Genomic DNA, 72,089 nt, shown 5'->3' on the forward strand with positions numbered 1-72,089 from the left:
TTAAGGTACTCACCTATGGGACTGAAACGTGTAGGCTAACCAAGAGAGTTCTACTTAAGTTGAGGACAACCCAGAGGGCTATGGAACGAAAAATGGTAGGGGTAACATTAAGAGATAGAAAGCGTGCAGAGTGGGTCAGGCAAATAACTCACGTTACCGACATTCTAGTGCCAATTAAGAAGAAGAAATGGGCATGGGCAGGACATGTAGTGCGAAGAGAGGATAACTGATGGTCGCTTAGGGTAACAAACTGGATTCCAAGGGAAGGAAAGCGTAGCAGGGGGCGGCAGAAAGTTAGGTGGGCGGATGAGGTTAAGAAGTTCGCAAGGGTCAAGTGGATGCAGCTAGCACAGAACCGTGTTAAGTGGAGAAATATGGGCGAGGCCTTCGCCCTGCAGTGGGTATAGACGATGATGATGATGCAAAAAATAAAAAAAATATATACACTATGGTACATTATACAGTAATTTGCTTCAGGCCCGCCCGCAAATGTCTTAGGTCGCTGAGCACTCGGTACATCGGGCGGGCCTCCGCAATAGCTCTGCGTCCAAGCAACTGTTCACAACGCACGCACTTGCACACTGTACAAAACACTGTTGGCCTCGGGGCGATCGGCCGTTATTGTGCGAAATAGCACACGTGGAGCGTTCAGTCACAGCGCGCACTATCTGTCGAGGTGAAATAGGCGGGTCATCAAGCGCCTGTTCGATATACTCACACAGGCTCACGTGTGTTCGCTCGCGGACGCGCGCACTGCCCGGCGGCCACAGGAGCACAGCTACGCTGTCCGGGATTACCCCCGGCGCTCTGTAAGACGCCAGCAACTCACGTCGTGGTTCGGCTAGCACGGCGCAGTGCAGTAGAAGATGTTCGAGAGTTTCTACCGCACCACAGCCGTCACACACGTCACTGGTGGCAAGTCCGTGGCGCATCCGTCGTTCCCCAGGCCACACACATCCAATCCCTGCACGGAGGATCATTGCGCAGTGCAGCCGAGTCAGCGAGCGGCCGCTGACACTGTGAATGCGCTAACCTCTTGCGATGCGTGGGTCGGGGTGCTGCGTCCGGAGGTGGTCGTCGATCACCACACGCAAGTCCTCCAAAGCGAGTTGCCCGTCGCTAGGAGGGAGTACATGTGCTGCGGTAGCGAGCTCGTCGGCAAGTTCGTTGCCCTCTATACCGCAGTGCCCGGGCATCCACTGTGCCCGTATAGCGCAGCCGCGCTCCGCCAAGCGCTCGAGACGTGCGCGAATCTGACACAGCAGCGGAGTTCCCCGGCCGGTGGTTCGAAGTCACCTGAGCGCAGCGCGGGAGTCGCATAGCACGGCACACCTGTCGGCGGAGTCAGTTCAAGTAATAGATCCAGGCCTAGGCGTAGGCCCAGCAGCTCCGCCGTGGTGGAAGAACCCAGGAATGACAGGTGCACCTGTCTGTGCTGTTGCAGGGCGGGGATGGTAGCCGCCGCTGCTAGCGAGCAACTGTCTCTGGACACGGAGCCGTCGGTGTAAACAAGGTGGTGTTGGAGTTCCTCGTAGATGACGGCTCTGGTCAGCTGCTGCTCTGCACAGAGCGGTGTGCTGCGTTTCCCCGCGATTCCGACAATCTCTCGCTGATCCTCCGTAGCAGCGGGCCAGGGCGAAAAGGGGTCGTAGGGGGGCGTAGCATCGGTGAGCTGCTCGTACTCGAGCAGCGGCGCTCCCATGCGCGAGTGGCGATGATGTCGCAACCTATGTAATAGCGGGCCGCCGTCCTCTGCGCGCTGTAGGCGATCGATGTGTCGGAGCGCCCGCCGCGTGGCCTGAAGTTGTAAAGGCCACGCGCCTGCCTCGGCCAAAGTAGCTGCACATTGAGAGTTCTGGATTGCCATGTTGGGATTCATGATGGTACTGGGTGGTAGCCGTAAGTGCGCAGGCGATTTGTCGACAGTCTTTCGCATGTTGGCCGGCTAGACAAGCAGGAGTATGCTTGGATGTGTGAGATTGATGGGGGAGTAAGGTGTCGAGGAGCCAGTAGTAGAATTTGTTGCGGTAAAGTAAGTGTATGTGACATACGGAAGGACGAGGTGCCAATTTAAGTGGTTGGAGGCGACGTACATAGAGAGGATGTCGCCGAGGGTTCGGTTGAAGCGCTCAGTGAGTCCATTAGTCTGGGGAGGGTAGGCGGAAGTGGTTCTATGAATAATGTTGCACTTGGGGAGCAAGGCTTTCACAACGTCACTCAAGAAAACGCGTCCTCTGTCACTGAGCAGCTTTCGAAGTGCAACGTGGTGAAGAACGAATCGCTACAAAAAATAAAAAAGAGCTTCTTCTGACGCTGTGGCAGATAGAAGGGCGGTGGTCTCTGCATGCCTCGTCAGATGATCAAGTGACGATAGCCCAGTGGTTGGCGGCTGTGATGTAGGGAAGCGGTCCATAGAAACCGATGGCGACGCGATCGAAAGGGCGTGGTGGGCAGGTTAACAGCAGCCACTCTCCAGTAGAACATTGACAAGATGGCTTGCGACGTTGACAGGGGAAGTATGAGCGAACGTACTTGAGTACGAAGGTGTACATTCCCGGCAGTAGTTAAAGCAGCCGGAGACGAGTTTGTGTCTTGAAGACGCCCGCGTCACCGGATTAGCAGTTAGCGTGGAAATAATCACAGATTTCCGTGCGTAGTTGTCGGGGAATAACGAGCAACCACTTGCGGTCATCTGCGCTGTAGTTTTGGCTGTAAAGGAGGTTGTAACGAATTGCGAAGTGGGAAGCATGGCGGCGGAGAGCACGCGATGGAGAAGCAGCCGTAAGATTGGAGAGGAAATGGAGAAAGGAAGTGATTCAGGAATCTTTCCTCTGCGCTTACAGCATGTCGCTGATGTGAAGCAATGACGGCGAATCTTCGGAAGGGGAAGAGATCGCAACCTCAGCTGCAAGCAGGCAACGGAAAAGTGCATCGGCGTCGTGATGCTTGAGGCCGGAGCGGTAAACAACTCGGACATCATATTCCCTGCTATCGTCAGCCGCAGTAAACGTGTCGAGAGCATTATCTCGCACCCGATGACTATTGCCTCGCGGCGCTAATGGCAGTCCAAGCCACGCGTTCCGTCATTCGTGTTAAGTATGTGCGCAAAAATGACGATCACGAGAGAAGAGGAGACAGGACGGGACGAGCGAAAATCGCAACTGATGTTTATTCGAAAGGAAGGCAGGCTTACATGTTTGCCAGTAATTTCCGCATTGCCGATTAATCTTCTTCGTAGAAGCTTACAACTGCCTGGTTATAATGACTACTTGTAGGTGCATAGGCCTGTACACCCTTCAGTTTATACCGCTCAATCATTAAGCCTAATTACGATGCCTGACACCCTCTCATTAATGCGTTTTGGCCATAACAAGAAGCTGCGTGTTTCTGTTGGCTATGAAGTTCTTCACGACGAAGTCTTTGTGCAGGGCGAACGCCGATAAATGACGACGGAAAACAACAGGAGGGAAAGCGATCTTTCCTTCGAAGTAACTAGCAAGGTCTTTTAACTCAGGGTCCCAGAGCTGCTTCTATGCGAAGTTGCTGGCGCTTACCGGTTCTAAGAAGGCATATTCGTCGTCTTCTTTCGGTTGCGCATCAACCGGGGCTCGTGAAAAGCAGTCTGCATCGGAAGGCTTTCGGCCGGACTTGTAGACGACTGTGATGTCGAATTCTTGAACACGCAGGCGCCATCGCGAAAGGCGTCCAGAGGAATCTTTTAAGTTGGCGAGCCAGCACAGGGCATCGTGATCGCTTAAAACCCTGAATGGTCGCCCGTACAAATAGGGGCGAAAGATTGATGTGGTTGAAATGGTGGTAAGGCATTATTTCTCTGTCGTCGAATAATTGGCTTCAGCTGACGATAAGGAACAGCTAGAGTAGGCGATAACTTTCTCCTGTCCGGCACTATTCTGAACAATAACAGCGCCTACTCCCAAACTGCTTGAGTCGGTGTGAATTTTTGTCTCGGCGTTTTCATCAAAGTGGCCCAGTTGAGGAGGGGACCGCAGGTGACGCTTAAGTTCGGCGAAGGCGCCTTCTTGCTGCGCTTCCCTTTATTTCAAATTCTCAAGATGACAAAAAAACTAAATAAATGTGAAAGAAAGCAAGCACCCAACCAGAGGTTATCGCAGGCAAACGTCAATTGAAAATAAAAGAAAATGGGAAACTCCCAAGAGAAAATTTAAGTAAAGCCAATAAGAAGAAAAAGAAAACTATGGCACAAATGTCGGCCAGGAAAAGTGGTTTTTAGGACAGAAATTCCCCGCGACAAATTGACTCGTTATAAACACGAACAAAAAAAAAACAAGGCTGGATCCAGCGTGACAACAAACTTCCGATGTGCTCGCAAGTGTCCACGATGAAGGAAGGTGCGGGGAACTGTGGGAAGGTACAGATGTCAAGAAAAGAAGACGAGGGAAATAACAAAAAAGAGAGAAGGGGAGGAGAAGCACTGTGGGCTAAGGGATGCAGGTCCTAAGAACAGGTAAGAACAAGGAAACTGATGTATAACTAGTGAAAAAATAAAGGAAAGAAAAGAGTTCAGCTAACAGTAATTACGGAAGACATCACTGTATTAATACAGATAAAAATAAACGAGGACACTCAGGGCAAGCAAACAGGAAACCACATGTCCACATGGCAGAGGCAGGACCGCAGCCCACCAAAATCGGCCATGTGGCGCCCCCGACCACACAAGACATGTTGAAACTTTGTAATGACCGGTAGGGCTACGAACCAAGGGGACGGGAATGAACGCGATTGATAGGTGGAAGCAAAGAAGAGACAGGAACGGCAATGCATATAAGCAGCGCACGAGAACGAGCGGACGATAATAAAGAAGGGAAGCCTTGAGGGGAAACAAAGTTCGGATACCCAGGCAGCATCTTTGTTATATCCGCGGTGAGTGGACAGGCGCTTAAGTAATTAGCTTGACCGAGAGAATAGGAAGACCAAGAGAGAAGTGCTTGTGTCCAGTTAGTAGAGCAACAAGAGTACGGGACGGAGGAAACGAGAGCGGTAGACAAAGATTGGAGGGGACAAAAATCGACAAAAGGGTGTCTGAGGGATCTGCGGTCCAGACGGATGCCCAAAGCCTTAGAAACGTTGTGCGCATACGGGTGCGCATACACAAAGGCGACAGCCACGACGGCCCAAAGAGGCCAATCGTAGATGCCAGAGAGGCGGCCCTATCTGCTAGCTCGTTGCCCCAGGCACCACAATGGGCAGGAACATGATATAAAGACAGGAAGGTTAAGAGAAATTGTGGCAAGGGTGCATTTTATGGCGCGGTTGCGGAAATCGTGGGTGGAAAGAGAATGGATAACCTGGGGAAGAGAAAGGCAATCAGAGTAATTGTGCAAGGGTAAAGGAGAAGGGGCGTCCCGGCATAACAACAAACCTCCTCAAACACAACCTCTGCGCAGAAGGCACGGGAGGCTGTCTCAGTTCGAAATCGAGCCAATTTACGTAGCCCGCCACAATATGAAAATACAACAACGGCAGCGCCCGCAGAGCGGGATGTATAGAAACCATCCGTGAGGATATGAAGGCCGGGAAGGGAGGACTGAAAAGGAAAATTAGAAGGGCGAAGATAGGTGAACGAGAAAGAAAAGGCCAGGGAGGGATAGTCACACCGAGGATCAAAGCGCGGTAGAATATCGGATGGCAGATAAGTGTTATCTCCAAGAGTGATGGGATCCGCACCGTTCAAGACGCTGTATTCTTCAGAGAGGCGGTGCAGCTCCAAGAGTAGAGAAGGCACCCGGAGGAGCACCTGGAGAGCAGCCGTGCGCGTTTTACGGAATGCTTCTGTGAGAGCGAGAAGAGGGCCACGCTGCACGGTAATTATCTTATCCCGAAGGCGGAAATGAACGGCGCGAGACCACCAAGCTCAAGCATCGAAGGTAATGGCGGGTGGTACCACCTGAAAATCAAGCCTACGGAGAGAAGAGGGAGTTATCGAACGATGAAACGAAAGAAATGAGACGAGGCGCGAAGTGAGTACCTCTGCCTTCTCGCGCAGGAAGTTAGCATGAGGTAAAAATGTGAGATGCGGTCAAAAAAACCCCCCTAAAATTCTTAGTTCTTGTTTGAAGCTCAGCGGCCGGCCCCCAAAGCGGAAGCTGGAGTTACGTTTTTCCATGCCGCCCATGCCATGAAAAAAAAGCATGCAGAATGTTTTCGCCCACGAGATGGTGACACGGGAGTGGAGGCCAGAGGGCTATCCTATCGAAGTCGTCTGCACACAACTGTTCGAGTTCATGGCGCGTTCTGGCCGGTATCAATACTACGGTATTGTCAGCATACGCCTGTAAGAATACCCCAGGAGGCATTTCTGCAATATTAATATTCCATAACAGGTGAGAAACAGGGTAACCCTGAGGGCAGCCAAGAGTTGAATTGGCCGACACTTCCTCGCCCGTGCGCGTGCGGTAGACAACCGTGGGCTGGGAAAGGAAGGAACGGAAGAGGTTGGATGGAAGACCGCTGTCACGAAAGTAGCGAAGGACAAGAGGATGCCAAAAGCTATCGAATGCTTCCTGAAAATACAGGGATATGAGAACCTCGGGCGTGCGGGATGAACGGAAAGATTCCAGAGCTATTTGCAACGAGGCGAGGGCTTGAACAGCCCTGCGTGACTGTGTAAACCCAAATTGGTTGGGGTGGAGATGGCCCCTAGCGTGCAAGAAATTATAAAGACGAGCGTGCAGTAAGCGTTCTAATAATTTACTCAGTACTGAATTCAGGGAGAAAAGATGTACGGCGCGTCTTAAGAAGGAAGGTAATCCGCCCCCGCGCCGCACACACGGAAAGTGGCCAAGACTAAGGGCACTGTTGAAAAGGAAGAGGAAGAAGGACGGGTGGGCATGCCTGAGGCCGGCAACCAATGGCGCAATCAGCGCATCCAGGCCAGGAGCCGTGCACGTACTGAGTGCGTTCACGCGCATTTGAAGCTCGTTATGCGAGAACGGTATGCCAGGAGGCACGGAATGGTTGTAAGGCAGAGAGATGCACGGATATACGTGTGTAGCTCTGAATTAATTGAAGTATCATCACAGGCTACCTGTGTCCGGAGCAAACGGGCCAAGGACTCGAGGACGGAGGTCGTCAGGATGCCTCCACCGATGTCCAGGGCCGGTAGAAATACTCGTGCACGCTGTTTCGCGAATGCTTGCCTAACTGTTGCGCCGAAAACATTTTTCCGGGTCGCATCGCGGCATGCCTGATGTACAACCATGTCCTTCGCCTCCTTGATTCTTCACTGGTACCATGCAAGTGCCACTTGAAACGCAGTGCGGTATACAGGGTGCATCGGCAGCTCCGAGCAGCGCTGGAAGCGCCGGCTTAAGACTCGAACGCGGCGCCGCTCGATGGCAAGCTCGGGCGACCACCATGGCTTCGGTGGCATAGAGCTCTGTGAACCCAGAGCCATACGTTTGTGGCGTTAAATCAGCGAGGACACCCGGTCATAGAACCGCGTGACTACTGTCTCCTGTGCGTCAGAGGAACGCAAGGCAGCTCCAGCGACCCGAGCAAACCACTTGTCTCTTGCGAGATTCGAGGATATGAGCTCTCGACGCAGGGGTTAGACGGTGTTGCTTTAGAGGAGGAGAACCAATTGTCACTTCAATATAAGAGCCATCGGACATGGATTCGTCGTCCGAGACGTTCAAAGTTTATCCGTAGCTGAGAAGGGATGGGGAAGCGAGTGAGACATCAATCCATGAGTCGGCATAATGGCTATAATAAGTCGGGGCAGAAGGTAGAATGTTCAAAACTGTCAGTTGATGGGCCAGTGCAAACTGGACTAATTTGGAGTCGCGTGAGTCGAAAGGCTCAGGGCCGCATAATTCATATTTGGCGTTGAAGTCAACAGCCAAAATGATGGGGTGGCCCATCCCATCGAAAAGCTACGTCAGGCTTTGTAAGCTGTGTCACTGGATCGGCAATGTGCGAAACATCCCTCTTAAATCGTCGATAGGGAGCGCACAGCCCAAGGCATCTGCGCCCGGCTATCGTGTCGACGGACAGTGGTAGCTGTGCGATCACAGCTGTTTTCTCTGGGTCTCGGCGAACACCATCCTTGCTAACGATGTGACCTAGGAACCGTAGTTCCTCGTAGGCAAAGTGGCATTTTTCTGCTTTCAAGGTTACCCTGATGACTTGATAGCTTCTAGCACTGTTTGAAGCCTTTTCAGGTGGTCTTCGAAGCTCGAGGAGACGACAACGACGTCGTCCAAGTACACCAGACAAATTTACCACGTCAAGCCCACCAGCCAGTGTCCATTACTCGTTGAAACGTCGCTGGTGCGGAGCAGAGGCCAAATGGAATAACCTTCAGCTCGAAAAGGCCGTCCGGTGTGATGAATACGGAATTCTCGGGATCTCATTCATCGACCGTAATTTGCCATTAGCCGCTCTTCAGTCCATAGATGAGAATTACCTCACATTGCAGAGCCGATCGAGTGTGTCGTCGATGCGAGGAAGAGAGTAAACATCCTTCTTCGTTATGCTGTTTAGCAGCGTCCATCGATGAGAATTACCTCACATTGCAGAGCCGGTCGAGTGTGTCGTCGATGCGAGGAAGAAAGTAAACATCCTTCTTCGTTATGCTGTTTAGCAACGGTAATCGACGTAGAAACTAAGTGTCAAATCTTCTTCACCAGGACGACCGGTGCCGCCCAGATAACATTGTCACGAAGCATTTCGTCGTCTTGCTCGCGTATAGGTTAGCGTTCTCGCGGCGATACGCGGTAGGGGCTTTGGCGCAGAGTTTTGACGTGTTCGTCAGTTATAATGCGGTTTTTGGCAAGTGGTGTTTGCCGCACCTTAGATGATGACAAGAAGCACTCACTGTACATTCTAAGAAGACTTTGAATCTGGTCCTTTCTGCTGTGGGGTAATTCCAGATTGAAGTCAAATGTAGGCTGACGAAATTTTTAAGGTGCATCTTCCAGGAGTTAGTCGGGGAGGGCGAATCAATCTTGGATGTCCGCTAATTCATCGATTGAAGCGATCGTCGTGCCCTTGTTAAGGTACCGGTATTCTCCAGTGAACTTCGTGACCAGTACCTGCGCGTATCCATGACGGAAATGGGCAATGCCTCTTGAATGCCAAATGCTCTACCCAGTAACAGCTGAGCGTTTCCTTCGACACCTTTTCCGCAATTTCGACTTTTTTGTACCCAAAGGGACGATGACGCTTGATCGGGGCGGTATGGTCAATTCTCCATCGAGGACGTTGACAGGACGTGATGCGTCGAAGTTCTCGCAGCAGATATGCATTTGTCCGGCGAGAGCTTGATGAGCTTGAATCGGAGGTAGATGATCGTCCGATGTTCGTTCAGAAAATCCATGCCCAGAATCACGTCGTGGGAACACTACTGTAGGAGAACGAAGCTGGTAGTGTAGGTATGGCCATTTACTGTAACCATTGCGGTACATCGCCCTGAAGGTGTAATCAGGTTACCACTAGCGGTGTGAATTAGCGGCCATCCCAAGTACGAGTGGTTGCGACTTTCTTGAGCCGGGCGGGAAAAGCTCCACTGATTACAGAATAGTGGCTCCGGTGTATACACTAGAGCTGTCACCGTGCGACCGTCGACAGCAACGGCGAGGTCACTTGTTCGTGCCCTCGGATTTCATGTTGACTTCGGTGTTCGAGCTCTACTTCTTAGTTTGCTTAGGTTGCAGCCAGGGACGCAGTTGTCACTTCACTGGGCGGTGGTGTTAGTTTAACGTGTGGTCACGTGGTCTTGGATGTCCTCGTTGCGCATAGTGGCGTTGTATTAGTTGAAGCATCGTGGCTCGTCGTCGGCGGTGGAGGATCTTCATTAGTTCGCCGTTTACCAACCTCACCTCCAAAGGTGTCTGCCTTTAGTTTCCCTTACCGGGGCTAGGGGACCGTCCTTGTACGTACCAGCGGCCCGACGACACAAATCGGGCATTGTACGGCGATGGGGAGCGTAAGAGAGGTCTTGGCAACGCGTTCTCTCCCCTGCGCAGGAAGTCATCGATTTCCGGTGGTCGCTCGCCAGGACGGGGTCTTATGGCGTCGACGGCGAAACCACGGAGGCCAATCCGCCTGTAGGTGCAGTAACGAAACACGTGTCCCGCTTCACCACAATGGAAGCAGAGCGGTCGGTTGTTGGACGTCCTTCAGGCGTCGGATTTCCTGGGGCCTGGAGGCCTTTGGTAGGCTTGGCGGGCGGGGGCCAAGGGGCGGTTTTCGGGAGCAGGATGGTAGCTACGAGGGCTTGGGAGGTCGTGTCGGGGTGCACGACGACGTAATGCCGCAGCGTAATTAATCGTTGCTGCTTCTTGCACTTGAGCCGTTGGAGCCGTCACTTGAGGAACGACCAGTTGCTTCTGGACTTCTTGACGGACGATGTCCGCGAGCGTCGCCACCTGGGCTTCTTGGGGTGATGGCAGCAATAGGCGTAGTTCCTCTCGGACGATATCTCGGATGAGGTCCCGAATACCATCTCCGTTTGCAGATTCTCTGGGGTCCGGTTGAAGTGGTAGTTTGTAACGGCGCATCCAGGTGTCCATCGTCTTCTCGATGGTAGAAGCTTCGATTTCAAATTTCGCCACTGTTCTTGACGGATTGCCGACAAACCCTGCAAAAAGAGACTCTTAAACGCTTTGTATTAAAATTTGTATGTAAAACGGAAAGTTGGGCTGGTTGGTGATATTTAGATTCAATGCGCATGGTAACTAGCGCTAAAAACGCGTTCGTGGTGTCCGCTTCATGCAATCTAAGCGTGCATGGTGTCCACTTCTCCTCTGTGCCTGTCTTGAGCGCTAGTTACCATGCGCATCTGTAGTTACCGACAAGGTAACTACAGATTTGTTGAAGGACGGAGGGGATATTGTGCTAGAAAAACTGGCCATCCTGTACACGCAATGCCTGATCGAAAGTACCGGAAGCAAAGAAGAGCGCTAACATTATCCTAATTCATTAGAAGGGGGACGCTGAGGATTTGAAAAATTACAGAACAATTAGCTTACTATCCATTACGTAGTGTTTACTAAGGTAATTGCTAATAGGATCATAACAACCTTAGACGTTAATCAACCAAATGATCAAGCAGGATTTCGGAAAGAGTACCATTGATCATATGTCCACAATATCAACCAGAAAAAAGAAAGAAGAGCATGGTTGCATATCCTGCTTGAAGACAACGATGAATAATAAAATGGTTATCAGCTTATTGTTTTGTGAAACAGTGCTACAATATTTTTTTTTTCTGAAAGCACACATCTCATAAGCTTTTTCTGCCGATCATGATTATGAATGTGGTCATGGGAACGAGAGCCATTCCTTAAAGTAAGCAAATTTTGCGACGACAAACGAGCTATAGAATAATTGTTTATCAAAGCAACTTTCGCTGACGCCATTACAAGACATTATTCAATAAGGCCATCTTGATCACCTGTCCTTTTTTCAGTTTTATCTGGCCAGATGCAAATAGCGGTCAGTCAAAGAAATTTCACGATAACAGCTCCCGCCGTCAGCACCAGTCATCGCCGCTCGCCCCACGCACCGGCAAACCTGTGGCTGGGTCTGCAGGCAATACTGAAAACAGATTGCCGGGTAATCAGTGCAGTGACGCTTGAACGACTCTCAAACTATTTCTCACCCAACAACAATTGCCTAGGGTCGAGTAAATAATGCGCGCTGAGGGGCTAGTTGGTGCATGATTTCAAAAAACACTGTGCGCAAACCAGACAACACTGAGGTGTTCATCTTTCTTCCCTCCGTGTTGTCTGGATTGCGCACTGTGTGTTTTTAGGTAGATTAGATTAAATGAATTCGAAATGCACGACAGATCCTTATAACCAGAACACCAGTGGACTTGTGAATACTCCATGCATTAGCTGCTGAAGCAATATACAGATATGCATGATCGGTTGGACCAACAAATGCTGCGCGATTAGCATTGCTCCTAAAAATGTAATGAAACGGCTACGTTCGCTTGTTTTTACTCCTCAGAATATTACGGTAGCCCGTAAAATATTCGAGAATAGAAAGTAGATCAAAATCTTCCTTGCATTACCTGCTTGACCACCCTTAGACACTTATAATTTAACAAGGCTTTTAGTCCTCTCCAGGCCTGATCAGGTACATATATTTCGGTCATTTATAACCGAGTGCCTTCATTTCTGCTAAAAACTTTTTTTTTTATATCCGTTAGGCACTTTCCAAACGCAAAACATTAAATGCGAAAGGTCTGAAAAGCCAATGCGCGCTAGTTATCTCCGCTTCCGCACACGTGACCGCGCATACTACATGGCGGTTGTTCTCTACTTAGCTGCTAGATAGCGCCACTTGGACGAAATGGCAGCGCCCATGATAAAGCGGTTTATACGTAGCATACATTTATACGAGAAAGCATTTGACTCGGTTGCAACCTCAGTAGTCATGCAGGCATTGCGAGATCAGGGCGTAGGTGAATCATGTGTGAAAGTACCGGAGGATATCTATAGTGGCTGCACAGCAACCATAGTTCTGCATAAAGAAAGGATGGAATTTTAATTAAGAAAGGTATTATGCAAGGAGACACAATCTTCCATGTGCTATCTACAGCTTGCTTAGAGACATGGAATGGGAACATGGAATCCGGCGTCAGGGTCGGTGGAGAAAATCTGATTATTCTACGATTCGATGATGACATTTCCTGGTTAAGTGACTCAAGGAACCAATTGCAACCAATGATTAATGATATAGACAATCGAAGCAAGAAGGGAGGCCTAAAATTAATATGCAGAAGGCTAAGATAATGTTGAACAACCGTGGCAAGGAACCGCAGTTTAATAAAAGGTAGCGAAGCACTGTAAGTGGTTGGCGAATATCTCTACTTAGGACAGGTAGTGACCGCAGATCCGGACCAGGAAAGGGAATTAACTACGAGAATAGGATTGGGATGGAGCCCATTTGGAAGGTACTCAAACATCATGACTATAGCAGTTTACCGGTATCCCTCAAGAGGAAATGTAAAGCAGTGGCGTCCTACCGGTACTCGCCTGTGAGGCTGAAATATAGAGGTTAATAAAAAGGGTTCTACTTATGTTGAGGACAACGCAGAGGGCTATGGAAAGAAAATTTTAGATATAACGTTAAGAGATAGGAAGCGTGCATTGTGGGTCAGGGAAATAACTCAAGTTTCTGACATTCTAGTTGAAGTTTAAAAAAAATGCCATTGGCAGGACATGTAGCGCGAATAGAGGACAACCGGTCTTTAAGAGTAACCAATTGGATTCCAATAGAATGTAAGTGTAGCAGGGGGCGGTATAAAATTAGGTGGGTTGTTGAGGTTAAAAATCTTGCCAGTGTCAATTGGTTGCATCTAGCGCAAGATCGGGTTAATTGGAGGAAAATAGAAGAGGCCTTCGCCCTGTAGTAGGTATAGTCCATGGCGGATGATAATGATGACTCAGCATGAATATTGTTTTCAGGTTGGTCGGGACATCCTTTCATGCTGCGCACCAAGAAAACAGTAATTATCTGAAGTATAAAATCTTGTATAGTGCGCAGTTTCCCGCCGGCCACGGCTGCATCCCGTGACGATTCTGAGGACGGCGGAGATAGCCACGGTGCGTCTTCTTTCTGCTTGCAGCATGCGCGCTTGCTTCGTTTGATAAACCCGGCGTTGTGCACCCTGAGCCCCAAATTTCATAGAAGTGTGACCAATGTCCAACTATATTCGACATCAATTTTAATTTTGAGGCAACCATGCAATATTGCTAGATACTGTTGTGACAATAATGAAGGGAATGGGTCCAGTCTTCCGAGGCGCTGCAGTTATTACGACGCACTTAAGCTCCGCCTTAAGGGTATGACGCGAAAGTGGCCTTTGGTCGTCTCTGATTGTACACGTGCTCATTTGCATACAGTGGTAACGCCAAAGACCACACGACTTACACATAAATCTCCGCTTGTTCTCATGGCCTCAACTGTGTTTTCCGTGGTCTCCAATTAGGAAAAAAGGTACCTTGCGCTCCTGGGTACTGAACCCTAGGTAGCGCTGAAGTTTCTTTCGGTGCCACAACTTGTGGCTACATTGACTATGCATATTTTATTTTTTTTGATAGGAAAGCAAGTTTCCTTTGAACACCTTGCTTGCTTCTTCAAAAGTGCGCTAGCTCTGAACTTAAACAATGGTTCGGTTTCGTGGTCAATTACTCGGTGAGCTCGCCTAGCTTGAACGTGAGCCTTTCACGTGAACTTTCCGCAACAAGAGAATCAAGAGGAAACTCTTGCACCGCAGATACTTTTAGCTGTGTTCCACTTTAAAGAGGTCATGTTGAGGTAGAAGTAACAATAGCAGAGACGTTGATATGCGACAGCATGGAGCAAATCTGGAAACGGATACCTTAACATCAGCGCCGATGTCACCAAAGTGGAGATGCCAACTAGCCCTGAAGAAGCCTCTCTGCTCGGTAACTGATGGCTACCAAATATCGGTTCACGGCGAGGAGGTGGGGAGGAAAAGTGGGTCGACGGCGGGAAGGAACTCGGAAGCTCTCGCGTGGGGAAGACGCGAGAAAATGCTGTGTATTTTAGACGCTTATCGCGTTATGCCCGTATTCGCGCTTTCGTAAAAGCTTCATGTGCTCGTAATCGTGGTGTCTGGCCTGGCCCGCCCGAGAGAAATATACCTTGGCCCGGGCCTGGCCCCAGCCCGAGGAAGAGGGCTTCAGAGTGGCCCGAACACGGCACGCGGGCCGGGCCGGGTACTAGCTTTCGGGCCGGCCCGAGCCGTGCACATCTCTAATTACTGTCTAATGCGGCTCATGCGTGTCGCCCCCCCTGGCAATATTTTTTTTTCACTTAGCCATGAAGCATGTCGGAACGTGGTACAAGACGTTCAAAAAGAAAAAAACACCTGGGCAACACGCCTACTAGACGGAAGTAGTGAGGAGGGAGTGTGTGTGTGTGTGGGGGGGGGGGGGGGGGGGGTCGTTTGGAAACGCGCCGCACATATTTATTGATAAATCGGCTTTATAGAAATGTCAGACGCGAAATGTTGTTGCATAGGTATATTCGTCGTCTTAAAAATTGCAAAAGCCTTTACCAAACGACTGCTTATGTAGTCCCAAAGTCAGCTTGTTTGCAAACCGTGCTTCGCATATATCTTGTTTGTTCCGCGCTACCGCAATGAATTTCTAACTCAGATTCTAGACAACGAGGGGTTTCAATTCTAGATTTACTCCGCAATGACGCAGCACATTTTGTCACAAATTTCTTCAAAGCGCTGGACAACGTTTAACGACCGCCCACCACTTCTAGTGCTCTGCGAAATGAGAGAAATGTTGCGTAAGTTGTGTTTACATGTGTTTCTATGGATCGCCCGCCCAATTGGCCCCCTCATATGTTTCGCGGGGTTTTAAAGATACTTCACCTGGGTAATGAGATTTGATACTTTCATGATCTGTTCTAGGATGTTCACGGTTGCTCTGTACCGAATAAAAACATCATAGGTGTTCCGTGAAATTAGAAAACTGTTTTGAAGTCTTTCGGTTCCATGTATTCCTATGGGCATTAAGCGTACTTTTCACCCCCAATCGGCCCAGTCTGGCGACAGAAGCGCCACCGCATCGTGCTTACATCACAGATCGGTGTTGGTCTATAGTTAGCTGGTTGGCATCGCCTGATGTCGAGACAGTTCGGAAAACAATAGAGGCGGCGCACAGGAGATGTGATAGCACCGCCTTACGCGAGACGACGACACGCGCCGCAGGCTCGGTTTCTCTGCACTGCGCTGCGGCAGATGTATACGCATAAGGAGGCTACGTGATGTGCAACAGAGCATCATGTAGCGCCGGCGGAAGGCATAACTGAATATATCATAAAGAAAGAACAGTGAAGGCGGCAGGCGAGAGACACAGCATGCTGTCGTTGTGACTGTGTTCTGCGTTTATCATATCAGATCGCACATCCGCCGTCAACAAAATTATGGAACGCAAAGTTTGAAATGCATTGAAGTGATTGACATTCGCAATGCACTTCTTAAAATCTAAAAATTTAATGACGCGACGAGTACAACTCGCACATTAAAAACAAGGCTATATATTCCAAGTGCGTTCAAAGATGATGACGAAATCATACTTTTTTGTAAACATCTTCTTCCATAATGTATTTACAGTAGATATATATTGCAGCATACATCAAACCATTGAATGAATTATTTTTGAAAGTATATCTAGCTTATATACTGACCCGAGGATAGTTTGTCCACATTCTGCGGGTGTCCATACCATCATAAACGTGAAGGAAACTAAGAATGTTTCAACTGACGTTGCCCGGAAGCTTTACAGTGCACTGAATCACTGACGGGCAGAGTAGAAGGAGAAAAACGAAGGAATAGTCGGGAACTGGTATATATTTCAAGAATGGGAGGAGAGAACTGTTAGCATCGGTGAAAGATACTGAATACCTTTCTTCTAATAACTACCAGCCTGAACTTCAGATTGAAAAGTACAAACCGGACAACGAAAACTGCCACGCTTAAAAACGTAAAACTAATCAACATTTTTTTTCTGTTTTTTTTTTTTCTCTATTTCACGATACGGAATTCACCACTAGATATCTTAGTAGAGGACTATAGCTGCAGAAGATTATTGCCACCGAATAACGTATGACGTCGTTGGTTGCAGTTCCTTCGTTCGAATACTAAGCCTAAAATTATTCCTAAATATTATACTTTTCTGATGTCAGACCACTTACTAGACGTAGACGATGCACTTCTAGAGGTGAACTAATGTTTAGCAATAAGGAGCAAGTTAACCATCAGAAATAAGATGCGGGATGCAGAATTCGCTGCATTGGCAAGAACTATAGTGCTTGCGGTAATCCATGTTGCACTTGTAAGTTACCGTATCATGTGCAAGGTTGCCCAACATAGACATAAAGTCCCGCATAAACCTATCCCTACGAACGGGCTTGCGTGCACTAGTGGTCTGACTCGGGATCCGAGGGTGCCAGAGGGTTCAGTTCCCATATCGCCCTCCCATCTGGGAGGTAGTGCCCAAGTGGCAGCAGCTTCTCTCACATCAGTGATGTGTTTTGGTCTTATGACGTCACGCAACCCTACGACCGATTATGAACTGGCCTTGTCATCTGCCAATTGCTAACTGCCAGATGCATGCCCGTGGACACCCACCACGCCGATGCCGGCTATTCTTGGAGATCAGGGCGCATAACGCTACTGCGTGGAAAACAAAACATTTGTCCCTACTTCATCGCGTATTTAGTGTGACGAATGCCAACCAGACCGGTCACTTTTCTCGGCATGAAGTCGTTCTGAACGAAGACTCGGTTTGATCATGAAACGGTAATAACTCACGGTTCAGCGATTTTGGGAGGAGAATGCTCACTGCGATCTGCTGGTATCGTCCATTCTCCGAGACCGTTGGTTTTAGAAATCCCGTGGGCTTTTTCCTGCTTGCTTTTCATCGCTTCCAATCTTGGGAGGTGGCCACGTGTAGCTTGCTATGTCGGCGTAGTCACGAGACACGCTCAGAAAAGACCCAACGAGATGCAGTTTTTAGTCAATCTACAATCACGAGGGGTCTCCTCTCAGCATGCCTTGTCGACGACAGAATGCAGAGCTGGTTACTTGTCTGAATCCTTTGGACAATTCATGTGACTCCAAAAATGTTTTTGGGGAGTTTGAAGACGGAAGTTTATGTGTTTCTTTTTCACCGTAGTTAAGACCAATGGGAGAGTGCGGTTTCCAGTTCTGATCCGGGCTGGTCACGGGAACTGGCCCAGAGAGCTCAACGAGCGGCAACGTCGAATGGGATTCTGTGCCGAGGATCCACACACAACGCTGAACGTCAATTTTTGCGTTGAACAAAACTTCCAGAGAACAGCAGGGATGCTATCAATGTTAGGGATCTTTTTCGGTGCGAAATCTTTTAAGAGTGACGTAAATTCCTTGGGTTTTTTCCTGCTTTTTTTCATCTGCTTCCAAACTTAGGAGGTCACCACGTGTAGCTTGCTATGTCGGCGTAGTCACGAGACACGCTCAGAAAAGACCCAACGAGATGCAGTTTTTAGTCAATCTACAATCACGAAGGGTCTTCTCTCAGCATGCCATGTCGACGACAGAATGCAGAGCTGGTTACTTGTCTTGAATCCGTCGGACAATTCATGTGACTCCAAAAATGCTTTTGAGAAGTTTGAAGACGGATGTTTTCTTTTTTTGTTTTGTCCCTGCGCATGACGAATGGGAGAGTGTGGTGTCCAGTTCTGATCCGGGCTGGTCACGGGAAACGGCCCAGAGAGCTCAACGGGCGGCAACGTCGAATGGGATTCTGTGCCGAGGATCCACACACAACGCTGAACGTCAATATTTGCGTTGAACAAAATTTCCAGAGAACAGCAGGGATGCTATCAATGTTAGGGATCTTTTTCGGTGCGAAGTCTTTTAAGAGTGACGTAAATTCCTTGGGTTTTTTCCTGCTTGTTTTCATCTGCTTCCAAACCTAGGAGGTCACCACGTGTAGCTTGCTATGTCGGCGTAGTCACGAGACACGCTCAGAAAAGACCCAACGAGATGCAGTTTTTAGTCATCTACAATCACGAAGGGTCTTCTCTCAGCATGCCATGTCGACGACAGAATGCAGAGCTGGTTACTTGTCTTGAATCCTTCGGACAATTCATGTGATTCCAAAAATGCTTTTGGGAAGTTTGAAGACGGATGTCTTCTTTTTTTGTTTTCTCCCTACGCATGACCAATAGGAGAGTGCGGTGTCCAGTTCTGATCCGGGCTGGTCACGGGAAGTGGCCCAGAGAGCTCAACGGGCGGCAACGTCGAATGGGATTCTCTGCCGAGGATCCACACACAACGCTGAACGTCGATATTTTCGTTGAACAAGATTTCCAGAGAATTGCAGGGAGGCTATCAATGTTAGGGATTGTTTTCGGAGCAAAGTCTTTGAAGAGTGATATTGTTCTGCAAACAGAATTATGATGACTCACACTTGAATGATTTTGGGAAGGAGCGGGAAATGTCCGTCGCTACCTGACGTTAAGGCCCAGTCTACGACCCGATTAACTTTAGAAATCCTGTCTGCATTTTCTTTCGTTCTTTTCATCATAAGCAATATTGAGAGATCTCTATATAGCTCGCTACGTCGAAGAGTTTATGAGATCCGCAATGGACAGTCCTAAGGAGATGCATTTTTTCGTCATTAACATTCTCGCAAAGTCTTCCCACCGCGTACCACGTACGACGAACAGCTTGGTCACTAGTATACCTGTCTTCAATTCTTTCAACCAGGCCTGTGATTCCCAAATGGTCTGTGATCCGCTTTCAGAGAGGCGCTTATTTTATTTTACCCTACTCAAGAGAAGTGGCCAAGCAAACTGGGTGGCTCTGAGGTAGGCCGCTACGGGAACTGGCCAGAGAGCTCAGGAAGCGGCAAAGGCTGACGGCATATTGAATGGAAGATTCCGCCCGCAGCTCCCAGCTTCAAAATGTTCGTTGAATCGCTCTTCCTCTTCCGGACGCTTGCTCTGACTCCAAAAAGGTCAGCGGCTGCTTTCGGTGTGAAATCTTCTCTAGCGGCGATGTCGCCTTCGAAATACGATGATAACAGATCACACTTCCGCGGTTTTGGGAAGGACACAAGTATGATAATCGCAAACAGCTGGTAACGATAGTAGAGCCATATAGCGCTATTGGCTCCAGATGTACTGACGGATTTTTCTTACGTGTTTTTCGTCGTTGGCCACATTGAGAGATCCCCACGTATATCTGGATAGAACCACGAAAAGAGTTAACGAGAGGGAATTTTCCATTATTAGCAGCCTCCAAAGGTGTCTCCATCGCATACCACATCGACGGACAAAATAGCCCGTAGTATATTTGCCTTAATTCTTCAGGAGGCTGGCAGGGGGCCATCCGTACCGCTTACATCAGTCCAGTGGACCCAAAGGTCTCATAGGGGTGTCCGCCGAGCGCTCGGAGCCGAAGAACACTTCACAAAAAATTAATGACAGAATAGGTGTTTCCCATCAACCATGATAATTAAGCGACTGCTGCAAAAAAAAAAAAAAAGAAACAGATACCCTCCGAATCCAGACGTTCGCCTGATATCCATTTAGTAAATAAGTTTGCATGCGGGGGTCTTGCTCGTAAATAGTTAGCTTGCAGCTAGTGCAGTAAAAACAACATAAGCATTACGAAAAACTGGCTCGAAATTTGTGCGTTTCCAAGCACCAAGACAGGAGCAAAGAATTATAAAAAGGAACCGTAACAGAAGGAAATTTGAAAGCTTACCGATGCACAAATCCTTTACGCGATCACTGAAACCACACTCCGTGAAAAACACTACCCCTCGAAGTATTTGGCAGTGCCCTCTGACAGCGCGTCCCAGCATGCAGCAGAGAAACTGGCAGCGGGAGCGAGGCACGAGCTTTTCCAATTCAAATTCAAATTGAGTTTATTTCAGTGAAAACAACAGAGGTGGCTCAAACAAAAAGCGAAACAATATCTCTTGATCACATTCAAGCCCCCTTTTCATTACATATGGTACTATTTTAACAATAAGCTGGTTTACATTTACAAAACAAAGTAAAATTGCTAGTTGTACAAAGCAAACCAAGAAACGTAATTAATACATCATTTTTTCAATTATACAATTCTAGGTACACCATGTAGAATGCAAGTGGAAAGAAATGGTATTATGCTCGATTAGTCAGGCAATACTAAACTGTAGAGTTCCAACAGTGTTCATATATTTACTGGCCTAATATTTACCCCTCTAGAAAAAAAAAAAAACTAAGCTTAGAGTTGCTAGTGCAGTTAATGTCAACATGTTTGCGTTGAAGATTGTTCAGTGATGTTAGCACAGAGTAACGGAGCATTTGTTGGCCTAAAGTGGTACACAAAAAGGAATTTTCCATGCTTGGTAATAACGTGAGTCATGAAGGCTTGTTGACTCAGTTAATTGTGGTATTGAATTCAGTAATTCAGTTCTTGCTGGTGGTTGTGGAGCTTTTGTTTATATCTCTTGGCCAGTGTGTATAAACAAAGACTATGTACACTTGTTATATTAAGCCAAGTAAAATATTCCTCAATGGGAGCTTGTGAGTCAACTCCTAAATATGATGAATCGACGTTTTTGTAGCAAATGTATAAAATTTAGATTAGCAATGGTTTTTGTCCCCCATACAAGAAAACAATAGTTTATATGAGAAAGATTAATGCGTTGTATATGTGCAGTTTCAATGATTGTGGTAAGACTGAGCGGAATTTCGAAAAGATTTCGACAGAGTTTGATATTGTTCTGTATAAATAATTAACATGATTGTCCCTAGTCACGCTCTTGTGCAGATACATACTCCCACTGTGTCGACAATTTCTATTGCATCTTATCCAATGTGATATTTAATGCATATGTTGTTGAGGATTGCCTGGGGATAAAGATGACTACCTTTGTTTTCTTAACGTTAATCTCCAGGCAGTTCACCTCACTCTTGAAGGACAATATTTCAGCCTCTAATAACTGAAAGTTGCTGTTTAGAAATAATAAGGTGATGTCATCTGCATATAATATCTATTGCAGAAGATGGATAACTATGGTGATGCCATTTACGTAAAGAATAAACAGGAGAGGACCAAGATTGCTTCCTTGAGGTACGCCCGTATTAACTGGTCTGCGTAATGATAAGCTTTCGCCTATTGAAAAGCGTTGTACCGGTATTGAAGGTATGATTTTATGAGTAATAAAGCTGTTCTCTCAGTCAATATATTTCAAGTTTGTTTTTTTACAATGTTTGATGATTAAGACGATCAAAGGCTTTTGGGTAATCTGTATACATTCCAACTGCTATTTCCTTGCCTTCAAATGATTTTAGCATAATTATTTCTGATTTAACAGTGATAGCTCTCTCGGATTGCATTTCCGAAAGCCAAACTGCACTGGAGTTATCATATTGTCCTCGTCGACAAATGTGCTGATGGGAGTATGGATTATTTTTCTAATTTTTTTTTGAGAAGACAGATAGCAATGAAATAGGACCGTTGTTAGACAAACTGTCGGGAACGCCGCCTTTGAAAATTGTTAATATGTATGAGATTTTTATTTTAGCTGGGAAAGCACCTGGGAAGAGTGCAAGATTGAAGATAAGGGTGAGATCAGGTACAAGCAAGTCTAATGGGAATGTGATAGTCTATAGTTTAACGTTATCGATGTCTCATGCAGAACTATTACGCAAGGGAAATAATGTTTCTAATATTTTGCTTGACAAGCAGGATAAAAAAAAAAGATACTGTCGGGGTTTCTAATTAGAGTTTACATTGCTTCTTCTGAGCGTGAATTGGTTACCTGATTTACAAAGTGGAAGTTAAACTCTGCCAGAAATTGTTCTCCACCCTAAACTTCGTCATCTATAATAAGCTGAAGTGCAATTTGACTGGGAGGTTTTCTGTTTAAAAGCTCGTTTAACCTTTTCCACATCATTTCAAATAACAAGCTGTGAATGGTTTTAAATACTTGGCGGAGATATTGATAATTTTGTTTGTGCAGTGCAGCATTAGTTTTATTTCTAAATCTCTTGAATGCAAGCCGGAGTTCGGCTGATCGTGGTAAACAGGTACGCATCGTAGACGTTCGATTAAATATGTTTTATGTAAATTTCTTCTACTCTAAATGAATACTGAGGGACCTTAAATGCTGGCACTTTAAGAAAATTGCAAGCAATGATCTCGGTGCAGTGGCCGAAATCTCAGCCGAGCAAGAGCCTTGTTGTCGAAACTCAGCACATACCAGGGCAGCGCTAACCACGGACTGTATTTGTTATGTATTTGTTATCTCCGGTCCTTCATTGAACCAGTGCATCGCCAACACTGTCCAATATTGGGCCCATGATTCGTCCTGTCTGGGATATATGGCATGGAGCCAGAGCCACAGACGCATGGGTTATCAGTCACAGCAAGGAAGTATCAATACGCCACGAGACTCCGACAACAAGCGAGGATTTTAAGCACACGCCGTACACGCTGCCTCACCGCTGATATTCACAATCGTATTCGGCCGATGCTCGAATATGCTTGTGCCGTATGGGATCCTTGGCAAACAACTCTGAGTACTACAATTGAAAAAAGAAACGAAAACAGAGCAGCAAGGTTAGTCCTGGGTCGGTACTCGAGGACAGCTGCATCGATATGGGAAATGACTTAGGTCGGGAAGCTCTTTCGACTTGACGAAGGAAATTGCGTCTTAAGCTCTTGTATCAAATATGTCACAGCAAAACAGGCATTTGAAAGCAAAAGTGCTTACATAGGAAACATTACGTTCCTGCTCCCACGGATCATTGTTCAACGATTTTAGAAGGCCTTGGAAAAACTAACACGTGTACCAGTTCTTTTTTGTTCGTTCCACAAACGAATGGAATCGACTTTCACGTGAAAAGGTCTGCTGCGTAAATGAACATATGTTGTTACGAAACTGTAAACTCCATGATGCAGCGCCCTCGGTTTAAGCGGGGTAATAATTAAAACAGAAAAAAATAATAATAAAAAAGAGAGCCTAATTGCTCCTTCCATGAAGACTTTCAACTTACGGTTTCATTTTTGAACATTGAACAGAGTGCATACAATCCTGCAATGGGGGAACCGAGACTCAGCACGGATGAGACTCCATATTTTTAGATGAGAGGACACGCCACCGAAATTATGAGTTGGTCACTTGAGCATGACGGTCACAAATTCTTTGCATTCATATGTCTAACAATAAAAATAGCTCGTCAGCTATCGCTGAATATCTTGTTGCACTGCGGCCATTTCCCTGTGAATTTTGTTTTTAATGCGAAAGCCCTAATTCGCGGGCTAAATTGGAAAAACAAGAAATATGGGTGAAGCCTCGACCACTGACCTCTACATTTGACCTTTAGCCTTAAAATTGCTTGTCTTTGTGTTTGATTACATTAAACGTGCATGTGACGTTGGCGATGGCGCATGTGTCACGTGGTCTAACCGTATAAACACGCGTAATGAGCCAGTTGAATTCAGTTTGCTTCGAAATCGATAGGGAGCTATAGTCCGTTGTGGCATTTGTCGGAGGCAGCTGAGATACGCTGCGCAAAGCGGCGTGAACTACAGCGGGCGAGAAGGCAGAAATAACGCAATCTACACCCCTCCATCTATCAAGATAGTTTACGTCAGAACATTTCCTTCCCACATTACACTAGGCTTAGCCTCGCTAAACTTCTGCAATTTTTTTTTTTCCCTCTGCAGAAAAACGATGGGAGAGTGAGCTGTGCAACTCTGAACCGGGCCGGCAACGGGAACTTATACTGAGAGAGCTCAGTGGACGACACTAACTCGTGAGGTCCTGAACTGAGGCTTGCATCCACAGCGCTCAGCTAGAATATTAATTTCCCTCCTTGAAGGCTTGCAGGGATGCCAACAAAGTAGGCGACCACTTCCGGCGTGCAGTCCTTCCCAATGGGGATGTCGTTTTGCAAGGTCAAAAAGATAACAGTTCACGCTTCAGCGATTTTGGAACGGATATGAGAATGTTCATGTTGGTAGGGCCCAGTCTGTGACGCAAGTGGCTTTAGAGAGCCTGCTGGCTTTTTCGCGTGTTTTTGATCGCCCGCAATCATCAGAGATCCCGGCGAGCAGGCGTGATGCCTGCTCGGCAGGGGTGTGGCTGGTCTGGTATGCGAAGCATGTGCCTTTTGAGGGCGTGGTGCGACTTGTGTGGCACCTACAATCGCGTCACTAAGGGCAGAGGAGAAACGTTCGACACATGCGCTGTTTGGAAAGAAGGAAACAAAAACAAAATCTCAACCCTTTTCACTGGCAATCGCGCCCTCTAGCATTTCAAGATGTCGCATCGTGTGTTCACACACGTATTACACGTATGCTGAGGCCCCGTACACTTTACTCCAGCCCACAAGCCGTGGCATCTCAGTGCCTAGTCTGCACGCAACGACAACATGCTAGAACAAAACAAAATCGCTAAAACGCTAAATAGTACCGATAGCGGTTTGCAGTAAACATTTTAACATCTCGAATTTCTTTCCGAGCACCACAGCTAGGCAGCATTTTGATTGCCATCAATAATGACAAATTCTGAGCGATATCACTTTAAAGCAGATACTACCTCGTTTATTTTTGAGAAATTAGCTACAGCTGACCTTGTTCGGTGCCGCAAATTATACTAGATGATGCACGCAACATTTTGGATGTATGTACATGGTAATCCACTGCTAGCTATAACACGGTCATTGCTTTCAAAGCAACATTGCATCCGACGCAGTTGCATACCGAAGGAAAGTTACCCAAGCACAGAGGGACCTAGACGTGCTGCTTCACACAGTCTGCCACTTGGCTTTCCTGCGTGGCCAGTTCGGAGGCAGTGGCGCTTTGAAAGCATTCACCATGTTACAGCTAGAAATGAATGAGGCTGTACCTCCACATCCACGCGAAGTTCAGTGCACGCCGTGAATTTAGCGCGCATTCGACAACTACAGGTTTCAATCACTCCGCACATTGAATCACGCAGGACACAGATGTTACGCAAATGCATGACCACTAATAACGTCATGGACTGGAGACCCTAACTACAGCGCGCAGTTTCAGTATTTTTCAGGTACTGTCAATTTCGGCGACAGTTTCCGGTGTGAAGCCACTCTCGGTGGTGATGTCGTTTTGGGAGGGAGATGAGAATATCTCACGCCTTAACGAAGTTTTCAGCGGAGACTTGCCTTGCATGAACTGTATTTTGTCCGTGGATAAATAATCTACACTGTTAGGTCTAACGAATGGGTCAAGATTTTTACCGCTCACTTTGCAGAAGCGGGACAACGAGATCTCGTGAAAGGCGCTCCCTGCCTAGGTGCCTCATTGCATGCTTCTACCCAACGGTTAATGAAGTCGAACGTTTTGCGCGAAAACTTCAAAGGAACGAAGTGGTTCACGGGGAGCGTGGTTCAAATATCACGCACCCAAAGTCTTCTGTACGACTGCTGGGAGATTTCAGCGACGCCTACATTAGATGGCCATCTCATAGTTGGCGGAGCGAGCAAAGTCACCAGTATATTGGCGCCTCGGCCTAGCAGCTTTAGAGAGTAGGTTGCGAACGGCATTCTTAAAAAAAAAAAAACGTCCATTTATCCCATTGCTTGATTGAGTAGGGGAACAAGGATGCTGCAGCCCAGGACCTCATCTCCTAGAGCTGGCGAAGGAGTCCCATTCTTTGTAACATGCTTTCTAAATACTTGGAATCATATGGAAATTCGAGCTATACGTATGAAACGAGCGAACTAGAACGGAGAGATGGGCCCCCGCCTAACGTAACTTCGCTTAGCCTGATCAGTCGTGCAGGGTCCTGCAAAAGCGAATTCACCCCCCGCCCCCTTTTATTAGCAATACTTATTGGGCTTGGTGCTTGCTTCTAGCCTTGCAGTAATCAGCGCACACATGCAAAAATACGAAACACAGGTAAAAGAAGTACGACTGGACGACGCGCATCGTCCTTCTTGTTCTTGTGCTTCGTTTTTCAGGCGCTGATTCCTGCAAGCCCTTTTATGGCGCGATTTGACTTTTGTAAGGGTCTGAGGAAGAGTATTTTCGGATTTTCTGTCAAAACCTCCGTTCAGTGCCTTCGAGAGAGAGAGAGAGACAAGAGGTATACGTCTAAACAATTTAACTGGCCCAGTATGTAATGTGAAAATATTCCTCTTACCAGTCGTCACAAGAGTCGCACTCTGACTCTCAAAGCGATCCATTGCTCGCTTTCTGCAGCTTTCGGAGAAGGATATAGAACCTTCAATGATGCCTTTCAAAGCAAGCTCCCTATTATCTCCTTGTCTGAGCGCTGACTGCATTTCTGTTATGTAAAAGAAACGGTAATGCATTACTGTCGCGTGATCCCCACTGATCGCACTTCGCTCTTGTAACGCAAGAGCATTACTACTCCATCTCGAAAATAAGTTGCCTGTCGTCGGTTGTCGACTGTTTTGAAGCCTTGCAGCCGTTAAGATTATGAGCATGCTGACAGCCTTTCAGTGCGAAAGCGTTAGTAACCCCATGCTGGAAAATTTATCCGCCGGCATCGGCGCCAGCCGTATGGAGCGTCGAAGGCACGAAAAATCACGAGCGTGCTCTGGCACGTGGGAATTTGCAGGTGACAAACACAGGGACCCTGCACCTTCCTTTTGAAGCATCACAGCCTTGAAAAATTGTCAGCATGAATTTGGAGGTAGTAAATGGTAGGCAACATGACCGGGCATCGATAGGTACGTACAGGAGGTGCAATGGCGCCATGGCGCTCTTTTCTCTATCAGTCATGGAAGTTGCCGAACGTGTGCTTCGTCGACCGGTTGTTTGATGTCACGAGACCGGATGACACTTTCGAGTTGGAAGGAACTGACATTCATATGAAAGAATTGACATTCATATGGAAGCATGAGCAGGGAATCGAGAACCCCTGGCCCCTTGCACCCTCTGTTGGAAGCCTCGCATCCTCGAAAATTCGTAAGCATATATATGCCTTTGGCAGGCGGCAGGCGGGGACTCGCTTCTCGAACACAAGGGTATCCCCTTCAAGCCGAAATCTTCAACTAAAGGAAAGTCGATGGCTAGAGGACCTTCCAAAAGGCCTAAGAAAGATTTTGTCACAGCACGATTTAAGATTCAGAAACGGGAATTAACGTTTTGAGTTTAATTGATGAAGTGTAGCGTTCCAAAGCAACTCCTGCTATGAGGGGTGACGCCGCAGTGAAAAGCTCCAGAAATGTCTAACACCTGAGACGTTTTTTTCCGTGCACCACATCGCATCGTACACGGGAGCCTTGCTTTTCGTCGCCATCGAATAGAGGCCTCCACGACAAGAATTTCATCCCGCGCCCTTGGCTTCAACAGTCGAGCTCTGTAACTACTGAGCCATTGCGGCGGACGAGAAAAAATATGTCCCTTTTTTACGTAATAGTCTACGTCCACTGCAAGACAGATGTGCCTCACCTATACTCCTCCAATCACCCCGGTCCTGTGCTAGCTGCGTCCACTTGCACCTCGCCCATTTCCTAATCTCATCCGACTACCTGACTTTCTATTGTCCCTTGCTACGCTTTGCTTCCCTTTAGATGCGATTTATTACCATTAGAGACCATCGGGTATCTTCCCTTCAAAATACATGTGCAGATCCTCCCCATTCTTTCTTTTTGATTTCCACTAGAATGTCATTAACTGGAGTTGTTTCTCTGACCCACTCTGCACGCTTCCTGATATCCCCGTTGCACCTACCATTTTCCGTCCGAGAGCTCTTGCGTTGTCCTCTTTTCAAATTCAACCTGCCAAAGTTTTTGTATCATCGGTGGTGGCGCCATGAACTTGGAAGTGAAGAATTAACGGATGGAAAATCTTAAAAACGATGGCTCAAAGTAGCGAGAGAAGCTACCTGTGTGGAGCACGTTAACGCGAGCGGCTACTGCGATGCTGAGGCGTATGTGTCCGAAAATAAATCTGTTCTTTTGCGCCAGCTTCGATTTGAAACTCTCTCAGGGATATTCTGAGTTTTTAATGTGAAACCATTTTTGTCTCATGAGTGATGTTCCCACAGATCGTACCCAGAGCGCGTCAGTCACACATAGCGGGTCGGCAGAGCGTGTGGGCAGTTTGTCGCAGGGTGAGAGCACAAACCTGTCAGCGTGCCCGCACGAACTGTCAATAATTTATTCCAAGAGTAATTATATAATAATGGAAACGAAGTACCTAATCTAATTCATCATCATCAGCAGCCTAACTATACCCACTGCAGGGCGAAGGCCTCTCCCATATTTCTCCAATTAACCCGGTTCTGTGCTAGCTACATCCACTTGACCCCTGCGAACTTAGCCTCATCCGCCCACTTAACTTTCTGCCGTCCCCTGCTACGCTTTTCTTCCCTTGGAATCCAGTTTGTTACCCTAAGCGACCATCGGTTATCCTCTCTTCGCGCTACTTGTCCTGCCCATGCCCATTTCTTCTTCTTAATTTTCACTACAATGTGAGTAACTTGAATTATTTCTCTGACCCACTCTGCACGCTTCCTATCTCTTAATGTTGCCCCTACCATTTTTCGTTCCATAGCCCTCTGAGTTGTCCTCAACTTAAGTAGACCCCTCTTCGTTAGCCTCCACGTTTCAGCCCCATAGGTGAGTACAGGTAAGATGCAACTGTTGTATACTTTCCTCTTGAGAGATATCGGTAAGCTGCTAGTCAAAATCAGCGAGTGCTTGGCAAATAAGCTCCATCCCAATTGTATTCTTCTTGTTATTTCCTTTTCATGGTCCGGGTCTGCGCTTACCACCTGTCCTATGTAGACATATTCGCCTACTCCTTCTAGTGCTTCGCTACCTAACGTAAGCAGTTGTTACTTCCCGAGGCTGTTGAATATTAGCTACCATACTCTAATCTAATTACAGTATGGCTAACTCGGTGGTAACTGCTAAATTCGAACGCCCCCTTCTCCCCTCCCCCCATAAGAATAAACCAAATGTGGCACCCTCAACACCAAAACTTTCACCTCATCAGAATTTGACAAAACAAATGTCTAACCTAATTTAAGTAGAGCCACTATAGAGGTGGGCCCAAACATAGTTGGACCACCCCCGAGTTCTGACCTCTCTGGACCCCAGAAATTTGAGATTTTCGAATTTGATCAAAATTGATGTCGAACATAATTTTAGTATGACCAAGTCGATGGTGAAATCCAAATTGGGTGGGCGACACCAAAATATGACACCCTGCTTCCCCAGAATTCGACCTCGTCACAATGTGACCGAGATTAATGTCTAAACAAATTCAAGTATTTCTAAAACTGTGGTGACTCCAAACATAGGTGGGCCGCCCTAGAAATTTGGCCTCCCTGGAAACCCAAAATGTGATCTTGTTAGACTTTGCCGAATGTTGATGTTCAACCAAATTCGAACGTGATCAGCTCGATGGTGATGTCCGAACTGGCACGGGCCACCCCCGAAATTCGGCCCCCTTTGATCACTGAAATTTGACATCTGCCGAATTTGACCAAAATTGGTCCTAACCTCATTTTAGTATTGCCAACTCGGTTGTGGCTTGAAAGTTTACTCGGGCGGCCACTAAAATTTTGTAACGTGCATCCCCAAAATTGCACCTCATCCGAATTTCATCAAAATTAACATCTAACCTTATTTAACTATTTAAAGTACAGTGATGACCCAAACTTATTTGGCCACCCTCGAAATTTGGCCTCTTTGACCCTTGAAAACTGAACTTGTTAGAATTCAACCAAACTCGACGTCCAACCTAATTCAAACATGAACATCTCGACGGTGATCTCAAAATTGCCATGGGTCATCCTCAGAATTCGGCCCCCGTGGATCTCCGAAACTTGAAATATTTCGAGTTTTACCAAAATTAGTACTAACCTCACTTTAGTATGGCCAACTCAGTGGTGACTAGCAAATTAGCCCCCCCCCCCCCCCCCCTCTTCAAAAAAATGGCACTTTGCATTTCCAAGCTCCGGCTTCGCCTGAATTAGAGCGAAATTAATATCTAACCTAACTGAACTATTTGTTATACAGTGGTGGCCCTATCTTAGGTAGAGTGACCCTCGAAATTTTGCCTGTCTGGACCCCAAAATTTGATCTTGTTAAATTTTGACGAAATTCGATATGTAACCTAATTCAAACATCACCAGCTCGATGATGGCCTCCAAATTGGCATGCACCCCCCCCCCCCCCCTAAAATCGCACCCCTAGATCGCTGAAACTTGAAACCTGAATTTGACCAAAATTGATAACAACCTTATTTTAGTATGGCCAACTCAGCGTTGACTTGTAAACTTAGGTGGGCCAACCTCAAGATTTCGCACCCTGCATTCCCAAAATTCGACATGGTTTGAATTTGACCGAAATTTATGTCTAACCTAATTGAACTCTTTCAAATACAATGGTGACCTAAATTTAGGTAGGCCACCCTCAATGCTTGGCCTCCCTGGACCCTCGAAATTAGGTATTGCTATAATTTTACCAAAATCGATGTCCAACCTAATTCGAAGGTGACCAGATTGATGGTGACCTCTAAATTGGCATGAGCCACACCCACAATTTGGCCCCTAGATTGCTGAAACATGACAACTTTCCAGCATGACCATAATTGGTGCCGACCTTATTTTAGTATTGTCATCTCAATAGTGTCTCCCAAAATTTAGATATGCCACCCCCAAAATTTGCCACCCTGCATACTCAAGACTCAATGTCGTCTGAATTTGACTGATATTATTGCCTAACCTAATTCAAGTATGGCTAATAGATTGGGGACCCAAACTTAGCACGGCAACCCTCGAACTTTGGCCTCCCGGGATCCCCAAAATTTGATATCTTACGAATTCAACCCCGGTTGACGTCTAGCCTATATTAGTGCGAGCATTGTTTTATCTTGCTAATTTAGTGCGCCGACTCCAAATTTCGGCCCCCTTGGTCCCCCAAAATTTGACTTCATGAGAATTTGACCAGAATTGGCTTCTAACCTAATTTGGTCATGACCAATTCACTGGTATCTCACCAATTTATTTGAGCCTCGCGCAAATTTGGCCCCTCGGCCTATGAATGTAGCTTTCGAAAAATTCGACCAAAATATTTGCATAATCTAATCTTAGTATGTCCAACAAAAGGGTGACTTGCATATTTGGGTTGGTCGGATCCGAAGTTTTGTCCCTTAACACCAAAATTGGACTTCGTTTGAGAATTATATTTGAGAAACGGCGAGCTTCGATCAACTTTCCGTTTAGCTTAAGCTTTGGGTTTAGGTTCGATTATAGGATCAACTTCCGGCCCCAGGAAGCAACTTCGACAGCCTGTTCGGCCTTATATCCGATCTTAGATCAGCCGCGGTTCCGGGACGGTCTTCACCTGAATTTTCCGGGAGTGGGATCTAAATTAATTTCATGCCCTGAACATAGTTGAAGCTATGCGAAGGCTGTAACTAAACATTTCAGCGAGTAAATTTTTCATTTTGGCGATATAGCAGCAAGTGTTGCTGTTTGCAGCATTTTAGAGCACTCAAACAAGGCACTAGACTTCCGCGCATTTTCGAGATTCGTGCACGTAAAGTCTTAGCCGCAAGAAAATAAGAGGGACACTTAAGCTCGGAATGAAGTTATGACGCGATAACGACTTGCGGTCTTCTAATTACACATATTAAGATATATTCAAGTGACGTCATGAGCGCCACTTTGTGATGCAGGGTACAGATTCAGCAGTGCAAGCCGGAGCAGGCGATGATAAGGCGGTTAGATTTAAAGCTTTTATTCCTTGGTATAGGTACCTCGAAATGGCCTCCACAGTAGGTGCGTACTCTCTATAGGATACTGCCATAGGATGCCTCTTAACATGCAAAACTAGACTTTCATTTAAACCCTGCTCCTTCTCAACTTGTGCAAGCGTGCTTTGCGTGGTCTAGCATATATAGACAGTCCGGCTCGTAACACGAGCCTCATGAGTTCGAATCTCCCCTGATATGTGCGGTGATTTTCTGTAGGTGAAAACAAATATTATGTGAAGTTAAACATTTGCGATATTCGGTGACCTTCAAATTCTCACGACGTGGCATGTTTCGGTCAACTTCACTCCACGAGTGATGCCAAGTTTAAATTCAAGATTGGGGTGTTCGAAACTCCCGCGCGCGGTCATGTGGCTGTGATAACAGTACCCTGCTGATCATTCAGTGTTTATTGCTCGTCAATAACTATCGGATTTCGGCTTTTCAACCACACGTGCTGACGAATAATGCTGTCGTGTTAAAATCGCTTTGGCATATACAAGGTATGCGAAAGGGTTTTCTCACCGAGATTTCAAGTTTTATGAACGTTCGCCTCTTCGGTTGTGCTTACCTTTATGCGGTTGGCGAGACCGTTGTTGCCCCGTCGATGCGTTGAGGGCCCCTTCAGCTGGGATCCGCGTGACAAGTCGGTTTGCTCCCCGCCAGGTTCAGACGGTCCTGTGATGGGAATCAAAAGCGTATAAGAAGGAAGCAAGCAGAGCATGGCTTGAAAATGAGCGACGACGTGCCATCACCAGCCTTCCAGTCGTTTTTCTTTTCCTTTGAAGTCTGAGCATTGAAACGTTGGTCGTTGTGGCCAGTTCCTCGTCATCGATGGACAGTGAGCGGGTCAGTGTTCCTCACCATCTTCCACGCCCCTTCGCTGCAGGCATCGGGAGATGCTCGGGCGCTGGCCATATATAGCAGGTCACACGTACCTTCTTGATACGCCCATCCGCCATTCTATAGTCTGCCGACCACTGATTGGCGCGCCTTGCCGGAAAGCAACATGGCGAGACCCTTCAACAGCCAATGGGAGAGCGGCTATGTGATCACGCAGCATCAGACCGGATGACATCCGTTCAGCGTCACTGTGGCTCAGTTTTCTCGGGGACGGCCGGCGCCGCAGACACGCGGTGGGCGCGTGACGGAAACGGTCATGTAACAAATCAGACACCAGAAGATGATCTGCCGCAGGAAACAATCGACGCATGTACACTAGCCCGTGGCTGCCGAGCAGCACGTAGCATGCTGTCGCTACAGCTGCGAGAACTGCCTTTATGGGATTGTTCCTTTAGAGAGCACGGCTTCTCTCAAGAGGTGGCACTGTCAGGCTGTTGAAGCGAGTTTCTATCATGGAAAATATAAAAAAAATATAATGTAGAAATATTTTAGCTGGACCACGGTGCCCTTACAAAAGCTCCACCGCTCAACTCTCTTATTCGCGAACAGAACATACCGATTCTGAAGAACTATTGAAAGGAAGGGGCCGATCACATATGTAATCTTGCTATATATTCCATTTTTACAAAAAAAAGGAACTGTAGAATGAACTTTGTTTATTCCTTATATTTTATCTGCAGCGATAAACTTCAATGAAACGTCATGGAAACTAACACTGAAAAGGAGGACACGTGCATTGATAGTTTCGTAAAATTTTTCTCAGTCCGCGGAAGTGCTGCTGCGGTAAGACGTCTCTTTTGTATCTCTGAGGACAAGTGTGTTAAGCAAGTAAGGTGGGCTAAAAAGTAGTGTTTTTCTAAACATTCTCCTGTTTTAAACCTGCATGACAGAAGTTTGGTGCCAGTTTGCATGCTCTGTTCTTAAATTGGACAGACATCGGCACTGATTAAACTGCCTACAATATAATCACGTTTTTTTCGTGTATTCAATTATCTTTTTATTCTCTCCGAGCAGTGATGTCCACTAAACACTGCTCTCCCATCGTTAAAACTTTTTGTGCAAAGTGGCAGTTTCGACGCGTCTAGAGAAGTTGCGCGCGTTCATGCCGTCACCATCTCCTGGTTTGAGACCCATGCAACATGCCATGCCCATGGGTGTGCTGCTAGTTTCCTGAGCACACCTTCATCCAGAGAAAGTTGTGTCCCGAAGCGCAACAAGAACTTCGGAAATGTCGTAAAGACTACGTGAAGATCCAAGGTTGCGTACCCTGTAGGGAAGTAAAGTGAGACACTACAACGCGGGTTACATTTCGTAAAGAAACCGCAGACGAATGCCAAATATACGGGTAACCAAAGGCGGTTTATACCCTTAGAGCTTGCAGCGGGGTGCGTCCAGTTTACCGAATGGCGGTGCTTACTTTATAGCCAACTTGTGCGATAGCCGTGCCGCCGCGGATTCCACAGCCGAGATAGTTTAAAAAGGATCAAGAGGAAACAAGGCATATAGACAATAATCAGATATATACCCTTAGGGGCAACGAAGGCGTCGTCATTACCAATGTGGAGAAACCCGTAATGTAGCCAGATATGTAGACCTGTGCACCGCCTATAGGGAACGTGCTCTGCAGAATTCCACGTACCGCTAGCGCCACCTAGTGTCCTCCTCGCCAATCTCTTAGTAGGACGGCTGCGGCTACCGTGACAGTACGCGTGGAAGGGCGGCTAAATTATCACGTGACCGAAGGCATGCTGAATCGCTGGCTACGATAAAAAGGTTGCTTTGTATCGACTTTGCCGTACCTCCGTACAAACAAGTCGGCGCAGCTGGATTCGGCATGAAGAGTACGTTAGATAATTAATTGTGCTTCTCGTTTGTTCCCTGCTTCATGTGTCATACCTAACACGTACATAAAGTTTTGTTTGTTCAATTTCTTGGTGAACACCTGGCATGAAGGTAGTCTTTCTGCTTCACGTGAGCTCGAGATTCGTGCTCAATTATCGAACCCCTGAGCGTGGCTCGTGCGCATGCATGGAATATTGTGATAGACGGACTAGAAATAGAACAGCAGTTGAAGGACGACTAATAGGTGTGTACGCTCTACGAGAGACACATCTCAGGGATTTACAAGACCCACCGTTTATTGAAGGCTACGTCTGGGAAGGATGCAACAGAAAGGCAAATGAGAAAAAAGGCGAAGGGTAGGTATGTTGATACACCAAGGAACAAATTGGCAAAGAATAAAATTATCTTGCAAAGAACATATCTATGTATCAGGAACAATTGCCAGCTGTTACGCTTCGCCACCGACAAGTGGGACAGCTGACGTGGCCACCGCATAGCAACAGACAGAACCGCGAGCGGATCGGCCATTTCGGCGCCGTTCATCGGCCGCCCAACGCTTCCTCCCGCGTGCAAGTCTCTACGTGATCCTGCCACACGCCAAATGTGTGCAAACGCTGGTCAAGCCTGGAGCTCGAGGGAGAGTGCGTCGCCCTCTGCAAGAGGTGGAGGAGATGTGGTCGCGCCACCTGCGATGAGTCATCGCCTTGTCTGAACTTGAAGGGCTCTCTCCCTTTCCCTGTGAACTGGCAAGCCTATAAAAAGCAGCGGCAGACTCCGCTGAGACAGACTACTTTGGAAGGCGTCGCTGTGACGACGCTAGACACCAGCTGTGTGAGCCTGTCTGTATTCTCTCCGGGTGAGCTTCTCTGCCCGTTCCTTCATGATGTTTTAGTAAAGGTTGTTTCGTTAGAAGACGCCTCGTCTTTGCTGGGACCGCTGATGCGGTACGCCGAGCTACGGAGCCGCCAGGCCAACGCCACCGAGGGGCCGCGAGCTGCATGTAATAACTGGTGGCAGTGGTACGATACACAGGCGCGCGACCCAAACCTAACAACTGGCGTCAGCAGTGGGAGAGCGCACGCGACCCAAACGTAATACGGCATAAGGACATGACTAGGGATAGTTTATTTAGGAACAGGATAGCAATGCAGGCAGGAAAACAGGGATCTCGTTGAATGTCTCAGTGACGATATAAGCAAGTTTGGAGATGGGGTCGATATTATTCCGCTGGGGAACATGGACGGCCATATCCACGATCTGGATGGATACAAGGATTATAAAGGGAAGCTAATGCTAGATTTCTATGGGCGACATAACCTAGTTGTTGTTTGGTTTGTGGGATTTAACGTCCAAAATCGGCTCAGGCTATGAGAAGCCGCAGTGGAGGAGTCCGGAAAGTTCGAGTACCTGGGGTTCTTTACCGTGCACTGGCGTCGCACAGCACACGGGTGCCTCGCTTTTCGCGTCCATCGAAAAGCGGCCACCGAGGCCGGGATTCGATCCGGCATCCTCGGGACCAACAGTCGAGCGCCGTAACCACTGCTCCACCCCGCCGCGCCCTATTTATTGTATATAAAGGAACAAAGTGTGAGGAAAAAACTCACGTGGGAATTCCGGAAAAGGCAGGCGACCATTGACTATTACGTATAGTTGTCGCAGGGCATTTGTAGCAAGCTTGCAAACATGGAAGTCGACAAAGTAGTGGAGTGTAGTCCGGGAAGGGATCATAAACGTATTAGTCTGCAAATGGGGCCCTTGATGTAAAGAGAAATAAAACTTAGACAAAAAGTAAACGCAAAATTAAACGACAATCAAATAGCGCATATAGCAGCCGGCATAGAAAAAGCAATGGAGAAAAGCCCCGAGGAAGATTGAGATTATGATCAGGTAGAACTACTCATAAGAATAAAAATGAAAGAAGTTAAAGTTCCAAACCGCTGTATTGGGAATAGGAAGCCATGGAGCTGGTGGAATACGAAATCAAGGAAGCAGCCGAGAGCGCATCACCGCGCGCTCTCGTGGTTACGCGCTGGTTGAGACTTGCGCTGTGCGCATGCACGACCTCACGTTCAAGCCTGCTGACTACTTCGCTTCTGACAGCTCATGGAGGAAAAATGTTGCCGCTACTCATCGGTTACGATGACATGCCGCCAGGCGCCATTGCTGCGAGGAGCACACTGCTGACTCATCGTCGATGACAGGCGCGTCTCGCTTGCTGACGCGGTTCGACACGATTAGGATAACGGTCGTCTCCTTTTCTTCGCCACTTTTACAAGAAGAGCCGATCGCAAACCCACTGATAGCTCACTTCGAGAGCGCCAGCCGTGCACTGATATTTGTCTGCATTTTAACGGTCAGATAGACTATTTTAAACTTGAGAGAGTATTCAGAACCGTCTATATATTGGGCACAGAATAAAACCACGTAATAGCGTGGAGCGAGAAAAATATAGGATCACCCTAACGAATAGCGTGTTGTCCTCCTTTTCTCTATTTTTTGTTATATTTGTCATATTTATCAAAATACACCAATTACAAATCGCCAGTTTAGCCTCACATTCTGACATACTACGCCAGTAAATAATCACCCACATCCACGAAATTTATTTTCTGTACACCACCTTTTCTTTTCAGACACTTTTTTTGTTTCAATTATTAACTGATATAACTTTAGCACACATCTACAACACATGTTACGAAGCCATTAACCGGATACAGCGGTTCCTAGGTGTCCCTCCAACAAACTTCAACAACATGCCTTTCTTCTCTTATGCGCTATATGCCTGCCTGGTACGCAAAGAAGCAGGTTCGGTCACCGATAGCAGCTAATTTGTCTCTCAGCTTCGTTTGAAATTTCTGCTATTTTTTTTACTGAATCTGGGCAATCGACGACACCTAAATTAAAGCAAAACGAGCTCCTTACTCGATCGCGAGATATAGACAACAGCTTCGTAGGCATTATCACGTCTGCGTGTGCTACGAAGCGGTCATTTCTTGATGACACATCGCTAGAGTAAAACTGTGGAATCTAATTTTCTCGGGTGCTATACGTTTGATGACCATCCTGAATGCGAGAGCAGTAGTTTAATATTAATGGAATAATGTAGTTGAACTGCGAGGGCTACATTCAATAAGTAACAGGGATAACAAAAAACATGAACTGTAAATGTTTTTTCACAATAGGAAAAGTAAACGCAAGGCACACACACAAATAAAAAAAACCTAATGAGTTATGAAGCTTTTCTGGAGAGCAATCACTTGTGCCATTCGCTGTGGTATTGAGCTGTAGAGAGATGTAATAACATCGGGTCGTCCCTAATATTTATTTGAGAGTCCTGATTATTTTCTACGCACCCCAAACACGTTAGTCTATTTATAAATCTGTGCAGCTTTAAATTTATCTGAAAAACCTTTAAAATTATTAAAAAACAGTTTTTTTGCTATTGGCCTCTTGAGCAGTTTCATTTTTCCCGGTTCATTTCTCATCATAGTTGCACAAATAGCGCCGAAGTGCATAAGAATTGCTCCGCACCTATTTAAGTTCGTGTCGTTTGGACTCGGAATAGTAGCGTCTCAAAACAACCACAAGCTTTTAAAGTTATAATCGCGCTGTTGCTCGCGCATATTCCTTTATCAGTTTTAATCAAGAAATGCACATAGTGTCACGCGCCTTCGTAGAACGTCGACGGAAGATGAAGAAGAACGGTCGGGTAGATCGGTGAAGAAAAAAGAGCAAGGGCAGGGGAACGTTTGTACGCTTCGCCGCAGTCCTGTTTGGACCGAGACCTGTAAATAAATACCCCGTGCGTACAAAGCACGTAACATCTTGGTGAGAGGTGCTTGGGTAGCGACCACGGAGCGTTTCATCTACCGAAGAAGCCGTAGACTTGCTGGCCTACCACCAATGCCATCAGACATAATTGAAGACGGCAGTACCGAGCAGCCAGGATCATCCACAGCGAACAACTGGCCCCATTATCGAGAGCCGCGTACTTTTTCCGGAAAACCTGAGGAGGACGTTGATGAGTGGCTGAAACACTACGAAAGAGTGAGTAAATACAATCACTGGAACGCCGCTACTAAGCTGGCTAATGTGGTGTTCTTCCTTGCCGCCACTGCCTTTGACTGGTTCGATAATGACGAGGATTCATTAAATACATGGGCTACATTTACAAGCGAAATCAAGAAAAAACTTGGGGATGAACCTGCAAAGAAGAAGCGCGCTGCACAAACTTTGTTTCACCGGGCACAAGTACCCGGAGAAACTTGTACTGCATGTATCGAAGCCATCTTAAAGCTATGCAAACTCGTCAACCCCACTATGCTTGAAGAAGACAAAGTCGGTCACCTCCTGAAAGGAATAGCGGAAGACGTTTATAATTTTCTTATTAGCAAATTGAACCTGAGCACCACCGCTGATGTTATAAAGCATTGTAGAACATTTGAGGCTCTCAAGCTGCGACGAATTACACCTAAATTCGGAAGACTGGCCAATGTCACCTCTGTAGCCAGTGTTGAAGCCTGTCCTTCACTTTCCATGGCTGATATGATACGAGAGATTGTACGCGAGGAATTGTCAAGATCTAGGGACGCCATCTGTAGTGAAGAATATGTGCGGCAGAGTTGTGCACCACAGGCAAATGTCGCCGCCCTGTCCACTCCATCGGTTCAACCTAGCGGCGCTTCGCATATGGACGATCAGCGCAGCTGAACTGAACGTTATGACCCCCAGCCGATGGAAAAGAGGCCCGCCTACTCTTAAAATGTGGTTCGTCAGCAGCGAGAGCCTCGCTACAACCAACGTCGCGACTATGTTAGTGAGGACTCTTATGCTGGTCGCTGGCGCCCTCAACCTGTGTGCTACAGGTGTGGCATTGCGGGGCATATCGCTAGATACTGCCGCCGCCGTTTTCCAACTGTCCAAGATTACCGACCCCACGCGAACAGTCACGGACGGCTGCACACCGAACAACAGCGATCCCCGACTATGCCTGCTGGGGACTCACACCATTCAACATTATTGCGGAATTCATCTCCTGCATCTGATCGTAGTATGACGCCGCCACCCCAGCGCCCGCGCAGGTCACCTTCCCCTCGACGTCGTTCTTCCCCTCCGCCTCAGGGAAACTAGGAGGCGCGGCCGATGGAGGTGAGGCCGCCGGCGAGTCGATGACGTCCATACCTTTGCCCATGTTTATGTTAAAGAACAAATTGGAAATGTTTGTTGATGGTGTGAAAACAATGGCTCTTGTGGACACTGGTGCTACAGTATCTGTTATGAGTTTGAGTTTTAAGAACCGTTTAGGTAGAAAAGTAATGTTCAGTGGTGACCGTGCAGTGTTATTCCGTGGTGTCGGTGGTGAACCTTTAGTTCCTGTTGGTGTGTGTGCTTCGGATGTTGTTATAGGCGGCCTCAAGTTTAGAGTAGAATTTGCAGTACTGCCTCGGTCTACGCATGATGATGATTCTTGGGATTGATTTTCTGCAAGAGTGTGGTGCAACTTTAGACTGTGGTACGGGAGAGATTGCTTTGAATCCTTCACTACTTTCGGTTCTTGTGGATAACTCGACACCTGAATTTGGAGCATTTGCTGTGGAAGAAGACACAGTTGTGCCAGCGTTATCTGCAGCATTCGTGCGGGTTTTCTCTATTCGGAACCAGTGCGAATCTTTTGAGGGTATAGTAGAACCTACGAGATTCCCCTGCTCTAGGAAGAGTATCCTTGTGCCTCGTTGCGTCATTCCCGTGACTAGAGGCCGCACTGAGCTGTGGACAGTGAACCACTCCGAAGAGCCAACTGTGTTGCCTCGGGGCCTAAAACTCGCCCGTTTCGAGGAAGGCATATCCGGTTCCGTCGCGGCGTTAAACAGCTCTGTCACTGAGCAGCAGGTGCGATCAGGTATGGAGACCCAAGTTACGGCTATGATTAGTAAGTCTCTTTCTACAACTGAGCGTCGTATTCTAGTGGAACTACTACTGAAACACGTGACAGTGTTCGAATTCGCCAAGGATTACTCAATGCCACTGCCTACCAGTCGTATTCATCACACGATCAACACTGGGTCCGCACCTCCAATACGTCATAACCCCTATCGAGTCTCAGCAACTGAACGTAAGGTAATAGATGAGCACGTTCAAGACATGCTAAAGCGTGGCATTATTCGAGAGTCCTGTTGTCTTTGGGCAGCTCCAGTTATCCTTGTTAAAAAGAAAGATAGCACATGGAGGTTTTGTGTTGACTACCGCCGTTTAAATTCAGTCACGAAGAAAGATGTCTACCCGCTTCCACGTATAGATGACGCAATTGACTGTCTGCACTCAGCTTCATACTTTTCTTCTATTGTCTTGAGATCTGGTTACTGGCAAATCCCCATGCACATTGCAGATAAAGAAAAAACGGCATTCGTAACAACAGACGGACTCCATGAATTTAACGGTACGCCTTTTGGATTATGTAATGCAACTGCCACATTCGAGCGGTTAATGGATACAATTCTGCGTGGACTAAAATGGCAAATTTGTTTATGTTATTTGGACGACGTTGTAATTTTTATCAAAACATTTAGTGAGCACAACAGCCGTCTGAATATCGTACTTAATTGCATCGAACGAGCTGGTCTTGTACTGAATGCAAAGAAATGTCATTTTGGCGATCGTGAAACAATTGTCCTCGGTCACTTAGTTGACGAAGAAGGTGTTCGACCAGATCCCAAGAAAATTGAAGCCGTCAAAAGTTTTACCGTGCCCAAATCAGTAAAAGAGCTGCAGAGCTTTTTGGGGCTATGCTCGTACTTTCGACGCTTTATACCAAAGTTTGCAGACATCGCTTACCCACTTACGAGTCTACTGCATAAAAATGCACCATTCAATTGGACCAGCGAATGTGACTCAGCTTTCTGTCATCTGAAGTTTCTTTTGACTTCGGGCCCAATCCTCCGCCACTTCTGCCCATCAGCTCCAATTGAAGTACACACTGACGCAAGTGGTATCGGTATCGGCGCTGTACTTATACAACGCCATGGACGCGATCAGCACGTGATAGCGTATGTCAGCCGCTCGTTGAGTAATGATTTAAAAGAACTTTTACACGGGCTAGATGGTTTTCAGCTTCAGACGGCACACTTAGCGCAAAAAAAAAACAGACACGCACACGAGAGAAAAGGCTGGACACGGGACGGTGTGCGTGTCTGTTTTTTTGCGCTAAGTATGCCGTCTGATGTCGTTGAGTAAATGTGAAAGAAATTACACGGTTACAGAGAAAGAATGTCTAGCCGTTGTTTTCGCTGTACAGCGCTTTCGTTCCTATCTGTACGGGAATGCTTTCACGATTGTGACCGACCACCATTCCCTTTGCTGGCTCGTGAGTCTTCGTGACCCCTGTGGGCGGCTCGCTCGATGGGCTTTACGCCTACAAGAGTTTAATTTTACTGTGGTGCATAAAAGCGGCCATAAACACTCAGATGCTGACTGTCTTTCGCGTTTGCCGCTTCAAACGACTGATAACGACTCAGCCAATTTCGATGAGTATTTGGCTCCAATTTCACAAACCTTCCCCGATCTCCGAGCATTCCGAACTGAGCAACGCAAAGACAAAACATTAACTTCACTGTTTGATTCCGCCAACGATCCTATGAAGAACACATTTAGCATTCGCGAAGGAGTGCTTTACAAGAAAAAGTTCGCCTCTGGGGGAGCATGTATGCTTCTTGTCATTCCGGAAAGCCTACGTATCACAGTTCTAGAAATGACTCATGATGACGCCACTTCTGGTCACCTGGGAGTGGCCCGAACACTCCACCGCACACAGCAGCGATTTTGCTGGCCGAAGATGCGTTCAACGATCAAGCGATATGTAGCCAGCTGTGTGCAATGCCAGCGCTTTAAGCTGTCGACTTCAAGCCCACATGGAAAACTGCAGCCTGTCACACCTCCAACAGCCCCGTTTCAGCAAGTTGGCATTGACCTTCTTGGACCTTTTCCACGGTCCTCTAAAGGAAACCGATGGATTCTTGTGTGCGTTGATTATTTAACCCGTTACTGTGAGACAGCCGCGATACCATCCGCTACTGCGTCTGAAGTATCAAATTTCTTACTTCGACTCGTCATTCTTCGGCACGGCCCTCCTGCAGTCATCATTAGTGACCGTGGACCCCAATTCACAGCGGTCATTGTCGAAGAACTTCTTCGCCGCAGCGCCTGCAGTTTTCGCCACTCCCCGCCATATCGTCCCCAAACGAACGGTGTGGTAGAACGAACTAATAGGACGCTTACCACCATGTTGGCTATGTACGTCGCTGCAGACCATAAGGACTGGGATGGCGTTCTACCCTTCATTACTCTATGCATATACCACAGCGCAACCTGAGACACCAGGCTACAGTCCCTTCTACCTTCTCTATGCTCGCACGCCTCGCTGTGCCCTCGACACCATACTGCCATGTTTCATTCATGACGAACTTTCTCTTGCTGCCACACTCTGCAGAGCTGAAGAAGCCTGCGCTGGCCAGAGTTCGAATTTTATCTTCACAAGAACGTTCTAAGAACCGCTACGACGCCCGACACCAACAAGTTTCTTATGCAACTGGTGTCTATGTGTGGTTGTGGACACCTCTCCGTAAGCGTGGTCTTTGTCAAAAACTGCTGTCACACTACACCGGACCGTTTGTTGTGCTAGAACGCATCAGTGACTTGAATTACGTCATAGCACGCATAACGGCGAATGGTCGACGGTCACGGCAGTCTCAGGTGGTGCATGTAGCCCGCCTCAAGCGATTTCATCCAGAGGATCTCTGTAACTCGCCCGACGGGCTTCGTCTGCGAGGAGGGAAATGTCACGCGCCTTCGTAGAACGTCGACGGAAGATGAACGGTCGGGTAGATCGGTGAAGAAGAAAGAAGAGCAAGGGCAGAGGAACGTTTGTACGCTGCGTCGCAGTCCTGTTCGGACCGATCCCTGTAAATAAACCCCCCGTGCGTACAAAGCACGTAACAATAGTATGATTACTGAATTACCGCTACTCGCTAATTTCATTGTTTACAAAGTGTTAACAAAACACGGACAAAAGAAAAAAAGCGCCAACTCCGGTGCTGGGCCTTCTTCGTCCGTGTCTTCTTCGCTGCGTGAAAAAGCTCACGAAATTTCCCAAGCTTTCATATTTCAAAGAGAAATGCTGTACTAGCTAGGCATGGTTGGACAGGCATGAACATACGCGCATAGCCGGCGTGCATCAATGCAAACTAAAAATTTGCAAAGGTTCTTTTGAAAACATTTTGTCATCGAGCTACATAACAGTTATCTCAACATGATTGGTACTTCCGCCAGCCTGCTGATCACCAAAAACATAGCACCTTAGCCAATGCGGCATCAAATGTTCGCACTAACATTACATGAAATAATTGTTTCACAGCACGCGTAGATATAATTTAAGTATGCACAGCTTGTTTCCTATACTTTTCTTCGCGCCGCAGTATTTTACTGGTTTAACTTGTCCTAGCACGACCACGTTCACAATCTTATTGTCCAACCGTTGAAATGCAAACAGAACGTGAGACAGGCACTGTGGATAATGCGTTTTTGCGGCGTTATAATATGTGCCTTTATTTTTTGAAGACCAGCTTCTCAAGCAGTGCACTCGAAAGTGGCTAAAACGAGCGTTATCATGACTGTGCAAGTGCATTCGCAAGCGATGCGCCTGTCAGCCCCGGTGTGTCAGCAACGTGTCACCACTGTAACACCGGCTGGCGGGGCGCCTCCGACAAGTGATGAGTGGCGGCTTGAAGCGTGGAAAATGAGCATCCTTGTAGTTACGGGAGGCTCGCATGCGCGCAGCACCGGTTTCGTCACCGGGCGGGTCACCGTGAGAGCGCGCGGCGATGCGCTTTGGACTGTTCCGCCAAGCGTGACTTTCCGGTGACTTTTGCCCCTGATAGTATCTCAGGAGCAAATAGACTAAAAATGTCAATCGTATCAACGAAAGAAACTGGATGTACAGGCCCTCGTCCAAAGTACAATAAAGCAGATCACCGATCGCTGGATGGCTGAGATCCAAGATGACACTAAAGGCGGACCAAGACAATTCTAGAACCATATAAGCCGGCTAGGTAAAGACTCAAAGAAAGCAGGAATGGATTCGACATGACAAGGGAAATTCTTTTAAGGGAGACAACGCTGTGAACTATATATTAAATCAGTTATATCCGTGTCATTTAAGAGCGACAATAGGGTAATCTCCGCAAATCAGGGAGCAACACAAGATACCCGGATACAAAGCAGCATAGAACTGATCAATCAAAACTGGAAAACGGCAGAAACAAATATTCCTAAAAGCACATCTAAAGGAAGGGATGAAATTCCGATCAAGCTGATTAATGAACTTGGTCCAAGAGTTAGGGAAAACGTTGTTAAAAGCTTTAGAAACAGTCATAACGAAAAAGCAAATTTCGGACAGCTGGCGACAGGGTAAAATGAATTTGATTTATAAAAGGAAAGAAGATATATGATGCACATAAAATCTTCAAGGCCGATGACCATAACATTTGTTGTATACAGGTTGGCCATGCAGGCGGTGAAATTTAAATCGTTATCATGGATAGAAAGTAAGAAAATACTTGGAGAACTTGAGAACGGGCTTAGAAATTGTAGGCCCTTAGATGATAGCCTTTTATTCGTGCTTACCCAATGCATCTAAATAGAAAACAGACCTTTGCATTTAGCCTTTCTGGACATAAACGGGGCATACGACAAAGTAAATAGGGAATTCCTGTGGAACATAGTAAAAGAATAAGGTATCGTTAATGGGATAACAAGTTTCCCACAGGATATTTACCGGGACAACAAGGTAGAAACTACATGGGAAGGGATAAGATACGGATGCTGTCAGGGTATGCAAAGGATTAAGATAAGGTTGTCCTCTATCACCGCTGCTGTTCATGACAGACACGTGAGAGAGACAGAGGACATAGCGCTAACTTGCAACCGAATTTTATTTGGAGCAGGGAAGCATGCATACAGAAGACAGCGCTCCAAAAAATAAAATTAAGATAAGATTCATCCCAAGCTCATGCCATGAACACCGGAACACGATTTCCTTTTCTGACAGATTCACTGATGAAGTGCCAACGCGCACGGCGAAGCAGTATTGCGAATCAAATGTAGTACCTGGATTATTTTACGTATGTATCGATGCCTATGAAATAAAAATATTCAGGCTGATACATTCTTTTCAGGATTGCTTGTTGTTGCAATCGGACATATCTGCTTTTTCTGATTGATGTGCGAAGAATCGACTTACCCTCAATTCTTCCAAAACTAGGATTGGTTCATTTACACGCAAAACGCACAGCTCTCTCTACCATTATTCTGTGAATTCTGAGCTGTTGGACAGAGTTGATGAAATTATTGACCTTGGTGTACTTTTTGACCGCACCCTCAGCTTCTCCTTGCATACTAAACGCATTGCTCAGCGGGCTATGCGGACACTCGGATTCTTCTGCTGACTTTCGAGAGAGTTTCGTACTCCACTTCCATTCCTAAAGCTGTACCTGTCCATATGCTTGCCGCCTTTGGAGTGCGCGTCGGTTGTTTGGAGTGGCACTTGTAAATCGAACTGGAACAAGGTTGACAAAGTACAGCTAAAAGTTTTACGGATATTTCGATATCGCTTTCCTTCCTAAACTTCCTCCTCTCGCTCCACCAATAGTACCCCACTGAATCTTCCTTCTCTTAACTGCCGTCGTGTCAGAGTAGATATAATTTTTCTGTACAAGCTCCTTCATGGCCACATCATGTGCCCTCAGCTCTTAGAGTACATCCATCTGCGCGTTCCGCGAAAGAGCATGACGGAATTCAGACCATTTCATGTTTCTCCGTCTCTTCATTCCCATTCCATTCTGAACAGAATGCAGTGGTTATTTAACTCTTTTTCTTCTCTCCTTGACATCTTCCAAAACTCGCTCTGTTCATTTATTTTAGATGTACGTAGCGTTGAATTCTAAATAGTGCTTTATCACGTTTAACTCCCACTTTCTAGCCTCAAATATTGTATTTACTTCACTTTTTGCTTTCTCTCCTCTTCAATAATGTATGTATCTTGAACTGCTTTTTATCCGTTTCTTACTGATATTTTGACTTTAAACGTTATATTCGAATCTTACTGTCCCGCGTTCAATTCTATTTCTTTATTGCATTTTCCTGTATTTCTAACCTGCGTTTTAAGTACCACGCACTTGTTGCGCCTGGGATGGTTGTTTATTTTGTATATATTTCTATTATACTATAATCAATGTCAGTTATTTGTTGTTTTTTTGTCTCTATCTACCGTTCTTTCTTTTTGTTTCGTGATGTGTACTCAACAATTCTTTCCCTGTGTATATAAGAAGAGATGGTACTCATTGATTGCTTTCTTTCCGTGACACGTTTCGTCTGTTTCATTTCATGTGTTACCTATTTCTTATTTTGTGTTCTCTCTGTGTGTGTACACTTGTTTGTGCATTTTCCTTTTTTTCTTCTTTTTTTTTGTGCTGCAGCACGAAGACCACACGGTTGTTCCTGCGCTCATTAAATAAAGATTGATCGATTGATTAAATATTATTATTATTATTATTATTATTATTATTATTATTATTATTATTATTATTATTATTATTATTATTATTATTATTATTATTATTATTATTATTATTATTATTATTATTATTATTATAGGCTCTCTCAAGGAACTGCCGGGGAGGCGTCCCGGCGGCCATTGGACTATCCGACGCAGCTGTCCGCCCCGGTGGCGGTATCGACGACGGCAACCATTTCGGCGCCCCGACGTCTACGGAGCGGACGCTAACCACGGAAGCTCCTGCACCGGTGACCACCCCTCCTCACTGCAAAACCCAAAATCGCCGACGACTGCTCGCTTGACAGCGGGGCGCAAGTCCAGGACGTCAGACTGTAGTCCTAAATTTTGCCATCGCATGTCGCATAGTCAAGCTGGATGACTAACTCCCCTACCAGAAAGTGATATCGCCTCAAATTAAACAATAAAAGGAAGCATAAGGCTGTAGGTCTTGAAATGGAGCAGATGTCTTTTATTACCTTCGCACGACGTGCTACGAAAAAGTTCGGTTCACGCAGATGCTTTGTTACTCTTTGAATTCATTACACATTCATTTTTGCCTTAGTGCCAGCCGTTTCAGTATAGCTCCTATGGTTTTTAGCATTATCTGGCGTCCCGTCCATAGGCACGGCATCCGATCGCCGCGTTCACGTGATCACGTGGTGCGCGAAGCCCGTGCTTCGCACCTTTCGCTACCTGCGTCGTCACCATGTGGGGCGCACGGTCACAAGGTGGCGCCAACCCCCGCGAAATGACACACACGGAAGGACTTCCCACTTCGCCGCTTCCTCTCGCCAGTTTTGGTTCCAAGACTGCAACATCTGAGTCAAACACAAGCGATTCGTCATCTTCATCGTAAGGGAAGAGCTTTATTTGTTGTTGTGATTTTAATGCGAGCGTATAGCCTATAAACATACGGAACAATTCTTCTGGTCTCTAGTTCCGCAGGCCAGTTAAAACGCTATTACGCCTTTATTCACACATTTCGCTTATCCTATATGAGGCACAGTTTCGTTGTAAACAGTAACTGATACGCCGCAGAGCCAAAACGTTAGGGGGATGCTCAACCTTTGCTTCAGGGGTAGTAGAGAAGCGCCATTAACACCGCCTTCATTCCGCGGATACTTTGACACTTATTTTATAACTCGGTTATTGGCGAAATAAAGGCGCAGTATCTCACTTTCCCATTTGTCTAAGGTGCATAGGTCGTCCGTTGGATCTCTATCGCAAGTGAGCGTCCAACTTGACCACAGGATGGATGCGCCATGGATATCGAAATGGTATGGCACTACCTTGAACACTCCACAAAATATGGTTGCGTCCTAATTTTGATATGAAATAACTTGCGGATTTTCTCCAACACCATTTTTGCTCAACGGCCAAGCTTTATAGAATTCATCCATGTTGTTTAATACCAGGCCATAAGCTAACTATTATCGCCACATATATCACGGCAAAACTCGATGTGCGCTGCGTCATATACAAGCAACGTAGCGGTCATGCCTCGCCATTCTATTGGGGTAAACTCTCATTTTACAGCGACCGCTTTTAATGGCTGTTGTGCAACTAAAGACCATTTTAGCTGCTTCCTCGAAACAATTGGCGCAGATCTCCTTTGTGGCCTAGCCATGGCAAGCCGAACAAAGAGTACCCAAGACACAGAGCGAGAGAGATTGAAAAAGAACAATTGGATTGGAAAACATTTATTGTCAGCAATGAGCAACGAGAAAGAACAAAAGAAAGGCGTGAAAGTAGACGAGTTGAAGGACGAAACAAAGCAGGAAGACAACAGAAAAGAAAAACGAGAAATTGCGGAAATAAGCGAGATATTCTCAAAGGGCGCAACGACAACCATAATGAGAGACGTTCTCGTTGAGAAAAAATTGAAATGGATGGCTCAGGCCGAATGTTTTAGTTTAGCCGTTGCCTAGTTTAGGTATATTTCTTGGCTACACTTATTCTGAGGTTTTGGTTCGAAAGAACCGCGCCCCCTTGATCCTACGCTCATATTGTCATGTGAGAGACCAGTTCACTACGCACCAAACTCTCTCTGTTTCTCTCTGCAGCACTACGGCAGCATTTACGGCGCTCCCTGTTCCAAAATAAGGACTTTCGGGACAATGCTGCGCGAAGGTGAAACAACCTGCAAAGGAAGGGAAATGCAGGATTGTGCGAACCCTTTGCGGTGACGGCAGACCTGTTCCATATAGCACGGGTCTGGAAAGAACGCAGATCGGTCAGCTGAAGTTATTTCGACGACGCAGTGGTGGGAGGATGCTATCGATACAAGACTTACAGGAGCAGGTGATGCTCACCGACAGGAACATGTTGTAGTTCATTTCATTGAGCTCCCTGAAATCAGCAGACCCCTAAATTTTAGCTCAGCATGAATAAAGTATACTTTCAACTTCACCTTCTTCCCTCTCGAATTCTCCTTTCACTTCTACATCTACGTCCTCTCCTCTTATATATTTGGCTTGCGTATTTCTATTATGATGCTGATGCTGATGCTGATGCGGCCATTCCCCTTTGTATCGGGGGATCACAAAGTACTGGATCAGGCCAGGAGAAACGGGTAGAAAAAAAAATATCATCTTAATTCTTTTACCATGCCTTCTCTGTTTCCACGGCTAATATTTTCCATTTCAAGAATAACCTCGTCGACTCAACTACTAACATAGCGGAGGCGGATTTTCGTTTTAGTAGCGAGCAAGTAGTCATTAATTAAAAAAAGGATCTTTCATTCAGGCAGGCCGCAACACTTTTTTCCTAGACTGTACAGGTGGCGCTGGCATGTTCGCTCTCGAGTCCCTACACGTGCGCCGCCACGCACTTGCTACGCCGAAGAAGAAGCCTTACCTCCGAGCGCGACAGACGTGTTTCTCGTGGCAGCGCCCTCCGAAGCCAGCGTTGCGTTCCGAACCATTTTATTCGCTTGTGAACGTAAGGTCGCTGTCCCAACGGTTCGCCAAGGACCAGCCGGAGCCGCCTGGGTCACTCCTTCGTCCCTGCCGTCCCCTATCTCGGTGCCGCAGTGCCCAGGTGGCCCTCCAATTGGCGTGTGCAGCAACCTTGCCGTACTCGTCCGCTTCGCTGAAACCACGGCGGCCGTCAGGAGTCCCACGCAGCCAACGCTGCGTACGGACGCTGGCTGTACGTACGGCGACCGCGACTTCTTTGGCCGGATGTCTACCGAGCGTACGATGGCTTGGGGCACTCCACCGACGTCTACGCCAGCACACGCACAACCAACACACCGGACGACGACAGCTCGCTTGTCGGCGAGGCTCAACTCCTGGAGATCAACTGGAGTCCCATCGCATCTGGCATATTCAAGCTGGCTAACCGAGTCGAATACCTGCAACTCGTTCCGGCTGAAATGAAACAAATAAACGCGAGGGCAATATTAGCTCCTGAAAGGAAAAAAAAATGTGTCGATTTTTCTTATCACTCCACGCGACATGCTTCGACCGAGACTACGGTCTACATTGAAGCCGTGTTTTGTTTTCTATTCGGTGCACATCGTTAGGCCTAAGTGTCGGAGACCTCGTAACTTCCGTCGGCGTTCCGTGTGCAGGAACGGTATCTAATCGTGAGCGATGACATGATTAAGCCGCGCACCCTGCCTCCGTCTCGCGCCTGGTCCTACCTTCGTCGTCATCGTATCGTGCTGGCGGTCTTAAGATGCAGCCCAATCTCATTAAATGACACCCAGAAAAACATGAACCTCGTCGTCCTCTTCCAATGGTCTTGCTCGCATTTTGGCATTCGTCCTTGGCGGGAACTACACATCGACTTCACGAACACACACACACACATATATATATATCATCATCTGCCTGATTATACCCACTGCAGGGCGAAGGCCTCTCCCATATTTCTCCACTTAACCCGGTTCTGTGCTAGCTGCATCCACTTGACCCCTGCGAACTTCTTAATCTCATCCGCCCACCTAACTTTCTGCCGCCCCCTGCTACGCTTTCCTTCCCTTGGAATCCAGTTTGTTACCCTCAGCGACCATCGGTTATCCTCTCTTCGCACTACATGTCCTGCCCATGTCCTTTTCTTCTTCTTAATTTCCACTAGAATGTCGCTAACTTGAGTTATTTCTCTGACCCACTCTGCACGCTTTCTATCTCTTAATGTTACCCCTACCATTTTTCGTTCCATAGCCCTCTGGGTTGTCCTCAACTTAAGTAGAACTCTCTTGGTTAGCCTCCACGTTTCAGCCCCATAGGTGAGTACAGGCAAGATGCAACTGTTGTATAGTTTCCTCTCGAGCGATACCGGTAAGGTGCTGGTCATAATCTGCGAGTGCTTGCCAAATGCGCTCCATCCCAATCTTATTCTTCTTGTTATTTCCTTTTCATGGTCCGGATCTGCGGTTACTACCTGTCCTAAGTAGACATATTCGCCTACTACTTCCAGTATTTCGCTACCTAATGTAAACTGATGTTCCTTCCCGAGGCTGTTGAACATTACCTTAGTCTTCTGCATATTGATTTTCAAGCCTACCTTTCTATTTTTTCTGTCTAGGTCATCAATCATTATTTGCAGTTCATCCCCCGAGTTGCTTAGCAAGGCAATGTCATCAGCAAATTGCAGTTCACTGAGGTATTCTCCATCTACCCTTATCCCCAACTGCTCCCATTCCAAGTCTCTGAATACTTCCTCTAAACAAGCTGTGAATAGTACTGGGGAGATTGTGTCTCCTTGCCTAACACCTTTCTTTATGGGAATTTTGTTACTTTCTTTATGCAGAACTATAGTTGCTGTGCAGCCACTATATATATCTTCCAGCACTTTCACGTACGGCTCGTCTAACTCCTGATTTCGCAATGCCTGCATCACCGCCGAGGTTTCAACTGAGTCAAATGCTTTTTCGTAATCAATGAATGCTATGTATAAGGGCTGGTTATATTACGAGCATTTTTCTATCATCTGATTGATGGTATGGATATGATCGATAGTAGAGTACCGTTTCCGAAACCCTGCTTGATCCTTTGCTTGATTGCAGTCTAAGGTTGCCCTGATTCTATTAGCGATTACCTTAGTAAATACCTTATACGTAGCAGACAGTAAGCTGATTGGTCTGTAATTTTTAATGTCCTTAGAGTCCCCTTTCTTGTGAATGAGGATAATGTTTGCATTCTTCCATGGTTCCGGTACCGTCGATGACACCACGCACTGCGTATACAGGGTGGCCAGTTTTTCTAGCATGATATCCCCCCCGTCCTTCAGCAAATCTGTAGTTATCTGATCCTCTCCAGCTGATTTCCCCCTTTTCATAGTTTCTAGTGCTTTCTTGACCTCGTCCTTCGTCACTGGTGGAATGTCTGACTGTTTTTCCCTACCGCCAATCTCATTACGGTCCTGACTACTTTGGCTACTGTAGAGGTCTGTATAGAACTCCTCGGCTACTTTGACTATCTTGTCCATATTAGTGATGACGTTGCCCGCCTTGTCCCTTATCGCATACATCTGGTTTTTGCCTATGCCCAATTTCGTCTTTACCGCTTTAAGGCTTCCCCCGTTCTCTACAGCATGCTAAATTTTTTCCATGTTATACTTCCTTATATCGGCCACCTTGCGCTTATTGATTAGCTTTGATATCTCGGCCAATTCGATCTGGTCTTTTGGATTGGAAGCTTTCATACTCTGGCGTTTCTTAATCAAATATTTCGTCTCCTTAGACAGCTTACCGGTATCCTCTCTAACTATCCTACCGCCTACTTCTACCGCGCACTCAGTAATGATATCTCTGAAATTATTGTTCCTTGCCTCTAGGATAATGTCGCCATCCTCAGTTAGAGCTGAATACCTATTCTGTAGCGAGATCCTGAACTCTTCTGCCCTCCCCCTCACCACTAATTCGTTGATGGGTTTCTTTCTTACTAATCTGCTGCGTTCCTTCTTCAGATTTAGGCTAATTCGGGACCACACCATCCTGTGGTCACTGCATCGCACTTTCCCGATTAACTCTACATCCTGCACAATGGCGGGGGTTGAACACATTATGAAGTCGATTTCATTGTTAGTCTCTCCGTTAAGACTTTTCCATGACTGAAAAATCCTGTATAAAATTCGTACAGGAAATCGTATACAGGTTTACTGTACAGGATCTGGGATACAGGATTGGGGGATATTTCAGCAAATTCCTGTACTGCCCTGGAAAGTCCGGAATGAAACTGCGCGGAGCTCCGATACCGGAATGGCCTGTATGGTTGATGGCCCTCGTTTCCGGAAAGAAACGCGTCGCCATGGTGCAAAAAGCATGCAACAATATAAAATAAAACGACTACATTTAAAATAATAAATAAAATAAAAAATATTACTACCGAATGGGGTATCGAACCTCGGTCCTTATGGTCTTCACACGGGCACCTTAACCAATACTCTTTTTAAAAAAAAAAAAATACTCTACGGAGGATTATGGTTACTGTGGTTATTATTTAGTATATGTAGCTACTTTTGCTCTTTCGTACTTTTATATTTTCCTTGGCAGTAGAATTGGTGGCCGTAATTCACCGATCACCCTTTAAACACACTGAATATCTTTGCAGGCTATCACGAGGGTTCACAAATGTGCCGTAACTTTATGATGCGTCGCTTTATTGAAGGCAAACCTCAAGATATCATAATTTACTAGTGCTGATGTGTTTTTCATCGTCTACGAACGCTTGTAGGTTTTCCTACATACAGAGATATACGGTGCACTAATACTTGTAATACTGGGCGTTTTAGCTTCACGTGCTACCAGCGGAGCATCGATGTCAATGAATACACTTCCGACTGAGCGGTTTTAATATGTAAACATTCGAGAACGCGTCGCCCGGTGTGCGGCTATCTGCGCATCTTTCGATAGTCAGCGATGTTTGTTTATTTTTGCTCGAACAGCTTTTTGTCATCGCAGCGAAATGATACGTTCGTGCTTCTACTTTCCTGATGTACGCGGCAGATCTTCAGTCGCAGATATGAAGACGCACCGCAAGATCGTACGAGCTGCAGCGACTGTTGTACGCGCAAAAGCGACGCGACGCGCGTATATGCTTGCTAGCGCACACTTCGACGGCGTCGCATTTTCGAGGTATTTGGGAAACGAAGCGCGAATCCGTGAGCCTCCGCCTATTTGCGCCGCCTGTCGCCGCGAAACGGAAGGAGCGGTGGCGGCGAACACAATTTGGACGCTACGCCGGCCGCAGTGTCATCACCTAAACGATTCTTACCCCGTGGTTATCCAACACATGTCACACCCATGTTACTGGCACACAGTCATGTGATACGACGTTCTCGGGACATTCATTGACGTAGACATAAATCCACGTTTTAACCTTGCCGTACGGACCTGCCTGCGTGGCATAGGAGCATCCAGGTTGTGTAAATAATGATGGAAGAGTCCTGGAAGGCTGCATTACGATCTCACCCTCGCAACTCACAGAGGATGCCCGAGTAAGGGGCACCTTCCAGCTCGGATTTTGGTAACCGCGGTACGTGGTGCAACCACAGTTTGTTCCGCTGTGTAACATGGGCTAACCAAAGTTTCGCGAAACCGCGGTTAGCTTAACCGTAGTTAACCTTTTCTCGTGTAGCAGCGGTATAATACCTTCCAGATTCATGCCCGCGATATTTCGCTCGCAACTCCAACGCCGACAACCTATTTTCTAGAAAACGGGGCCTTTAACGCTGTCCGTCACTGTCCCCAGTTACGAAAGTTTCACCACACAGCCTATCTGCAAGCGGCTGGAATGTCAGCAGCGGGCTGGGGCTGATATTAGGCATCCGTTCTTAGAACTGGAGGTATGTTTTTCATACAATGTTTCCCCCTGCGAAGACTATTGTGTGCTTTCTGATATTATGACAACTTTCTCGCCGAGTTTCAAAGAAGGTGAAAGCTTTAATTATTTATTTTTATCAGTAATTGGACGGCGAAGCGCAACTACCACACCTTAAAAGCAAAGCAGCAAGTTTGGACAAGCCAGGATACCTTAAAGTGTGACCAAACACCTCAGTGCGTTATCAAGAAACCGTGATTACCCAGGTCGATCCATTAATTATCGCGTCAAGTCCATGCAGCGTGCGAGAGAATGCTCTATTATTTCGCTGGTCCCGCAGAGCTCCTTTCAGCTCACAGAGGCACATGCTGCTGTGGGATGTGAGAGCATTGCTCATGCCAAGCCATTCCGAGTTAGTGCGTAGAAATATAAAGCGCATGACGGGAACAAATGAATGGAAAGCAGGAGTGAACTGAAGGTTCTTCAGCTAAGTAAGGATAACAAAAATCATAGACGCTTCTTCAGTCACAGGTATACGCTGCTCAGAAAGGGAAGAATTTTTTCCTTGAGGGACTAAGCACGGGACTTCTATACACCTCCAACTTTGCTCAACAAGCAAGGCTGCTGCCTTTCTCGAAAATACCTGTATAAAATGTTACTATAATGCGGACGTGTATTTGCACGCTTTTCTGCAGTTCATCCTTGCCAAACATAATCTTTAAAGACAGCGCGAAAAGCAACAGTTTCATTTATTCGGTTTCTGTAAACATTAAATTTAGGTTGTTGTTTTCTGTTTCGAGTGCGATATCCTACTTGGTATAGATAAGAAAAGTTCGCTGCAAATCCTACTTTGAAATTAATCATCACAATTAAATAAAAAACATAAAGATGATGAAACGCCGTATTATGCTCAGCTCCGAACAAAAAAGCGCGCCAGACAATATACAGTGATACTCTTTCTGCTGGGGTTTGGTAAATAGATCACAATATCACTGCAATAAGCCGCACAGAAACAATAACCTGTGTACAAGTGCGAGTCTTGTGTACCTTCTGTTCTGTTATAGTGCTCTAGAAGATTGTTTACCTCCTTTTTGTTCACAGTCCTTACTTCGTTTCCTTCATCTTCATTCTCTTCCAGCCTACACTCTTTCATAGCCAAAATTTTTTGCACTTACAACACTGCACGCTGACGCAACTGCCAACAAAGGAGCAGCGGGCTTTGTTTTCAGACTGGCCGTTACGGTATTTAACTGCGAACGTTCAAAATCGTAATTCGCGAATATTTTTCTTTTTTTGTGGCAGCGTCCTCCAAAGCTAGCCTTACGTTTCAAGTCGTCGCCATAGCTTGTGAACGCAAGACCGCTGCGTCGATGGTTCGCCGATGGACCAGCCGGAGACTTGGTCTCTCCGTCGACGCTGCCGTCCACTATCGCTGCGCCACAGGGGCCAAGCGGCCCTCCAATAAGAAGCCTGCGTAGCGACCCGGCCGTGCTCGTGCGCTTCGCCGAGGTCAGGGTGGCCATCACGGCACCCGGCGCAGCTGTCCGCCCCGGTGGCGGTATGGACGACGGCAACCATTTCTGCGTCTCGACGTCTACCGAGCGTACGCTGCCCACGGAAGCTCCTGCACCGGCGACCGTCCCTCCTCACTGCAAAATCCAGCCCGGCAGACGACAGCTCGCTTGATAGCGGGGCTGAAGTCCAGGAGTTCAGACTGGAGTCCTAAATTTTGCCATTGCATCTCGCATAGTCAAGCTGGATGACTAATTCCCCTACCAGGAAGTGATATCGCCTCAATTTAAAAAATAAACGGCAGCATAACGCTGTAGGTATTGATATGGAGCAGATGTCTTTTATTACCTCCACACGACGTGCTACGAAAAAGTTTGGTCCACACTGTTGCCGTGTTCTGCTTCGAATTCGTTACACACGTATATGTGCCTTAGTTCCAGCTGTTTCAGAATAGCTCCTATGGTTTTTAGCGTTAGCTGGACTCCCGTGCATAGGCATGGCATCGGCTCACTGCGATCACAGGACGACGTGGCGCGTGAAGCCCGTGCTTCACACCTCTTGCTAGCTTCGTCGTCGTTGTGCGGGGCGCGCGATCACAAGTTGGCCCCAAACCTTGCGAAATGGCACTCACGGAAGTATTTGCCACGTCGCCGTGGTGGTGGTTGTAGCGGTTAATTAAAAAATCAAAAGGAAGGACAAGAGTGTTGCCGGCCGCGGCAACTCTTATCTAACATCTGAGGCACCTGAGTGGCGGCTGCCGAGTAAGAAAAGGGGATCCCGCTCGCCAGTTTCGGTTGGAGCTTGTCAGCCGTTCCTGCAGGCGACTACAACATCGAGGTCAAGCATAAGCGGTTCGTCATCGTGGCCGGAAAGCTTTATTTTTTGAAGCATGATTCCTTATATGAACGTATAGCCTGCAACCTTATCAAACACTCGTTCTGATCTCTAGTTCTACATGAGGGTTATAAAATGATTAAGCCTATATGCACGCATTTCGCTTATCATATATGAGGCACAGTTTCGTTGTTTACAGTAACTGATACGCCGCAGAGCCAAAACGCAAGCTTCGCTTCAAGGGTGGAAGAAAAGCGTATTTTACACCGCCTTCATTCCGCGAATACTCTGATACTTTTTTGTATAAGTAGCGTTTCGGGGAAATGCAGGCGCACTATCTAAATTTTCAGTGGACACATACACTAGTGAAAGGTGTCTACGTCGTCCGTTCAATGTTTATCGTAGGCCAGCCTCCAACTGCGACTATACAAACAACAATTTTCGCTCTTCTGAATGAGCGCGCCTCTGAGAATGCAGTAAAACTCAGGGCTCCTCCGAGCTTTCACGTTCTGTCATTTTCTTTACTTTTCTGTGGCGGACGCCCTGTTGTAGCTATAACGGCAACAGAATGCCTGGCTGCACTGGCGTTGCTCGAAACTTTCGCAGAGCTGTCTTCGTGTCGTCCTCGCGCCAGTTATTCCAGGTTTTTTTTTTTTGGTAGCGAAAGCTACATTGGCCACGAACTTGCGACAATCGCTGTGGCGATGCTCCGAGAAGAAACAGCGCCGTTGCCTAGCAACCGCCACAGCTGCAAGACGCGGCGCCATCTGGCTATAAGAAGCAACCAGAAGAAGAATATGTCTCGTCTTTAATGCAACAACATAGCAAACTAAGGCAATCAAGATTAAGATGGCATAGGCAAACTAAGCCACTGGTAATGTTATGCTGGGCCGGTCTTCTCATCAGAAAAAATCGCCTCCACCGAGAATCGAACCTCCACCCCTGGGATCCCCAGCCGAGCACTTTAACCAACTGCGCCATGCCCGGATTTTTTTTTCTTTAGTGCGTGGAAGTACTTGAAGAGCCCAGGATCGTGAGTAGCGTTCCTTATTTCTCCTTCTCTAGCGTGAGGATGATAGTAGTGTTGATGATAGGCTGACCAGCGGCGCATTTCGGGCGAGCGTGTGCTCAGCATTGGACAGGGTTGAGTTGGAGTAGATTAGATTGGACTGAAATCAACCGTACATAAATCGAATGCATTTGATTAGACTGAAATGGCTTTGAATTGAATTCGATTAGACTGTATTGGATTACACTGGGTTGAATTGGATTAGACTGCATTGAAGAGAAGTAGGCACCCCAGCACCAGGCACACTTGCTTTCGCTACGTATATCGCAGCCTAGCTGAGCAAATCCACGGCAATTTCTATTTATTTACATCAAAATTAAAGGAGTGGCATCGCGGCTTCAGCTACTCCATTTCACCAATTTATAAGAACCACCCGGTCTGACTGGTTATCGATCAACATAACATACAACATAAAAACATAGCATTAATAACATTACGGAAACACAAACAGTACGCAACCTATAAAACAAAGTAAAGCGTCGAAAAAATAACACTGAGGAGCTATATAAGCTCTTTAAATGTGTGTAGATGGTGTAAATGTGTAACTCTGTACAGAATAATACGTACTATAATATGCATAACAGATATTACTACACAAGGACATAACAAAAAATGAGCTTGTTTGCAGTATATACGACAAAGTAAATAACAAAGCTATTGAAGCATTGACTAACAGTAGAACAAAAAGTGATAATAATCTTGGGGACGAAAATCCAGGATAAGCAAATAAAAAATGAGAAGGGTTCAACGCTGCTAAACCGAATATGGAGCGAAATCATTAGCTGCGGGTTACCGAGCGTTCTTCTTTCTTTTCTTCTTCTTCTTTTTCTTTTCCTTTCTTGTTTTCCTTTTTCTGTCTCTTTTTCTGCTTCTTATTCTTCGTCTTCGCGGCTGTTAAAGACCATTCGTGACTGCGGCCACGGACTAGGCGAAAGGCTGAAACCTGGCGTAATATTTCATTCGCAATAAAAGATATTAGTGCACTCACTCACATAAAGTTAGGAGCTCTAACATTGACTAGGCCACATGTGATAAATTAGTAGTTCTCCAGGATGCCACTGTCCAATGAATGCTATAAATGCCACAAGTGCTCACTTCTGCAGTGCACCCGTCGGCTACAGGCCTAATAGCTTTTGTGGACCTAAGGTACTTTGTCAAGAACGCTAAACTCTCTCTTTACTCGCAACATGCAGTTGCCATGCATCCGACAGTAAATCAACAGATGAGTCACATCCTCACTTTCATGGCGACACACACGCGCACACACACACACACACGCACACACACACGCACAAGCACGCAAACACATACATACACACGCACAGACACACAGGCACCCGCACTCGCGCACACACACACAAGTGCGCATATGCACCCGCACGCGCACACGCACACACGCGCACCCGCGCGCACACACACACACACACAGGCACCCGCACGCACGCACATACACACACACACACACACACACACACACACACACACACACACACACACACACACACACACACACACACACACACACACACACACACACACACACACACACACACACACACACACACACACACACACACACACACACACACACACACACTGAGCTGTCTGTGCGGCCATTGCTATGAGGAAGTACTTCGTGTAAGCCGTGCCTAAACGCGAGAGGTGAAGGAGCGCTACTTCTAAACTTCTGTTGATAGAAATAGTAATATCGAGCCAAAACAAAGGATCGATAAAAAGTACGTCTGAAATGTTATATTTTGGCTTAAATCATATCGTTTCGTTCATTCCTTACGCATGCATTTCAAGAAGCAGCGCTATATGCGCTTCTTGATAACGGAAGGTGAGAAGTGAGGGCATTGCAGTGCGCTTGCCTAGCCGCTGCATCCGCCTCTGTGTTTCATGAAATAAGGCAATGTCCGGATATCCATTACAAAACTATGATATGCCTATTTTTGATAACCTTGCAAAATTCCTTAACTTCGTATTCTAGGGGAGGGGGAGGGGAGGGGGATATTCGGGTATGCCAGTCTAGCCTTCCATGCTGTTGGATTACCGTTGCCAAGATATTTTTGTGCAGACTGATAGTCACTTAAGATTACCCACATACACGGCTCATGCACCGATGAGATAAGCTAGAAAGCAAAATAAATAGCGCGAACCTCAGCAGTCACTGATTCAGTCGTGTGAGTTTACCTGACTTTCGCTCATTCAGCTGCGGAATCACAAATGCAGACACTGATGAATTTTGTTGACTGGAATCGTCAGTATACAGAAGAATGTAACCGGGATACCGGATGTGTGTCTGCTAAAGTGGTAACTGCTGAGCAGCAAACATCATCACGTCACGCTTCCTAATTACCCTTCGGCAGACAACTGCACTGGAGGGGTAACTAACAGCTGATGGGGATATACTGTGTCTGCCTTCCGAAATTCATAATTTGGAAGAAGCTGGCGGTGTGGTTGAGAAAATTGATGTGTATGATTTTCATATTTTTCATTTAGCGCGGACGATATGGGGTGCCTTTCGTGTTGAGTTATCATACGGAAGATATATATACATGTCTGTTGCCCGTAACACTTCGAACGGGGGCTGCCTTGCCTCAGCAATTACCAGTGCGCTGGAAGTTGCTTGACGAACTCCCAAACACACAGAGAACCCTAGCTAACAATCTTCGCAGGCGTTTTTCTAAAGTTCGCGACAGACCGTGTGTCGGCGTGGAATACGCAATTCTTTATATATATTTTACCGCGAACTGATTAAATCTTTATTTGTTCCTGTTCGACAGCCGCTGGCATGCGGCCTTATCATTGTTATTCTGGCGCACTTATCAATTCGATTTCCCGTATTTGTTCATCCTCGTTGTCGCGATACGACGCGTTATCGTTTTTTTTTTTTTTTTGGTCGCGAACGATGCGCCGAGATCTGTCTCGAAGGTTCTGATCACTCGCGTATGTTTTTACACAGTTCCAGGTTGTGCTACTAGCAGTTTGCGACGTTATCTAGATTGTTCTGAGCAACCTTTATATTGAGCGTTGACGAGTGCAGCGGGCATCCTTAGTTCGACGATCGACGAGCACGATTCTTGCTATCGCTGCCGCCGAGTTGCTTAGTTCTTTTGCGGGCGCAAGTCAGGCCAGTAAAGAGTTAATTTCAGTACCTTCAAGCCTGCGTCTTCTTTTGGTGTCTACGGCCTTGTCAACACTACGTGACATTATGAGGGCATTGTGAACTGTGAGCAGAGACGACGAAGAACTGCCCCAACTGCAAGCCTGCGAAGCACCTTTATAACAGTGTTTACTTGGTCTTCGTTAGATTTTATGAGCAGCTCAAGAGAGTTGTCTGTCTAGAACTACACCCAGAAAACAGTGCTGCCTAACAGACGTTAACGGTTGACCATTAAAGGTCCACGGAAACGGCCCCCAAGAAACCACTGATAAACGTGTTCAGTGTGTAGAACACATCCTTTTGAGCATTAACGCAAAGTATAACTCCTTGGAACAAAGCCAGCGATTTATTATTAATTTTTAAAAACAGCGTTTTTTGAAATTCGCGGGCAGAGGCAATGTCGCTTGGCGGTGTCGCATGGAACTATTTCCTAATCCCGTGACGTCACGGGTCGGTTGACTGGCAAGCTTACTAGAAGCTGCCATTCGCTGCGGTCACTGCAACCATGACGTCACGAACACACTTCCGGTAGCTGCGAAAGTCGTCTGCTCGTACGCTGCTCGAACTCTGTGCGGGCTGTTACAGCTCGCCGCCCTTATCGGTTAGGTGGCCATTGCCCATTAAGTGCAACAACCGAAGCGACGCAGGGATCGGCAGAACGAAGCTGCATTTACAAATATCTTATTTATATAACGTGGTTTCAGGAGTATCGGAGTGTCGTCCGACGGGGCGTCAATAGCACGGTCAAGCACCGCACGATGGCAGCACCTCCTCGACCGCCGTAAACACCGCCGCTGTGGCCCCTCGTCCCGCATGCCGTTCGCGAACGACACGGCGGATCGTTAGCACCGATGTCCGAAATAAAGCGTGCTAAACTTTGTTGGCGTCTGGAATACTGAGCCGAATATCAAGTATGAAGCCCTCGTGAGGATCGCTGACCAGCAGCAAATTGCTGGTAAGAGCGATAGCCGTGATACAAGCTAGTTTCTGCTCAAGCCAGCTGCCGCTGGTGCATTTCGGCTGATCCGATCTGCTCGTACTAGCTCTGCGATTAATGCGTCGGCAGAGTTAATCCTATAATTATTTTACTATGGCAGGATAGGAATCACTATAAGGCAGTTTCATAAGTAGACGATTTACGACAGCGTTGATCATGTTCCAAAGCGTCGACCGCCGCGGCTTCGAAGCGAAACAATAGGCCTAGCGACGACTAGGGACGGTCACGCACGGCGTCGGCGTTCGCCGCGCTCGCACGTTCCACCCCTGCGGTAATTGTGTAACGTACCTCAGCCTGCTCGCGGCATCCCGTGCTGCAAGCGTTGCAAACTCGTGTACTTTCATAGCTAAGGCCGCGTATTTTTTGGCGTTCTGCTCAGCAACAAGCCGTTCAAACGATACTGTAGGCACGACAAGGCTTCAGTACGCAGTCGCTGCGCTGTCGGCCGTAATCGAAGACGTCGGGCGGCACCATGATCTATACATCGATCTTTAAACGTGATACAGTGGGCAAATGAATAACTTTGTGAAGCAGACCCGCTCGTACGTTTCACGCACTCGGGCGCCGACGAGTAGCTTCCGTCAACAGACGCCGTCATAACCTCGGTTAACGACGCAAACCGAGGTCGTCAAGCTCGGTTTGCGGTAACCGCGGTTAGTGGTGCAACCATGGTTTGGTCCGCCGTGTAACATAGGGTAACCACGGGTTCGCGGTTACACTAACCGTGGCTGCGCGTACTGGCGAACTCCTCAGGCGTGTGCAAGCGAGGACGGGTTGGCGGAGTACGCCAGCGAGCGAGCGCGCGGCAACCGGAAGTTCGTCGAAGTGACGTATGTCTGGGCGGAGCTTTGAACTTGCTTGTATTCTTTGTTTTTTTATGGCTCCCTTCGGCGTACGAGTTGAGAGGGAAAATTGGAAGGGTCAATTTTAATCGCTGATATCTCTGGTGTTGCAGAAGCTAGATCGAAAATTTTTGCGGGAGAATGATGGGTGGTTCAATAACTATCTGTGTTATGGCGTTGTTTACCCTTCTTGGTGACCCCTTTCTGGGGACCTTTAAGGCAGAGTCGGAAATCCTTCATATTCTTTCGAATGAAAGGCAGAACTGCGGTTTTTGCGTGTGAGAGCATAATCCCTCTATCTATAAAAAGCACCCAATGACAACTAGGCCTGCTTGCAACGTAGACTGAATGAAGTCTGTCCTTTTGCCAGAAACACAAATGCAGACATCATTGGCATATAGTGAACAATGTAAACCAGAAGGGAGCGTCCGTGGCGAGGCCACCATCACACCGTTGAAAAGAAAAGGGCTTAGCACGCTGCCCTATACGGCACTCCCTGCATGAAGATATATGTTCCGTGCTTCTACTTTCACTCGTCTGTTTGAATATTTTCTTGACATCTAAAAAGTTTGAAATCCAACGCAGCGATCTTCCGCTCACTGATGAGTTATGTTGTGGCGAAAAGCTTCCAAATTGATAACTTTTGATATACGTTGGACACCCTTACATTCTATACTAGGATGATTTACCAGAATGGTATACTGATATCTTCCTCATGTCTCAATGTTTCTGGCCTACCCCACGTCAGAGACCAGATCATGAGTGCACAGAGTCAGATTTATACAGCTTGAATAACGAAAACGGCGTAGAAAAGCGTAGAAAACATCGTTCAGTCATATAAGTTACGTTTCTCTGCGGCGCTCTGAGCGACCCTTCCACGGATATCGCAGTGGCTACTACCCCAAGCAGCATTAGGAGCGCTAAAATCTCAGCAAATCAGTAAATGAGAGCCCGCTATTTTGAAGATATTCAAAAGAGCAATAATTGAGACGTGACAAGATGCTTGCAAATAAATACATTAAACCGTAACGCAGACATTACCAAAGGACACATTGCAGGCCACGTACTCGGAAACGCCAGAATCACTGAACTGGTTGAGGTAGAAGGGAAGGTCCTTCCTCACACACAACATCACCCTACGGAAGCCAGGAGGACGGGATGACATGTATGACACACAGTTCGAGAGAAGAGATTCGTTACTCACACCAGCTTCCTATATGTACAGTAAAGGAAGATTTCTTTCCTCAAGAAGTCTGCGAAAGTATGCATTTTTTGCTCTTAAGCTGTTTGTATTCTACTTCAAAACGGCAACATTTTATTACCAGTTATTTAGAGCAAGTTTTCCCAGTGGAACACCTAGGAAGCTGAGTACGTATAGAGGCTCGTCCGAATGCAAAGCCTGCACTTCCTGCAGGTTGTTTGTTTAAGGAATGGCCGTTCGAATAGTTCGAACTGCAGTAAACAGCATTGGCAGAATGAACTGCACCATTGAAAATGATGAATTGACTCCAACAACTGGGGTTGAATCAGGTATACCATTGCGCTGGCCGAGCAGAGTAACGTTGAAATGAGACAATTGAGAAACTGAGACCTTTCACTTGGCGGTCAGGGCGCTCCCGAATAAGCATCTTCAACGCGGAAGCGGGAGGAACAGCTGAAGAACTCGAGCTAGAATTCTGCACTTGACCGCTATAATTTCGCCGAGCAGACTTCAGCTTGAACGCACACGACGTAAATTTCGAAGCTCGAGGTTTGTCATGATACACTGTATTCTGGCGCTCTGAATTCACTGCATGAACAAGACCTGGAAGCATACGCTAGTAATTTAAAGGCAGTCTGAACAGCAATAATTTACGAAAGGAATGACAAGCAATGCAATCGTAGAACCGAGAATTTGGTAGAGATAATGGACTGAAGACTACAAAAATAAATAAATTCCTTTATGAGTCCTCGACACTGCAAAATTAAATAATTTTTTATTCATGTCGTCGTTGTGACTTCCAGTAACCACAGTGGCCCCTTTCGCATTTCACACCACCTGAGCCCTAAAGACCGATTTTGACAGCATTTCTCTAAATCCATAAATACTTCCACAGCAAACAATACATTTTTATGCGTGGTTACGGGACTATATAGATCAAGAATAATACGAAAAAAAATATTTGGTAAAGAGAAAATAATTCATAGTGGAAGGGTAAGCGTTCAATGACATCTTTTTTATCGCAGCGCATCTTGTCTCTATTTTGGTACAGAATCAAAAACACCGATCTACTTTGAAAGAGTGCAAGACCCCTCTCCGAAATAAGGACGCTCACCGAACTGTTCATTTTAGATTTAGGTCACACCTTTACGTGCTTACCTTATAATGGATGTGATATCGGCGCCGTCACCGCATCCTATTCGCGAGGCCCCGTGAAGAAAAGAAATGGATATCGAGGGGCAAAGTCAGCCAGCAGGCATGGCGCAGAAGAAGGCGACGACGCGCCATCGCTGTCTCGGTTTCCCGCCACTGCTGAGCAGCTGAGATCTCCGCAATACGACAGGGTGACGCGTGACGGAGAATATCTAGTTTCGTGTTGGGTTTTAACGTCCCAAGGCGACTCAGGCTATGAGAAACGCCGCAGTGAAGGCCTCTGGAAATTTCGACCACCTGGGGTTCTTTAACGTGCAACTGACATCGCAAAGCACACGCGCCTTGCTTTTCGTCTCCACCGAAAAGCGGCCGCCAAAACTGGGATTGAATCCCGCTTCCTTTGGAACAGTAGTTTAGCGCCGTAACCACTGCCCCAATCCGGTGGGGTAGGAGAGGACCTAGTGGCACGGTATAACAACACAAAATAACTCTCTGAAGCCAACAGCAGAATGTCGGGCTAGGATTGCAGCATTCTGTTGGCAGGGCCGGTCATGCTCATGGTCAACGCAAGTACAGTTCCGAGTTTACATGAATATCTTCCTCTCGGGCGGTTTTCGTATTCTTCATATCGAAAGCAGGATGCCTTTCCAGACACAAACAGAATGGCCTAAATATTATCAGCAAAACAAGGAGCCCTTTGAAGCCTTTTGACGGCGTTGTTGCTGTCTTGTCACTGTCGCATTCGGTTAGTACTTAGTATATTGCGTGTTTTTGCGTATTTGTGGTAGCAATCATTATATGTGTCGTTTCATTAAGGTGCATGATTATGCATGGCATGTGATACGTGGTAGTTCACATCATTATGACTGATAACGATTAATTACCCTTTGTAACAATTTACTTATCATTAATTAACTTAGCTGATTGGAGTGTAGGAAGTCATGTCAGTAGGTATAGCTGTGTGAATATGCCGTTGGTGAGGCATATTACTGAGCATAACATGTGATGTGTTGTCATAGCAGGCACGTCATTTATTGACTCAGCATGACTAACTCGGGGTTGTTAATTTAGGCTATTGCTGGCCATGTAGGAAATTAGTGAGTATGCGACGTTTGACCATGCAGTCATCACTCATGACAAGCAAATATTGACCGCAACAAAACAGAAACTCGTGGTGTTAATTAAACGTGACAAATAACAGTGACGACGTCATGGTGACAACGCCATCGTAATACCGCGGTTGTGAAGGCGTGTCTGCCGGCATCAGGAGCTTGCATGGCGCCCTGCAGCTGACGTTCGGAGTTTTCCTGACGCGGTGAAACTGGCTTTCGAAGCACGCAAAGATTGTGTTGCCGTGCAAGGATTTGCAGTTCCTGCAATGCAATCCCAACAGTTGTCTTGTGCTGTCTCGAACCAGGTTAGGCGTTGTTTAAGTATCCGCTAATTTTCTCTTATCTTTTTAACAAAAAAGGATATATGAGAGAAAATTTATTATGATTACACTAAATGCTACTTCGGTTCGCCTTTAGCTCTGGGCCTCGTTTTCAAGGTCAAGCGAACAAACACAAGAAAAGAAGAATATGAAGATTCACAATTCTTAGGAACATATTTTAGAAGAACCCTTGTTTCGCAGTATTAGGCACCGCTTATTGTAAGGGGCTGTAAATAACTTTGCAAGCGCATTAAAAAAACTCACTGAATTCTTCAGTTATAAACCTACTTGGATTGAGATCTAGGTAGGATATTAGGCATACAAAATTTCGAATCAAATTGATAAATGAGTTTAATTAAAATTGTCACTAAAGTAGCGTCGGCATTAGGCCAGAACAGACACAAGCGTGCTTCCCGCAAGTTTCAAACTACTTATTCAGTGAACTCACGCGCGCACCTACAAACGCAACAACTCAAGGCAGCGCCAAAAGCTGCAAGTGCTCTTGATGGCCACCGACGTCGTAATACCACGATGGATAAGTCGGCGTAAGCGATTACGGAGACACAGGTAAGAAGACGCAGGACAATCGCCCTTCCTGTGTCTCCGTAATTGCTTCTTATTCATCACGAACAGCCTAAAACTAGCCCGACTCTTCGTTATGTCATAATACCAATCGCTTTGGGCCACGGTAAATTTAAAAAGAACAGCGAACATTCGAAACAATGCCGACAACGCACCCAATACATGCGCAACTAGATCAAGCATCGTTGACTGCCGCGCATGACGATCACCACATATAACGAACGAAGGTATAAGATTGCATTCCTGCAACGAAGAGCGAAAAACGTGCAAGAATACAAGGCTTCGTGGCATTATAAAAAGTGTTCTTTATCTGATGTCCAAGAATAAGCACTGAGGCACGAAGGAAGAAAGTGCGCCAGCTTCTCGCCAATACCAGAGAATGGCCAACAACATTTACTTAGTATAATATGTTCTCGGCGGTTCTTTTCTTCATTTTCTTCTTCCGAGTTAACTGGCCAAGTATTTGTCAAAAGTAACCATGACTACATAGTTGGGTTCTCATTCACTTTGTTGAGGCCTTGCGAGTTCCCTAAAGATAAAAATATCTTGAAAGTTGAGGACAAGTGTTTCCTTACCTTGCATAGCTTGAATGATGGAATAAGTGCTCCACTACACAAGTTAGAAACAAGGTATGCAGTGTGGTTCCATTCGGTAAAGATGGTACACTTCGTGCATCGCTGGGGCTTCTCCATGGAACGAAGCTTACTTTTCTTCGCTGGGCTGCTCAAGAAGGCTCCTGCGCATTCTTTCGCTGCATTCCCCTCGCTCATGGTCTGATATGCGCCCGTACTTCCTAAGTCGACGGTAGTGCGAGACACGAAGCTAGGAGACATAACGAGAAGTCATTTTCGTCATTACCAATCCCAAAAAGTCCCCACCCAGCTCGCCACAAACGAAGGGCCTACTGGAGGTATTCCTTCAATACTTCAGAATATGCCTGTTATTCTGAGACAGCATGTGGTCAACATGACACAAACGTCATTAGAACGCGTAATTAAACAATTTATTTGTATTGCGCTGAAATGAAAATTTACGTTCAGTCTGGAATTGAACCCAGGACACAAGGATTCCAAATCATATACGCCACCCTTAGACCACGCATGCACTTTTCTTTATGAACAGAGCAAGAAATTAAAAATTAAAAACTCATACTCGTACCTCACTTCGCCATGCTGCACAGTACGGGTCGGTTACTGTTCTTAACGATGCGAAATCTAATCCTAGCCTCGGTGGCCGCTTTTCGATTAAGTCTAAAAGCAAGGCGCCCGTGTGCTGTGCGATGTCAGTGCTCGTTAAAGAACCCCAGGCGTTCGAAATTTCCGGAGTCCTCCACTACGCCGTCTCTCACAGCCTGAATCGGTTTGGGGCGTTAAGCCCCACAAACCAAAACAAATCAAACAATACGGGCCCGCTGTACCTCCTCACTGTACATTACCAAAACTCTGGGAGGCACAAACAGGCATTCAAGCAATGCGGCCAGTCCGAGGGTTCTTTAAGCGCGGCATATACTGCGATCACCTGAGAACACTTCACTGTATAAAGTAAAGATGGGTGCAGGGATCAAATGGAGATAGCGGGCAGGGGGCCCGGTTATTGTAGAGATATAGGAGGGGCATCATTTACTAAGTAATGGCTTCAATTTCTAGTTGGTAGTAATCGTTTGTTTTTTCTTTTTATTTGTTTCTGATTTATTGGGGGCACCTAAGCTCCGCCTTTAACTGTATAACACGACAGCGTTATTGGCTGATGTCTCTCGGCTCCCACTGCAGATCGTGTTCGCTTGAGTACACTTTGCTGCTCGCTTAAACACTGTCTTAGTTTTAGCTTCTATTATCAGGCACATGTTCATTAGCATGCAGTTGTAAGCCACAGGTTGTGGGAAAGAGCACCAGAAATATAAACCTATAAAGCCCCTCTTTAACCAAGTCACGCGGATGTGTTCGGCATGCCCTCGGGATAGCGAGTCTGACATATGAGGGCACCGGGATCGACTCCCACCTCTTGCCTCCTAAGTCATGTCCATAACTTAAAACTTTGTTTCTTTTTTGGCAGCGTGAAACACCAATTGTTTCAGTCTAGCTGTTCATTCCTTTTGTGTTTTTATGTGACACCTGTGCATAAGTGTTGTCCAAGGAATCATGTAAATGTTTCCCAACTGTCACGCCCCTTCGCAACAGGCATGAAGTGATGTGGGGGCGCTGGCTCGACATAGAACACGCGTGCCTTCCTGCTACGCCTACCTAACGATTCCTTTAGGCTAAGAGCCGCTAATTGGGGCGCCGTGTTAGGCAGCAACATCTCGATACTGCTCGGCCGCCAATGCGGGACTGGCTATGTGACACAATAGCTTGAGATCGGATGACGTATGCACGTGCATGACGCGTGACGGGAGCGGTCATGCAACAGACCGGATTTCAGAAAGTGATCCGCCCCAGGAAACAATCGGCACATGTACGCGGTACGTGGTTGCCTAGCATCATGCCATCGCTACGGCTGCGAGTACTGCATTCAGGTGATTTTGCCGTTTCTGAGCGCGGCTTCTCTCAAGAGATGGCACAGTAAGGCTGTCGAGGGGAGCTTCTGTAAAAAAAAAATTATGTAGAAATCATTGCCTTGCTATTCAAGACCAGTGTGCCGCTATGAACACAAAATCTGCGTCTTTCACCTTACCTGTGCCCAAACATAATTACCCATTCTGGAGAACTTCTGAAGGGAGGTTTCGTTACCTGGCCGGCTGTTCACCTGCTCGAAGAGACGGCACTCCTTGATGAGGGCATCCACGCTATCGGAGCCCTTGCAGACGAGCAAATGGAAGGCGTCTTCAGCGATGCCTTTTAAGATGTGGCCCACCTTTGCAGATTCCGCCATGGCGGTGTCGACCTGGTTACATAATGCGAGCACGTCTTGGATGTAGGTGCGATAGCTTTCAGTTGGACACTGCGTACGCGACTCAAGGTGTTTTCTAGCTGCGAGCTTCAAGCGTCTAGTGGTGCGAAGAGAGCGCGAAGCTTTTCTTTGAAGATCTCCCAACTTGTTATTTCATCCTCGTGGGTGTCGTACCATTGTCTCGCTGTTCCAGACAAATAGAAAATTACGTTTGCCAGCATTACGGGGGTTCCCACCTATTATGGGTGCTGACACGTTCGTAAATTGATAGCCATTTGTCAACATGGACACCTGAGGCACAGGAAAATATGTCGGGGTCACGGGGATGAGCCATGGCCGTAAATGTCGAGGCAGTGGGGCTTCGCGAGTCGCTGGGTTGAGTCATGGTGTCCGTGCCGGTGTAGCGGCCGCTGCGAGCCTCCGTGGTACAATACGCCAGGACACGGAGGATGGGAAAGTCCTCACCTCCGCCAAAATGTTACTTGGCAGGAGACGTTCACAACACTGAAACACTCGCACATAACTGGACACAAGCACAACGCGTATCGGACGTCAAAACACAGAGACCGCTACCAGTGATTCGGGCCCCGAGCAATTAAGCGCAAAAGCGCACACAAGCTTCGTCAGTCTCATCTCAGATGAGTCGACCCGTAGCAATATTATTGCGTAGCCGCAAAGCCTCAACAATTTGAAACCAAGGCAAAATAAAGTAAACGCTATAATTGCATCCGTGAAACAAGCCTTTTTTCGCAATGCTTTCTGTGAAGCTCAAGTCGATTCCAATGCTCAATGAAAGCCTGGCCTTTGGCAAGTACGTTAGTAGCAAAAGGGAAAATATACTACCTCCATATTTTTCCATTTTTTTAGGTACTGCACATCACTGCTGATGTGTTTGACACGTTTTCATCTAAATATTTCTACAACTATAATCCACTGATTGAAAAATTGCACCGTCGGAGCTCTCGTAGGTATCTGTGTAGGTGTCAACGTCGG

This window comes from Amblyomma maculatum, unplaced genomic scaffold (genome assembly GCF_055883805.1).
Source record: "Amblyomma maculatum isolate TAMU_Amacu unplaced genomic scaffold, ASM5588380v1 scaffold_13, whole genome shotgun sequence".
In the NCBI taxonomy this organism is placed as follows: Eukaryota; Metazoa; Arthropoda; class Arachnida; order Ixodida; family Ixodidae; genus Amblyomma; species Amblyomma maculatum.